This window comes from Camellia sinensis, chromosome 9, assembly GCF_055761805.1.
Source record: "Camellia sinensis isolate YWXY chromosome 9, ASM5576180v1, whole genome shotgun sequence".
In the NCBI taxonomy this organism is placed as follows: Eukaryota; Viridiplantae; Streptophyta; class Magnoliopsida; order Ericales; family Theaceae; genus Camellia; species Camellia sinensis.
In genome coordinates this window covers 26,223,857-26,295,945 of record NC_138969.1, presented here as the reverse complement: position 1 = coordinate 26,295,945, position 72,089 = coordinate 26,223,857, and the positions used below count along the sequence as shown (strand labels likewise).

Sequence of the window (72,089 nt, the reverse complement as noted above, 5' to 3'; positions counted from 1 at the left end):
TAGTTGTATTATGGAGTGTCAAAAGGTACGTATGTTCAACATTGAAAAAAAAGGCATATTGTCAAGTATGATACACTATTTGAAGTGCAAATTTTTTGTCACCACGTGTGTCTTCTTATGCTTGTCTCTGTTTAAAATTAGTTAAGGTATGCACAATCTCCCACAATTAAGTTTTGACGTTATCTTAAATTATGGTAAGAAATATTTGATACAATATATAAATTATTGACAAATTCTATTAGTATTAATATACTTAGAGTTATTCAAATAAGTCATGTTTTGGCAAGTAGAGTTGAGATACGCAACTGAAGTTAAAAGGACTTTTTGAATGTTGAACTTAGGTGCTACATTACAATAGACATCACTCGTTGTTGGAATCTCTTTTTCCTTTTTGAACTGTTTTAGCCAAGCATTTAGTCGTATGGATTTTCTATTTTGCTATAATTAGTTGATTGTTATATATACAGAGTTCAAACTCAAGAAAAGCCTTATGTTATGCACGAGTGAGCTCTAAATGAAAAAGGGCCTAAAATGGAAAGTGGCACCACAATTGTATGCATAATGAAGGAAGTATTATTGTTATGCAATTGGTATAGAATCACAAACGAATGCCCTATTTACTATCTCGCTCTCACTATAAAAAGTAACTTTCACTCTATTTCAAGTTGTAGGCTGATGAAAGAATGCATGGCATTTATTCTAGCCTTCTATTGATAAAGAATAACAATATATGATTTTATATATATATATAGAGAGAGAGAGAGAGAGATTTTATGAAAATTCCTTCATCAGCCATTGTCAAATATGGCATTGTGAATAACAATATTTATAATTTTAACATAATTAATCACATTTCTATGTTTACATATACTTGAACAAATTGTGGTGTTTTATGGTAGTAGAGTGGTAAGGGATGGCAAGAGAGATGATTGGTGGTGAGGAAGAAAGGTGTTTGGTGGTGGTGGGAAGGTGACCCGATGGCAAAAGCGGTTAATGTTAGGTTTGAAAATAAAAATGATTAAGGTTATAGTTAGGATTTTCAAGAAATAATTTGAAAAAAATGTATATTCATCATTTTATACTGTGTTTTGTTATCGACTAATGTTTTTTCATTTTAGCTGTCAAATTGAGCATATGCTATATAAACAATGTTAATTTTAATGGAATTAATGACGATAAAGAAGTAAAACACAAAATAATCCAAGTTATTCGAGTTCTTTGAATATTTTTAAATTTAAGAGGAATATTAGGAATTCCAACTAAATTATTAAATATTATCCTAAACACTCACATTATATAAGATGCCATATGAATATTTTGTAAAATATTTAATAATTCATTTGAAAACTCTAATATTTTATAAATTTAAATACATTTGATAAAGTGCTAAATTGAGTGGAATATGAGGATTGATTATTCATCGTTTTGAAGGCAAAACTGAAAAAATAAAATAAAATACAAAAAAAGATTTTAGAATCTTAACTTTGTTTTGTTTAGTTTGATTTTCTGAAAATTAAATTTTTTATTTGTCGTGTATTTTTAATTTTAGTAAATTTTGTAAATATTTTATACAATTTTTTACCTTTTAGATAGACTTAATTTAGATATATTTTAAAAAATATAATTGTTATATATATATATATTTTAAAAATTATTAAATACATAAAAATCTATAAAAAAAAATTCAGTACATTTTTATATTATTATGTATTTATTAAAATTACATATATATTTTTAATAAATATTAAACTTTCTATATATGTACATTTTGAAATTAAAAAAAAAATCATTAAAAATAAATAAATAAATCATTTTCAGAAAATCAATCAGTGGTATTATAGTCACAAATTAAACTTATCTTAAAAGTATTATAGTCATAAAGTCCATATTTCATTTACTATTTTGAACTTTTGGGATTTAGACCTTTTTAACTCTTTGAATTTTTGTTTTGTATCCACGGAAGATTAGCGTTGAAGATTCATTCCATCATCCAAGTATCCATATGTCCATATCAATTATTGGCATCAAGATACTTAGAAGATAAAGACAAAATCTGTAGAAGATAAGGCCCCTCTTCAACGATCAGCAAAATTCACGCCAAAAAAGACAACAACTACTGTAATTATTTGTGTCTGTCAGTAGTAAGGCTTCTCTTTCACTCACTACTTTAATAAAGCAGTTCTCCTAAGAAGTAAGCATAAGTCCTATTCCTAAAACTCCTCTTATGCTTACTTCTCCTGATGCTATTCTTGCTGGTAAGTTGGCATAATAAATTGTTCATTTATTTTCTATCTCTCTTCCTAATTCTTCTGGTAATTCCCTAAAATATTTATTTCCTATTTCTTCATCAAAACTTTTCTCAGTTTTGGCTGCTATGGCTAAATATTCTTTGGTAAAGGGTACAACGTATTTCCAACTTCTTAATGTTATCTGATCCAACTCAGTTAATGCTATATTTTGAGTATAATCATTTCTTATAGAAGGGTCATATCCTATAAGCATTTCTTTTATAAAACTGGTAAAATTCCATGGGTTATCTCCTAGTCCTTTAAGCTGTCTAATTGTCTCCTTATATTTTCCTTTAAAAGTTAAATATATATTAAAAATTGAATCTCCTAAAAGTATTTCCATATATTCTCACATATCAGTTGATTCAAAGGGATTATTCATCCATGCCTTTACCACATCTTTTTCCCATTTTTCTATCACTTCTTGCCATATCTGAAGGTCGAATCTTACTAAGTCTAAAAGGGTTCCTTGGTTAGTTGCTGGCTGTAATTGTATACTCATATCTAGTTGTCTTCGCTTTCCATGAAACCTATATTTTTTATTCGGATCTGCTCTACTACGTCATGTATTAGTTAATGGTCTTCTTCCTCCTACTTCATAATGCATTGGTTCTGCTAAATCTTCTATCGTATGTTGTGGGTTGCTAATTCATGTGCTTTCTGTTGTTTGAGTGTTCATATAAAAAGTGTCTTCTAAGTTAGATTGTTTTGGTATTTTAAATATTTTGCTTAGATGTGTTTTATCTTCTAAAATATCATCTACATATTCGGTATGAAATTCTTGGTCTAAAAATGAAACTGCTTCATCATAGGTATCTCCCCTAGCTATATATTCATAGTATCTAATGTCTAATATTTTATTCATATCACTTAGGGTGAAATTTTCTAAATCTATCTCATTAATATTATATATCTTATTTTGTGATATTGTTTTTTCTTCTATCATTACATAAAAGCTGATTTATGTCACTATGATTATCTTGATTTTCTTCCCTATCTATACTACTACATTCATCATCTTCGGATTTTTCTGGTGCTACATATGTGTATTGAGCAAATCTTACTGCATAGCTTCCATCTGCTTTTCATATAATAAATTATCTTGACAGGTTAACCTCTTTTGTCATAGGAAATCTCTTAAATTTCAATATAGTGCCGCATTATCTTTAGAATTATATTTTTTAGCTGGTAGTGCCTTTATTCCTTTCGCGCCTAATATCTTAACTATTTGATCATTTGTAAGTCTATAATGGATATGGTTTTCTGAGACTGCTAAGCGTAAAAATTCTGTGCAAACTAATAGATTCTTTTCTCCTTTTTTTCATTTTATTTCCTCTACTTTTTATTCCTATTTTTATCTTTTTATGAAAGGTCGAGGTTGGTAAAAGGAAATATAGTGTAAAATAAACTATTCCTCATTTTGAATTCATATCTAATTCATAACTGCCTAAGATACTTTGTCTTACATCATTAAACCTATCATCATAAAGACATATAAAAACTTTTAACTCCTAAATTTTCTTTAGTTAAAGCCTTAACTCCTATCACAACTAATCCTTAGTGAGTCATTTTGAGGTGCTCATTTATAGCATATTTACAACTTTCTTTATTTATTAAATTTAGCTCTATTTTTACATCTTCTTGAGTTACACTAATCATTTGTTCACCATAATGTTTAAATAAATATTATTTTTTTTGAATTTTTCCTAGCTTATATACATATTTAGCTGGAATTATGTTCGCTATGGAGCTGATGTGTAAAAGTACCTTCAAAATTACAACGAAATTTATTTTTATCTATATTAAGACGATGGTTATGATTGTTGAGTTCTAAATCTAAATATTCTATTCTTTTCATACACAAAATTAAATCCTACTTTAAAATTATTAAAAGCTACTATTATATGAAATTTATACCTAAATTGTCCAAAAATAAAAACTACTTTATTTCCATAAGCAAAATGCATAGTCTAACTTAAACTGTCCTAAAATAAAACACTGCTCTGATACCATTTTTTGGGGTGAGTTAGTGGTTTACCACTATTTTGAAGTTCGGCTGAGAATTATCTAATTAATTATACAGTTACGCTAATAAATCTTCAAACTGTTGTATGGCTAGCTGTAAAGCTTCTTGTTTTATAGTTATCTATTTATTTATTTGTGTAATTTTCAAACTATAATGTGCTAGAGATCTATCGGAGGCTAATGATAATAGAAATTGATATCTTAGTTTTTGATCTTCTAATTCTTGTATAAGCTCAGTACTGGATCTGATTTTAATTCTAAGTTCTTTTTTTAAAAGCATAAAATTTTGATTTCAAAATTTTTATATGAAAAATATTTCCTTGATATTTCTACTCATGTTGCTCTCCTTATATTCTAAAATTCTTTTTCTTATTTGGTAAAACTATTTTGAAGCAATGTTTGCTTTCATTACATGTACTCCCACCTTGAAGCTAAGTCTCGTTGAACATAGTATATTTTTATTTTTCATTCCTTACATTTCCTTTTCTGCCTACAATTTACCCTCAATGCCAAACCAAGGCTCACACGGGTCTTTCAGCTAAGGTCATTCAGTAACAAAATAGAAAACAATTGATACTATGAAGGTTCAAAACATGTAATATTAATAAGCAAGCAAGCATTCCATAAACTTAGTTTTTCTAAAAAGAAAATAAATTTTACAACATAAGAGTTACCCTTTTTGAAATATCTAAGGAAAAAGAAAGACTACTCACACTTCAAATTAATATGTAGTATACTTACAAAGATTAAGCTACAAACTTTGAGATTCTGGAATACCTTGAACGGTTTGAACACTTAGTATTTTTTAGACAAAGGCTAAAGTAAAGGAGTTGGAGAAAAAAATTTGCAACGAAGAGTGTGGAGAATTTTTTTCGTTGCTTCTTCCGTTGGCATGAATGCCAATTTATACAATACAATAGAATGATAAAAACAAAAACCCAAGACCTAGACTTAATGCTTATCTCAAACTTACGACCAAACTTTTTACAAAAGTCTAAAGACCTAGTCAAGCCTAGTCATAGGCTTTTTCAAAAATTTCTACATATAATGACATATAATAAATACAAGGACTTTGTGCACAATTATATGTATATTTTTGACAAACTTCCTACTACTCTAAACACAGATAAAAACAAATAAAGGGTTAGGATAATGATGCTGGGTATTCCTTTGGGCCCCATCGCACATCATTCAATCCTTCCATCTTGATAAAATTTTGATAGATTTAAGGATTCTCACAGCTTTTCTTTAATGGAGCAGGGTGGGGTTATCTGCTTTATTAAAGTAGTGAGTGAAAGAGAAGCCTTACTACTGACAGACACAAATAATTACAGTAGTTGTTGTCTTTTTTGGCGTGAATTTTGCTGATCGTTGAAGAGGGGCCTTATCTTCTACAGATTTTGTCTTTTTCTTCTAAGTATCTTGATGCCAATAATTGATATGGACATATGGATACTTGGATGATGGAATGAATCTTCAACGCTAATCTTCCGTGGATACAAAACAAAAATTCAAAGAGTTAAAAAGGTCTAAATCCCAAAAGTTCAAAATAGTAAATGAAATATGGACTTTATGACTATAATACTTTTAAGATAAGTCTAATTTGTGACTATAATACCACTGATTGGTTTTCTGAAAATGATTTATTTATTTATTTTTAATGATTTTTTTTTTTAATTTCAAAATGTACATATATAGAAAGTTTAATATTTATTAAAAATATATATGTAATTTTAATAAATACATAATAATATAAAAATGTACTGAATTTTTTATAGATTTTTATGTATTTAATAATTTTTAAAATATATATATATATATAACAATTATATTTTTTAAAATATATCTAAATTAAGTCTATCTAAAAGGTAAAAAATTGTATAAAATATTTACAAAATTTACTAAAATTAAAAATACACGACAAATAAAAAATTTAATTTTCAGAAAATCAAACTAAACAAAACAAAGTTAAGATTCTAAAATCTTTTTTTGTATTTTATTTTATTTTTTCAGTTTTGCCTTCAAAACGATGAATAATCAATCCTCATATTCCACTCAATTTAGCACTTTATCAAATGTATTTAAATTTGTAAAATATTAGAGTTTTCAAATGAATTATTAAATATTTTACAAAATATTCATATGGCATCTTATATAATGTGAGTGTTTAGGATAATATTTAATAATTTAGTTGGAATTCCTAATATTCCTCTTAAATTTAAAAATATTCAAAGAACTCGAATAACTTGGATTATTTTGTGTTTTACTTCTTTATCGTCATTAATTCCATTAAAATTAACATTGTTTATATAGCATATGCTCAATTTGACAGCTAAAATGAAAAAACATTAGTCGATAACAAAACACAGTATAAAATGATGAATACACATTTTTTTCATATTATTTCTTGAAAATCCTAACTATAACCTTAATCATTTTTATTTTCAAACCTAACATTAACCGCTTTTGCCATCGGGTCACCTTCCCACCACCACCAAACACCTTTCTTCCTCACCACCAATCATCTCTCTTGCCATCCCTTACCACTCTACTACCATAAAACACCACAATTTGTTCAAGTATATGTAAACATAGAAATGTGATTAATTATGTTAAAATTATAAATATTGTTATTCACAATGCCATATTTGACAATGGCTGATGAAGGAATTTTCATAAAATCTCTCTCTCTCTCTCTCTCTCTCTATATATATATATAAAATCATATATTGTTATTCTTTATCAATAGAAGGCTAGAATAAATGCCATGCATTCTTTCATCAGCCTACAACTTGAAATAGAGTGAAAGTTACTTTTTATAGTGAGAGCGAGATAGTAAATAAGGCATTCGTTTGTGATTCTATACCAATTGCATAACAATAATACTTCCTTCATTATGCATACAATTATGGTGCCACTTTCCATTTTAGGCCCTTTTTCATTTAGAGCTCACTCGTGCATAACATAAGGCTTTTCTTGAGTTTGAACTCTGTATATATAACAATCAACTAATTATAGCAAAATAGAAAATCCATACGACTAAATGCTTGGCTAAAACAGTTCAAAAAGGAAAAAGAGATTCCAACAACGAGTGATGTCTATTGTAATGTAGCACCTAAGTTCAACATTCAAAAAGTCCTTTTAACTTCAGTTGCGTATCTCAACTCTACTTGCCAAAACATGACTTATTTGAATAACTCTAAGTATATTAATACTAATAGAATTTGTCAATAATTTATATATTGTATCAAATATTTCTTACCATAATTTAAGATAACGTCAAAACTTAATTGTGGGAGATTGTGCATACCTTAACTAATTTTAAACAGAGACAAGCATAAGAAGACACACGTGGTGACAAAAAATTTGCACTTCAAATAGTGTATCATACTTGACAATATGCCTTTTTTTTCAATGTTGAACATACGTACCTTTTGACACTCCATAATACAACTATTAATATTTCTGATGATGAGATAGATTGATTAAAAAAAAATTCAATTGTTGAATTAAGAATGTTAAGCTACTATGTTTTGTTATTCCTATAGTGGATGTGTGTATGTGTAAATAAATGTATAAATAAAAACAAACAACAAATTAAAAAATAATTAATTCAGAAAATAATTATATAAATTAAATTCCGAATCAATTGCTTACAAAAAATATAAGTCAAGGTTTGTGTTGGACACAATCTCCTTAAAATAAATTTCGCCCTCGCTCCGGTGTTTCGAGATTTAACGACGTCTACTTTTCAAGATACAATGACTATCTACTTGATTTGCAGCACTACAAAATCAAGTCTGGCGAACCAAACAAGACTGTAACTCTTTCTTCATTTTTCTTAGAAACTAAAATGGTATACAGATGTAAGAGCACAGAAACGAACTTGAAGAAGAAAGATGAAATGCTAAGGAAAAATTGGATACCTAGAATTGCTGGAATAACAGGGTATATATAAGAGAATAGGTTACTTTTCCAAACAGGTGCTAACAGATAGGAAACCTATTCCGACAGATTCAAAAGGTAGAAAAAACCTATTCGGGTAGATTCAACAAGTATGAACCTGTTCGGGATCTGTTTAGGTAAAGGAAAAAAAACTGGACCAATTTATTTTGAATTTTGAAACCAAAATTAAAAATAAATAAATAAAATACAGATGTTTTTGGCCAAAAAAGATAAGTATTGGGTCAGACAAGCCCAACTCAATCTCACACCTCGTACCACGCACCCATGCTCGCGTCCAAGCCCAGTCCAGCCCGCTCGACCGGACGAACATATAGACGGTGGCAGCGCGCGTGTGTGGTTTTTGTTTTGGGTCCAATAGGTCTAACCCATTTTACTCATAACCTCATTCTACAAACTTGGGTATCCCTTGGGGCCCATCTCAAGTATCTCAAGCTAGAGTTTATATACCCATATAAATTCTTAAGCTTTTCCAATGTAGGACAAGCAAATTTTACAAATGTGTGGGAAACCCACCTAAAGCCATATCCACGAACCCGAAAATGCACGTTGAATTTTCATTCATCCGGAAATGGTTTTAAGCAACCAAATGCACGATGTTGTTCACTACGCGGCATTAAACACGAACCCAATAGAAACATTAAAAATAAGGCTTGGGTCCTACCTTAATTAATGCTCAAAGTTAGCAAAAATTAAGGTTTATACAAAGCCATTTTCCAACAATCCCCCACATGAATGAAATTCATGATACAGACATGTAACCAAATGCAGAAAAAGAAAGAATACATTAAGAAGATACACCACATCGAGATAGGTAGCTTTTGTGTAACAACCCTCATACTGTTTACCGATTAATGACTGATGATTGAACTGATTAAAAGTATTGAACCGACTGAGTGAAATTGAAACTGAATTAGCCAAGTATATCTATTGTGTTGCATTCTATCTGTCGATTGTTTATTTGATCTGTTCGTATTTTAGTGTTTAAACTGCTAATTGAAGGCCTTACCGGCGGCCGAATCCGGAATTGATTAACGTTTTATGATCGTCATAATTAATGTGATTTTATAGTAAAGTTATCTGAAAAATGATTAGGTATGATTAAATTAGATTAAAACGAGTTAATTGCGAAGTTGCCATAATTACCAACTTGCCACCCTTAGTGGCCCGCTCAATATATATATTTGAGCCTCATTACACCTTGAATCAAAACACATTTTGCTCAGCCCTTCTCCTTGCTCAACCGACCTAGATAGAGAGTGAGAGAGAATTGAGTTGATCTTGAGTTCTACTTTGTGAATTGTTTGGAGAGATTGAAGAATTGATGTATAGACTCCATAATTGAACCTCTAGACTTGCATTCAAGGGACCTAGGTATGAATTTCATCCTTTTGGTTTGTCTTTAAGTTGATTGTCGCGTGGTCCATGTTTAATTGTAGAGATAAGCCTTGTTTTAGTTCATACATGTTGATATAGAGCATAATTCATGCTTGCATGTGTTCTTGGAGTTGAATTCATGGTAAATGGCGCATGCATGTTCATAATTTTGTAATGGTCCATGTTTTCAACTTATTTTTGGAACAATTGGCTCCTTAGAGCATCAAATTGAAGCTTTGAAATGATTTGAATTCATGCATGTTTGCATGTTCATATTGTTCATGAAATTGGTTTGAAAATTGGGTTTGAATTAAACACCCTTGGGCCTTGATTTCTCAAAATTGAGCTTGAACTAGGATATTCTATGTGTTTATAAATGTTTTCCAGAAAATGGGCCCAAGGGGATTGGTTTTGATGCATTTGAATGTGAGTTTGAGCTTAGAGGTGCAATCTGGAATTCCCAGATTCTGCACTTCCGCTCGAGCGGGGGGAAGTGCCGCTCGAGCGTGGAATCCGAGCATCCAGTATCTCTGCACTGTTTTACAGTCCGCTCGAGCGGAGTCATGTCTCAAGCTCGAGCGGGCGTCAAGCGGAAATTTCACCCATCCAGTACTTTTACAGTACGCTCGAGCGGGAAAGTTGACGCTCGAGCTTGTACCTTTGTTGCATGACTGCTCGAGCGGGTAAACCTGCGCTCGAGCGGGACTCTGTTTTTCTGAAAATGCTTTTTAAATGTGCATCTTTGCATCCTCATCCCATTCTAGGCATTCTTAGGCCTAGTTTTAGACATCTTTTGAGGATATAGATGTAGAACACACCGAGGCATTAGGGATTAAGTTATTATCTTTCCCAACTGTGTAGCTTAGTGTGTTCAATCTGTTAACTGTGTAGGGTTGGCGACTGGAGAGACACGCTCTAGCATACTGTAGCCCGAACTCTGTGAGTAACAATTGTGTAAAGACATGTTCAAATGATTATCTTCTGAATACTGAACTGCACTGTTTACTGAACTGATATTGTTTACTGAATGAATGTATGTCCTATCTTCTGAACTGTACTGTGGCATCCTTAGCACCTACTGTTTACTGTTACTGTTACAGAGATCTCTGTCGGTTCCCTCGTGGAACCACTACTGTTTACTGATTGATGGCCATCATTACTGCTCGGTCTTTAAGACCTACTGTTTACTGCTATGCTAATGGATGTACCACATATAACTGAATAACTGTTCTGACTGAAAGACTGAAGTATTGATTAATGAACTGATTTCATTACTGTAAGGACATTTCATTCATAACCCCTTTACGCATTATGTTATTCACTGGGCTCTAGCTCACTGTTTATATATATATGTAGGTGCTCAGCCACCAGATCGGAGCTAGGAGCGTGGGTTAGACTCCAGTTTTGCCAAGCCAGCCTTTGTGCCTCACTGCGAGGTTCCGAGCCTATCGTGTTATGGCTTAGGGGTGTTTTACAACTCCCCCTTCTGTACCGTCTATTGTTCTGTATAGACTGAATGTTTACTGTACTGTTATCAAGGGATTAGGTCCCTGTACTGTGTGACTGTAAATTTTGTATAGACTGTACTGTTTGTATATGTGAATACATGAAAAATCTTTTTGGCATACAGACTGACACAGCTCAATGGACATTATTCATTTACTGTATTGGCTTCCGCCAGGCCCTGTACTCTATTTTATTGTACTACTGTTTGCAGGCCTTCGGTAATCTCGGATTACTGGCCGGTTACGGTGCTAAACCTATAGGGCCGAGTTTGGGTCGTGACATTTTGGCTTTGAACCTCCTCTAGTGAAAGCTTATCGGACTTACTAGCTAACTAGTGGACGCGATGCCTTGAACTATTCAGCTGTTTGTGTAAGCCAATACAATAGACTACACATAGTGTATCTACAAACACAGTGTGGTTCTTACGGTTGTGTTCATTTTGGCCCTGAACAACACCTGGTAATTCATGAGTGCTCTAGAAAATTTAGCCTTCCCAATTCTCATAGAACCGGCCTAGGTCGCACTTATATAGGTGACTTCTTATTAAGAGTATCCTGCCATACTCCACTTGGATGCCCAAGCTATAAGAATCATTAAAAGCAAAGCTTATCCTACTAACGTTGCAGGTATCACTTTTCTTATCATAGAAATGGGTAGGAGAAAAACCTCCTTACTGATACATGAAGTCATCCATAATTCAGTTGTCCCTTTGAACCTAGATCTTGGGATCTCCAGTCAACTAGGTTGGGTTGCCATTATGACGACTTTTAAGCAATAGGTTTTAATCATATTCTCCTCGATAAATGGTACACTTGCTATTTGGCCAGCCCTTTAGTCAATAGATCCGCAATATTCTCCCTTGACTTTACATATTCTATGGAAATTATTCTATGTGAGAGCAAATGCCGAACAGTATTATGTCTTCGACGAATGTGTCAAAACTTATCATTATACATATGATTATGTGCCCGTCTTATTGCTGCTTCACTATCACAGCGAATGCATATAGCTGGCACAGGTTTAGACAACATTGGAATTCTTCTAAGAAATTACGAAGCCATTCTGCTTCTTTTCCTATTTTATCTAATGCAATAAACTCATATTCCATTGTCGACCTTGCTATGCATGTCTGCTTGGAGGATTTCCAAGAGACTGCAGCACCTCCTAAGGTAAAGATGTATCCATTAATGGATTTTGAGTCTTTCGTATCCGATATCCAATTTGCATCGATGTACCCCTCAAGTACTGCTGGATATTTGGTATAATGTAAGTCATAATTCTGGGTATGTCTTAGATAGCTAAGTACCCTAATTATCGCTTTCCAATGATCGGACCCTAGATTACTTGTGTACTTGTTCAATTTGCTTACAACATAGGCTATATCTGGCCTAGTGCAATTCATTAAGTGCATCAAGTTTCCGATTATCCAAGAGTATTCTAATTATGATATGCTTGCACTTGTATTTTTTTGACAAATAAAGACTAATGTCAATAGGTGTTTTAGCAAAACGGTCGTCATACTTTCTAAATTTCTCCATAATCTTCTCAATATAATGAGACTGAGATAAAGCATATCATTTAGATGTTTTAGTAATTTTTATTCCTATAATTACATCTGCTACTCCCAGATCTTTCATGTCAAACTTTTTGTTCAACATTTTCTTTGTGAATTTAATCATGTCATTATTGCTCCAATAATTAGCATGTCATCCACATAAAGACAAACTATGACATAGCCTTTGTTTGTGCTTTTAACATAGACACATTTGTCACATTCGTTTATCTTAAACCATCCGAAAGCATAGGGTGATCAAATTTTTTATGCCATTTTTTCGAAGCTTGTTTTAATCCATAAAAGGGATTTGACAAGTTTACGAACTTTTTTCTCTTGGCCGGGAACTTGAAACCCTTCCGGTTGTTCCATATAGATTTCCTCATCTGACTCGCCATTCAAAAAGGTTGTTTTAACATCCATTTGATGTATCTCCAGATTATATGAAGTTGCAATCGCAATTAGCATGCAAATAGATTTTATTCTTGTCACTGGTGAATAGATATCAAAATAATCAAGGCCTTCATTTTGCTTGTATCCTTTAACAACAAGCCTCGTATTCTATTTATCTATTGAACCATCTGTTTTCGTTTTTCTCTTGAATATCCACTTATATCCAAAGGTTTACACCCTAGTAGAATATCTACCAGTTCCCAAGTATGATTTTGTAGAATTGATTCAATTTCACTATTTACAGCCTCTTTCCACAATAGAGCTTCAAGACTTGACATTGCTTCCTTGAAGTTTCGAGGCTCATTTTCTAACAGGCATGTCAGAAAATCTGGAGCAAATGATTTAGAGATCCTAGCCCTCTTGCTACGTCTAGGTTCATCTGCATCATTATCATTTTGGTCTTCACTACTACTTATAGCAGTATCAAAAGTTCTTTTATTTGAACTTCTCTCTTCAGCTTTGAGAGTTTTAAACTCTTCAGTCTTCTTATAAGGAAAATGTGTTCGAAAAACAACGTATTCTTTGACTCAATAATAGTGTTTACATGCATATTAGGATTTAAAGATCTATGAACTAAAAATCTGTATGCACTACTATTATTTGCATAACCAATGAACACATAATCAATGATTTTTGGTCCTATCTTAGTCGTTTTCGAACTAGGGATTGCCACATTAGCCAAACACCCCTATACTTTGAGGTAATTGTAGGTAGGTCGTCGACTTTTCCATACTTCATAAGGTGTTTGATTGATTTTCTTGTGGGGTACCCTGTTAAGGATAAGTTAGCATACAAAATCGCCTCCCCCCACAAGTTCTGAAGTTACCCTGAACTAATCAACATGACATTCATCATCTCTTTAAGAGTTCAATTCTTTTTCTCAGCAACTGTAGTTGACTGATGAGAATAGGGTGCAGTGGTTTGATGAATAATACCATGTTCAGAACAAAATTTCTTAAATGGTACATCATACTCACCACCTTTGTCATTCCTCACTACCTTAATAGTTTTACCAAGTTGATTTTCAACCTCAAGTTTCTATTGCTTAAAAGCTTCTAAAGCTTCATCTTTACTTCTCAATGAGTAAACATAGCAATATCGAGTGCAATCGTCAATAAAAGTAATAAAATACTTTTTACCTCCTCTAGTTTAAACAAATTTTAAATCACAGATATCTATGTGAATTAAACTTAGAGGTTCAATACTTCTTTCTACTTTAAATGATGCCTTAGTGAGTTTTGCCTCAACACAAATCTCACATTTATGATTAGGATTAAATTCTAAGTTTGGTAAACATTCTAAAAAAACAAGTCTACGCAAATAATTAAAATTAACATGTCCTAATCTACTATGTCATAAAAAAGAAGACTCAGCAATATAAACAAAATATGTGTTCTTATTATTAATAGCCAAATTTGGTACAATAGTTAATACATTGAGCTTAAAAAGCCCATCACTCATGTAACCTCGCCCCACATACATTCCACTCTTGGAGAGTACAGCCTTATCAAATTCAAAGACTAATCTAAACCCATTCTTGATCAACAATGACCCAAAAATCAAATTCTTGAGAATCTCCGACACATGGAGTACATTGTTAAGAGTGAGTTCCTTCCCTGAGGTCATTTTTAACATAATCTTTCCTCGTCTTTCTACAGTTGATGTAGATGAGTTTTCCATAAAAAGTTGTTCCCAATTTTTCACCACTTTATAGGTTGTGAACAACTTCTTATCTGTACAAATATGACGGGTTGCTTCAGTATCCATCCACCACTCCTTGGGATTGTCCACCAAATTTGCCTCAGAGACTACTGCACAAGATTGATGTCTGTCATTCCATCGGAAAGATAAAAATCTTCAGCTATGTTGGCTTGTGTTGGCTTTCTGCTTGAACTCCCTCCGTTCTTGCGAACGTGACAATCCTTAGTGCGATGTCCATATTTGCCGCACACAAAACACTTGCCTTTGAATCTTTTGTTGAACCCGTTATTGATTCCTTTGTTGATCTTTTTAGTGGATCCTTGTTTGGGACCCTTGTCCATGTTCCACAACATTTGCTTTAGCCTGCATGACATGGTTTCTTGACTTTTTGTCGGAACCACGGTTGTCCTCCTCAATTATGAGTCGCACTATTAGTTCTTTTAATTTCATCTCCTTGCGCTTATACTTCAGATAATTCTTGAATTCTTTCCAGGATGGTGGCAATTTTTCAATGATTGTCGATACTTGGAAGATTCACTGAGAACTGTCTCTTCCGCATGTATGTCATAGAGAATTAATTAGAGATTTTGAACTTGGCTAATAACTGTTTTGGAATCTATCATTTTAAAATCTAAAAAACGACCGACAACAAATTTCTTTGTACCGGCATCCTTTGTCTTATATTTATGATCTAAAGATTCCCACAATTCTTTTGCAGTGCTTTTGACACTATGCACATTGTACAGTGTATTGTCTAACCCATTGAGGATATAATTCCGACACAGAAAATCACCATGTTTCCATGCATTGACTACGACAACCACTTGCCAGTCAGTTTCTCCCTCGTTCAGTGTCGAAGCTTCATAAAACATTATCTTATTGCCATCTTTTAAAATCATTTCCATTGAATTTTTCTGGCTTCTCCCCATGATTTACTAGTACTGCCGGAGTCATCATTGGCACAACGAGTATGGGGGTCGAAGTACGAACAGTCTCAGTACTGTTTGTTTCAATATTCATATTTTTGACGAAATAATAATGTATCAATCACAAATTCGTACAGAATAGAATTTACACACAAAATATACAGAATAATATTTTGTAACAAAATTCCAATGATAAACAGTATATGACTACTATGTTATCAAAGAAATTATTAAATAGCATATTACTACTATTTAAGAAATTAAACAGTATATGACTACTATTTAATTTTCCAAAACAAAATATTCGTCTATCTAATACACAAATAATAAAAAAAAGAAATCTACTTTAAGATTGTTATTCCCACAGTGGATGTGTGTATGTGTAAATAAATGTATAAATAAAAATAAACAATAAAATAATAAATAATAAATTCAAAAAATAATTATATAAACTAAATTCCAAATCAATTGCTTACAGAAAATATAAGTCAAGTCTTGTGTTGGATACAATCTCTTTAAAATAGATTTTGCCCTCGCTCCTGTGCTTCGAGATTTAACGGTGTCTACTTTCCCGGATGCAACAACTATCTACTTGATTTGCAGCACTACAAGACCAAGTCTGGCGAACCAAACAATGTTGTAATTCTTTCTCCATTTTTCTTAGAAACTAAAATGGTAGATAGATATAGGAGCACAAAGACGAACTTGAAGAAGAAAGATGAAATGCTAAGGAAAAATTGGATGCCCATAATTGCTGGAATGGCAGGGTGTATTTAGGAGAACATGTGGCTTTTCCGAATAGGTGCCAACAGATAGGAAACCTGTTCAGACAAATTCAACAGGTAGAAAAACCTATTCGGGGTGGATTCAATAGGTATGAACTTGTTCGGGATCTGTTTAGGTGAAGGAAAAAAACTTGACCAATTTATTTTAAATTTTGAAATCAAAATTAAAAATAAATAAATAAAATACAAATGGTTTTTGCCCAAAAAGATAAGTATTGGGTCGAATAAGCCCAACCCAAATGGACAGCGGTGCGCATATGGTTTTTGTTTTGGGTCCAATGGATCTAGCTTACTTTACCCATAACCTCACATTTTTACAAACTTGGGTACCCCTTGGGGCCTATCCGAAGTATCCCAAGCTAGAGTTTATATACCCATATAAATCGTTAAGCTTTTCCAATGTGGGACAAGCACATTTTACAAATGTGTAAGAAACTCACCTAAAGCTATATCCACGAATCCGAAAATGCACGTTGAATTTTCATTCATCCGGAAATGATTTTGAGTAACCAAATATATGATGTTATTCACTGCGTGGCATTAAACACGACTACAATTACAAACGTTTAAAATAACGCTTGAATCCTACTTTAATTAATGCTAAAAGTTAACAAAAAATAAGATTTATATAAAGCCATTTTCCAACATGTTTGGCTGAGTTAACTCTCCCATAATGTGTTCTCCTTATGCACGAAACATGACAAATACAGTCATAAACTCTTCCACTTAATTGAGCTCAATGTCGTTAATTGGCATTTATCCCTCTCTTAGAGTTGCACCACATTTTCCCTTTCACATTTCCCCTCCCCAATCTATAACTATCTTAATATTTATCATCGTCTTAAAATATTGTATTACATGTTTTCTTTAACCATTTAAAATCTTATTGATTTGACTATAACTCATATGGACGTATGTAATTTTATTTTATTCTATTTTTTTAGGTCAAAATATATAATTAGATAAAATTAAAATCAATTTAAGAAATTAAGATGCACTTTGTCCTAATTAAAGCTATGTTTGGTTTTGATTTTTTGGTTAAAAAAACACAAAAGACAAAATTAGCTACATAAATTAATAAGATAAAATGTCACATTCAAACCATAATCATTACATTTTTTTTCACAAAAGTCAAAAACAAAAACCAAACGAGGGTAAAAAGGCCAGGCTAAAATAGCCAAAAAGCCAGGCTATTTTAGCTATTCCCAAACGAAGACTAAAATTACATGAGTTAATTGGAGTGCTTGAGAAAATGGTTGAGTTAAAATAGCCCACTAAAAAATAAAATAGACTAAAATAATTAATAAGATAAAATATTACATCTAATTTATAATCATTTCATTTTTTCTCTTACTTGAATAAACTACAAAAAAAATTAATTCACTTACCAAACAATTATTTTAACCAAATTAAAATAGTTCAAAAAATTAAATAACTAACTAAAGTAGTTAATTTCCCAAGGCCTTTATTAATTTAACAAAAAATATATATAAAGAAAGGAGATGGCCCGGTCCAACTACAGGCCCACTCGATTCAAAAAAAACTACAGGCCCACTATCCACAGATCAAAAAGCAATCATACTAAAAAAAAACCCGAAGGTTACCGGATTGAACCGGTTCAAAAATCTCAAACCCTAGATGGTACCTCGAATTTACCGATGCTTTCGCAATCTATAACTTTATCGCTCAGCGCCCTCTCTCTCTCTCTCTCTCTCTCTAAGCATCTTCGTGTTTCCTTCGCCTAGGGTTTTTGTTCAATTGGATTCTCTCATCTGCAGGTACGATCGTTTCCTAGGTTTTCCAACAGTATATCAGCGTTCGCGAATTAGGTTTATAATAAGTTCTTATAATTTGTATTTTTTGTTTATAAGACTCTTCGCTCTTTGGATTTGTATCCGATAAACTATTTACTAGATTTTTTTATTTTATTTTTATTTTTTTAAAATTTTTTATGTGTTGTAACCTTGTTTGTCTGAAACTGTTGTCTTCTCACAGTTCTCTTTCTGTCTCTCTCAAGAATTCTTGTTTTGTTTAACTGAGTTAACCATCTATCTCTATTAAAGTTCTAATTTTTTTTTTCAGTTTCATTAATGGGTCTTATGAATTTTATACAAATTCAGATCCTCTCTTTTCTACCTCTCTTGACTCTGAATTTTTCTGTTTCATTGATAAGAATTTGTGGGATTTGTTGTTTGGGGTGACTGAACTGAGACTAATACAATTAGCATTCAATTCTATAAGATATTTATTATTATACAAAAGATTATAAGTCAAACTTCTGTTTTTTTCTTTCCTTTTCATTGATTTTGATGGATGGCTAGTTTTGAAACTTATTTCTGGTGTCATCAGGAGGCAATTATTGATATAGAAGAATGGGTGAGACTGGGAAGCGATATCGTTCCCATAGGGACAATGATGGAGATAGAAAGAATCAGAAGAGACGGGGAAATGATAGAGATGACAAGGGTAATGATGAACTGATCATTTATAGGATTCTATGCCCAGATGGGTTTATTGGGAGTGTGATTGGAAAGAGTGGGAAAGTGATAAACTCGATACGGCAAGAGACAAAGGCCAGGGTTAAGGTTGTTGACCCGTTCCCTGGTGCTAAGGATAGAGTTATATTAATCTATTCCTACGTGAAGGATAAAGATGAAGTAGAGGTGGATGACGAATTCGATGACGGAGAGCCTCTTTGTCCTGCCCAAGATGCTCTTCTGAAGGTGCAAGCTGCAATTGCAAATGCAGTGGCTTCAGTTGGTGATTCGGACAAGAAGTGGAAAGACAAGGAAGAGTGTCACATTCTTGTTCCCGCCAGCCAGGCTGCCAACATTATTGGGAAGTCTGGGTCCACTATAAAAAGACTGAGAAGCAAGACAAGGACAAACATTAAGATTACTGCAAAGGATGCTAGCGATCCCACTCATTCATGTGGAATGGAGTTTGACAACTTTGTTGTGGTTAGTTATTTTTTTAAATTGAAAATTATGTGGTATGTGTATATATTTATTTGCATTCAGTTGCTTTAATGGATTTGGATAGTAGAATGCTGAATTTTGAAAGATGATGTCTAAAAATAAAATCATTTTACATGCTATCTCTTGTAATGCGGCCAGATGTTATAGTATCTGAAGAACCATATATATATATATATATATATATATATTTTTTTTTTGGTTTTTTGGTAGCCTGGATTTATTTTTTTGTATGGGTAATTGTTTACTGTGATGTAAATTTTGCCATTACCAATGAATAAATGTCAATACAAACTACAAAGGATATATAATTTGCACATACTATTGGAGAAGAGAGAAGGATGACCTTTTTAAATGTTTTTCAACTTTTTCATTACTAACACTCTGTTGGTCATACTGATGGAATTGATAGTAGGTTGTTAGATGCGCTTTCTTAATAGATGCCTTCCTCACTCAAACAACATAAATATTAGTAGATTTTTTCACCCAATGGAATTTAGAAATTGGTTATTGATGTTCGTACTTATATATTTTGCTGCATGGATTTAAGGTAAGTGAATAGAACAAAATAATTTCTGCCATAACTGCTATGTACATTTTGCAATATTGTGGGATATATTGCAATTTTTATCATGTAGTGAATTTCATATGAATTATGTGGAAAGCCATTTGCGATCCATCATATTTTGCAATCTTTTGTGATTCAATCACATTTATACATGAGCAGCTGACCTGGCCTAGTGGATGGGTCACCGTACTCCCATACTCACTGGTCGGGTTCCATTCCCCACCTCTCCTTAAGCACTGCGATGTTACCTGAAGTACTTCTGTTCTACCCAAAAAAAAAGAAAAAAAAAGAAGAAGAAAACATTAATAGACTGCAATTCTACTCTTAAAAATCTCGATATGTTGCCATATATTTTATTCCATGCTCAATACTTGTGCACAATTGTGTTTGCAACACAGATGTGGCCTTTCAGTCACTATTTACATTGTTTTCCAATTATTTGGACTTATTTGTTTTGGAAATGGCCTGATATTGGTAAAATTTGTGTGGTTTATGAAATTTCTGTCGCAATGTAAATAGGTAACTGGTGAGCCCGATGCAGTGAAGAGAGCATTGTTTGCAATTTCAGCAATCATGTACAAGTTCAGTCCAAAGGAAGAGATTCCTCTTGACACCAATGTGCCTGAAGCCCCTCCAAGCATCATTATCCCTTCAGACGTTCCTATTTATCATGCTGGTGGACTCTATCCAAGTGTAGATCCTATTGTCCCATCCAGATCTGTTCCTCCTGTCCTAGGTGCTACACATGTTCCGGAACTTTCAGGGTATGCTGATGCAGGGAGCACTTGGCCTGTTTATTCTTCTGCCCTTCCTGTAGTTTCTGGTTATGGTGGTACATCAAGATCAGAGGAGTTAATTGTGAGAGTGCTGTGCCCCTCTGACATGATTGGGCGCGTTATTGGCAAGGGAGGGGGTTCAATAAAAAGTGTGAGACAGGCCAGTGGTGCTCGTATTGAGGTTGATGATAAGGCTGATCGTGATGAATGTATCATCTCCATCACCTCAACAGAGGTATAGCTTTCTTTCTGCTTCCTTTTTATTTATATTCTGACTTCTTTGTCAAGTGCCCAAAAGTTAGCATGAGGACAGGGAGAAACTGCTCTGCCGCTTGATTTCCTCACTGTTTTTAACTTTGATTGGGGAATTGTAACCCAGATCAAGTTACTGCACACACACACACACGTATATATATGTACATTTGGATCATCTCTACGTGCTATCATGGGTTTGTAAAATACCTTTATTTTTTGAAGAATTGTTTTTGACTTCATTTATTGTGCCCCATTTATTTTTATTTTGATGACTGTATGTAATGGCATCTAAATACCATCATTTATCTGCATCCATTTATTTAATGTTGGATCATGTTCTGAGTTGTTGGGTTGGGAAACCTGCTGTTGAGGGTATTCTTCATTCCATGTGTAATGATATTTTTGCACCACTTTTTTTGGCAGTCCATGGATGACATGAAATCCATAGCAGTTGAAGCTGTTTTATTGCTGCAAGGGAAGATAAATGATGAAGATGATGAGACTGTAACTATCCGGCTTCTTGTTCCATCTAAAGTTATTGGTTGTATAATTGGAAAAAGTGGTTCAATCATAAATGAGATCCGAAAGAGAACTAAAGCTGATGTCCGTATCTCCAAAGGCGAGAAGCCCAAGTGTGCTGATTCCAACGATGAACTTGTTGAGGTATATTTCATGCTGTTTTGATAAGCTTTTTAGTATAATTGGTATTTTTGTGTAGTTTTACCTTGCTTTCCATTGACGTGTTTTGTTCTGCATAGGTGGTTGGGGAAGTTAGTAGGGTGAGGGATGCACTTATTCAAATCGTTCTGCGGCTTCGAGATGACGTCTTAAAAGACAGGGAAGGTGGTCATAATACTTCTGCTGGTGCCGATTCTATGTATTCTGGTGGTACTGGTTTTTCTATGCCTTCAGTTTTGCCTAGTGTTCCCCCAGTTGCTCCAATGGGTTATGAACAGAGAGCTGAATCTGGGAGTGGCTTAGGCATGCTTTCTTCAGGCAGCCTTTATGGATTTGGATCTTTATCAGTATGTCAATGTTGTGGCATTTGATTTCTTTGTTATTTCCTTAGTGTTACGGTCATTTGATATTTTTAGATCTTGTTATTCATTTTTTTTCCAGTTGCAAGTTTTCTTTGGTACATTAATGGCAATGTGCTTGCTTATTTTTCTATTTTGTTTTAATATTTACTTAGGCATTGTTTCCTAAAACTGAAAATTGAAATATAAAAAACTGAAAACTTTAAAAGTTGAATTTTTTAATTTGAAAAACTGTTTGGTATCTACTGAAATTTATGTGCTAAATAAATTTAATCAAATTGTTTGATATGTAAAAAAAGTAATACTTTGAAATTTATTAATTTTTCCTTTACACTTCATGTCGTGGTGGTGGTTTGGTAGCAGCGTCGTGGTGGTGGTGTTGCGAGACAGTGTTTGTGTAGTGAGATAGTTGCGGCAATGACAGTGGTAGTGTTGGCATGACGGTTGTGGTTATAAGGAAGTGGTGTGAGGTAGGATAGAGTTGGTGAAGATGGTGGTAGTGGAGTGAGTGATGGTGGCAGTGGCGGTTGTGTGATGGTATTGATGGTGGTGCTAGTGATGAAGTGATGGCGGAGGTAAAGGGGTGGCTGCGGCGGTAATAGTAGAGTGACAGTGATGGCGGCGATGTTGTGATAGTTTTGGTGGTATATGGTGGTTATATAGTGGTGGTGCTATAGTGGTGACAATGGCGGCAGTGGTGATTGTGTTGATGGTGAAAGATATTGTTTGTCTCACCTATGAAACATGTTGATTGTAATTCTTGACGATTAGATGCATTTTTAGGGAAACATGTTAATTAACTTGTCAATGTCCCACCTCTGAAACATATTGTTAATTATTTCATCGATGTGTGGCCTATTGTCTAGTTTTTCAAATTTCAAGTTATTTTTTTGTGGGATTTATTGTTTGCTCTTTTTCCTGCACTGGTGTTTATCTCAGTATTTTATTATTTAATTTTTTCACTGTTTTGTCCACTTAATTAATTTTTTAACGCCACCCCTGTTCTTGTGGTTCTTATTTGAGTGGCTGTTTCTCTTTTGATAGATGGGAGACAATGGCTATGGATCTTTGTCTTCATACTCGTCAAAGATGTATGGAGGGTTAGTATTATTATGGCCACGAGTTTCTTACTATATTTCCCTTCTAATTTGATCCTGATGTCTTTATACCATATGTTGTAAACAGATTGCCGCCTCCATCAACTTTTGAGATGGTGGTTCCTGCTCATGCAGTGGGTAAAGTGATGGGTAAGGGCGGGGCTAATATAGCTAACATCCGTAAGGTTGGTTCTTTCTTTCTTCTTTTCTTAATCCACTTAAATTTTGGTTGATTATCTTTCATACGGAGGGAGCTCACATTTTGTTTGGCGGTCCATGACTGACATTCATGGGGATCGTAAACTTGAGGATTAAATCACTATATCATTGAGGCAAATATCATACAATATAATAGTGGTGCCATTAGCATCAAAGAGGGGAGGTGGACTAATGTGCTCAACATCTAATTTGGTTGATTTAGGGCATAGAGTCATAGATTGAACCCTATAAAATGTCTCGGCCTTTTTCGTGTTCGATGCCCAATACTTTAGTCTGCTTCAACTCTTGTTTTTTAACTGTCCATCAGATTTCATCCTGAGATACATTTGATGGCCAATACTTTAGTCTGCTTCAACTATTGTTTTTTAACCGTCCATCAGATTTCAATCTGAGATACATAATTGCTTCTTGGCGACTGATTATCTATCTGTTGGGGAGGTTACTTGGGCCCATAACTAACCTTGAACTCTCACTTTGATCAAATGACATTCTCACTTGCACTTGTTTCTCTTCCAGATATCTGGAGCAGTTGTAGAGATCTCTGAATCCAAATCTTCCCGGGGTGATCGTGTGGCTCTAATATCTGGCACATCTGAGCAGAAGCGTGCAGCTGAAAACTTGATTCAGGCATTTATAATGTCTACCTAAAATATGAGGATGCTTCTTGGTATTTGAAGGTGAATTCTGGTTTAGATCATGGAGCATTCTCCCTCAAATGTTTACTCTCTCTAGTTCCTTTAGGTCATGTCTTGGAGAGGGCTTCATTTCTAGGTTTTGTCTGTTGCAATCCTGTTTTTTTTCATAACAAAGCCTATCAAGATTGTGCCGGAAGATTCACTGCAGGCTCTATTTTCTGTGGATATAGGTTGTCTATGTTGCTTAATCGATTCTTCATCTGCGGCTGTCTTAGAACTGATAGGATCTTCTCTCCTTTCAAAGTGTTTTATTAATTCTTATCCTTGGTTAGTGTGGATTCCATCTTATTTGCAAATACTGTTTTGCTCTATAACTTTGATGTTCGTGCCAGAGTACTTTCAGTAATAACCATAATTGTCGGATTCATAATACATGGATGTTTTAATTAGTGTTGCCATACAATCCTCTTATTCTCATCTTCTTGAGAAGATATCCTGTCTGATGCACAATGAAATGAACTTGGTTCTAAACTCTTTTTCTTTTTACTTCCCTGACTTGGTTGACAATTACAGATTAGTTTCACAGAAAAGGTACACCTCAATTTCTTGAACTAATGACTTATGCATGCTATATGGCATTGTCCTTTCCCCCGTCTTTCTTCTAATTTGAGTTCTGTGCTTGACCTGTTTATATGAAGAATCTACAGCTAAAATTAAGTCACGAGAATTGTCGTTTCTTCAAATTCCAGCTGATGCTTTGTCTTTGTTGGGATTCCTTTATAACTTATGCCATCATGAATCTTTTTTGGAAATCTAATTCTGTGATTCCAGAAAAATCAATAAATGCTTTTTATCTAAAAACTTGTCAGGATTGATGGCCTTCTAATGGTCTTTTAGAATTTGTCTATTAATCCTGCCAACCTTTTCCATTCTTAGTTGACTGTTCAATAGAAATTGTGGCTCACAAGAATATACTTAATAGTCCTTGGTTATTTTGTGCAAAGGAGCTTTCCACCTAATTTATTACACCACTCTGAATGAACCTCACTGCTGCCTTCTGGATTCAGCATTGGAGCTCTTCCTTTTTTTATATAGCCACCACTCTTATATTTTCAAGTGATTGGGTTCCCAATGCCTTCGTATGGCTTAGTTCTTTGATTCATAAATCTCTATTGCTTTGGTATTAGGACCAAAGAAAAAAAAAAAACCCTAGAAGCATAAAAGTTTTCTTGGGTTTTCAAGTAGCCAGTCTGGTTTGTGGGAGCTTCTATTGACACAACAAAATTATCTCCTATTCATCCCTAAGTGTGTATTTTTTAATTACAATTTTCTATCCCTTTCTAAAACTACCATTAAACCCACAAACACTTGAAACCCAATTTGTCTGCACAACCATCTTTTACACCCTTCTCCTTTCAAACCCTAACTCTATTGCACCACCAACCACCACCCTCGGCGCAGCTACTGCCACCACCTCTGACTACCAACAGCGACTGCTGCCACCTCCGACGACTGCAATGCCCGTTCCCCTACTGGCGATCCCCCTCTCCCACTGCAACCCCCCTTCCCAACTGCAAACCCCCCTGCAACTCTCTCCTCCCTACCCTTCTCCCCTCCCGTCCTTTTTAACGTCCCACCCATCCCCAACCCCTCCCCCTCCATTTGGTGGTCGGTCTTTGAATGAACACCATTGATTTGGCATGAAGAAACCAAATGAAGGCCATTGGTTCAGCTTCGGTTGTCTGGACCTGAACATTGGAATTGAATTGGTTCCATGAAGCCACACAGAAGCCATGGTTCGGCTCTTGTTATCTGAACTTTTTCTTCTTTTTTGAAAATCCTAGATTTTCTCTCTCCCCTCTGAAAATTCTATATATGAAATTTGGGGTGCGTTGGGGGGCTGCAGGGTGGTTGCCACTGGGGTGGGCGAGAGCTGCAGAGGGGGTAGGTCTCTTGGATTGGATAGAGCTGCTGTGGGTCGAGGCTGCGGGTTGGTGGTCACTGGGGTAGGGGAAGGAGGTCGGGGGTGGGAGAGGGCTTGAAGGTGGTGGCGGCTGTGGTGGTTGGCAGTGATGGTTGAGGTGGGTGTGAGGTTTGAAAGGTGCAGGGTGTAAAGAGATGAATGGAGCTTAGTAATGAGGGTATGTTTGAAATTATGAGAGGTGAAAGGAGATAACAGGAAGAATTTTGAATTTTTGATGGGGATTTAATTAAAAAATGTGTAAGGAGATCATTTTGTTGTGTAAGTAGAAGCTCTGGGATAAATATCCAACACACCCAACCCAGTCCAATTCTCTGTTTCACTATACTTCGCGTGTTTTCTTCTGTCATATTGATACTTATCAATGCATCGTTTTGGTGTGTTTCTACTCTTTGGACCTTGCTATATACTTGCCTTGCAGGAGGTAGCTTAGATGCCATTGTTCTATACTTCCTATTTAATTAAGATAACAAAAAATACCCATCGGACTTGCACTACTGCTTAACCCGACAACTCTATTACTCTGTTATGAACTACTCTAGACTTTTTTCCATATTTCATGAAAAATATCTCGTGTTTCGTTCCCATTCCCATCAGACTGAATACTATGATTTGCATTTCAAATAGGCATGAATACATCTATAGGATAACTTTGGCCTTAAAAGTTATTTGGACTTTTTATACGATATCCGCAATTCCTCTATCTATTTTCTCTTCAAGTGGGTATATGGCCGTTTTGGAGGGATTCTTCTGCGGGGTTTTGCAGTAGCTCTCTAACTTACCGCTTTAAAGTTTAATGTCCTGTATACTGGGTACGAGTCTGTTGACTTTTTTGAACTAAGGATATAAGTTTGCAGCCTGTCTTGTACATTTGGTAGTAGTATTTCCACTCCCTGACCTAGTATCTATAGCGTATCTCTAAGAAATCAAGCTGAATATAATCTATCTTCATTCATTTTCTTAATGAACAGCTGTTAGAAAGATCAGTTACAGACCCATAACCCCATCCTTTTAGTGTTACATCTGAACTTAGCTGTAGTCTACCAGACAGATATTGTTTGTGTAGTGAAATGTTGGTGATGACATCTTTCTACTCCAGAAAAGTTATGCTTGCCTTTAATATGTATCAAGGCATCAAATGATACTCTGTTTCTATCTACTCTTGTAGTCTGTTTAGCGCGTTCGTATCTTTCTTGTTGCACCATTTTCCCTGTGGCATATGCCTGTATCAGTTTATCGTTTCAGAACTTAAGTGGGTGTGTTTGGGAACATTGTAGTAATGCAGTGGGTGTGGTAGGTTTTTCTTTTTGGGTGGTGGGGTGTTTGTGCCACAGTTTTGGGTGGGGGGACGGAAATGGTTACAATATAGTTTTATATGTAGTGATAAGCACAGAGGTAGTGGCAGATGTGGCTTCTTCTGGGAAAAAGGTGACTGGAAAGATTGATTTATGTGTGGCCTTACGTGTTCGGGTTGTGTAAAGCTTTTCTTGTACACTTGGATTTCATTATTTTTGGTTGCTCTGGTTTCAAGCCTTGGTGGTTTGAGTGATGAGGTTGAGAGGGGTTATAAAGTGTATTTGGAGTTGGAAGCATTTTGGAAATAATTTTTGCTTTTGTTTTTGTTTATTTGAGGATGTGTAGGGATATGATTAATTATCTTTGAGCTATGTAGAATATGAAAGATGGTAACAATAATATATATTTCTGGTGTTATTTTTGGTTTTGCGTCAGTTCTTGGGTAGATGATCCTCTGTTTTGTTATAAAAATCAAAACACGCTAGTGCAAATTAAGTGGTTTTAAATGCTTTGTGGAGAATTATTAGAGAAATTTATTTTATTTTAGCTGTTTCATTTGGATTTATAAGGTTGTTGAGTGGAGAAGAATAATTCATGTAGCCGACTCTACTTGATGGGACTTAAGTTTTGTTTGGTTTGATGTATATGAATTTATAAGGTTTGGAAAATCAAATCTCAAAAAATTTATTAAAATTTTTATCAAATATTTGACTTAAGTGTGGGTCTCATGCGGGACCTGCATGGTGTGGGTCCCACACATGTGAGACATTTAAGTAGAATTCTCTAGCATTTTCAGAACCAGTTTATATTTGTCAGTTATGGCTTTGTTTAGTTTGTTGTCATTCTTTCATATTTTCCCTTTTTTGTTTGGTTCTTTTGTCTTTTCCATTATCTTTTTGGGAAAATTGTAAATAAGTGGTATTTTTACAAAATATTTACAAATTTATGGAAAAACTGTAACTTTAATTATTAAAATTGATAAACTGTTCAATCTATTTGTAATTTATTTTGAAAACTTATTTTTTCTCTCTTCTCTGCTTTTTCTTTCTTTGGTCAGTGGAGAAAAATATTTGATGCAAATATGTGATACTGTGTTGTCATCAACCAATAAGAAGTCCCATATAGTTGCATCAAATATTTCTGTGATGTCATTTTATGATACTGTGTTGTCATTTTAGTGTTGACACCACGTATTCGTTACACCCAACCCAATGTTTGTTAGAGGTTGGGCAGCGGGTGGGGTATAGCGACGCGCGCTCTCTCTCTCTCTCTTTATATCTATATATATATATATATATATATGGGATTCGTTTAGAAAGTGATTCTGTTTTTTAGTTATTTTAGTCTAAGGGTAAAAAATCTTGTTGGAAAAGGATTTTTTGATTTTTTTGACTTTTTATAAGAAAAAGAATGTAATGATTATGGATTTGATGCGATATTTTGTCTTATTAAATTAAAAAATTTATTTTGTCTTTTTGTGATTAAAATAGTCTCAAATTTAACTCGAGCATTCTTTTCAAATGAAGGCATACGTATTTTGTTAGTTGGTATAGCATGAGGTTCATATATATAATATTCTTTGGTTTGTTTAAGGGAAAAGCATGGAAGGTATAAAGGAAATGTGCTTTTCTTTGTAATGCATTTTTTTGTGGACTTTTCTTTGTAACGTTACGATTGCATTTCTAATTTACTTTTGAAGTGTGTCAAGGGTTTTTTTTTTTTTTTTTTTGGTTCGAAGGATGACTATAGTTTGAAAGATTATTCAGTATTGTTTGGTTTGAGTTTGTTGGATTAAGTCTTTTAAAAATTGAGTTTTTTGATTTTCGTATTTTTTGTTTTTAGAGAATATTTTTAAAATTTTAAATATTTTTTTTTTATTTTTTAGATGTACTTTATTTAGATGTATTTAAAGTAAAAAATTTGTAAAAAAATATTTTAAAAAATTAATAAATATATGAAAATATAAAAAAATATATCGAATTTTCGTATTTTTTTTTCTATTTTTGATATTTAGTGAATTTTTAAAAAGTTTTTTTTTACAAATTTTTTATTTTTTAAGTATATTTATGTTAGGTATGTCTAAAACGTAAAAAAAAAAAATTGTTTAAAATATTTTAAAAATTCAGTAAAAATAAAAAAAATATATAAAAAATAAAAAAATAAAATTTCTTGAAAAGTATTTTTTAAAAAGTGTAGTCAAGCAATGTGAATATTTTGTGGTATTGGGAAGCTGGTAAAACTTTCAACTTTTTACTAATTTTAAGTCACATCACTTCTCACATAATTTATTCATAAAAAGATAAAAAAAATTAAAAAATTAATTTTTTACCAATTTTCTAAAGCACCCCATTATCTGTTAACCTTTCTATCTACGGGTTTACACGCTGTTTATCAGTAACTTTTCCATTGAGTTGCAGATGGTGACGGGGTGTGGTGATTAGAGTAGCGTGTAAAACGAGAAAGTAGAAACAGGGGGGGAAAAAAATAATGATAAAAAAATATAAATTTTAAAATAATAATTTGTATCATGTTAGTTTTTTTTCATTCCTCATCTTTTAATATTTCTTTCTACTCTTTTTATAGGTTTTAATTTAGATTTGCACCGGTGATTGGAAATGTTTGTTTCATAAACTTTGTAATAAATGTTATTCATGTAAAAAATTAGTTTTATTGAACAATTATAAATTTGAGAATAAATTACATTTTTGTTTTATAAAACAAAATTTGCATAGATTTGAGGCTATGAGATAAATGGTTTGAATCATCAATATAAATTTGAATTGATACCTATAAAAAAAGAGTATGAAAATGTTTGAAGAGATGAGATATGATGGCAAAATTATCCTCCCAATACTCACAAGGATAAAGTTTTCATCAATTAAATCACACCAAACTCAACCTTATCCTGGGGAATGATAATGTGCAGCCGGGGGTCTTGAATCGGCCCAATCAGATGATGACAAATTAGAGGCTATGTAGTGCAAAGGTGGAAAAATTATTTATTAGTTGATTCTGGGAAATCTCAATCACAAATTTTTTTGTCTCTCATTTTTTTTTAATTACTTAATATAAAATTATGATTCTTCACTTTCTCCATTACAATGCATGCATCATGTAGTGTTGATCAACCAATAACTTTTCAACAATTAAATTCCTACCACTAATACCATCACTAATGATGTGATAAGGAAAAAAAAAAAAAAAAAAAGTAAGACACAAAACACACATCCTTAGTACAATCACTAATTAGTGATCTCTATCATTTTGCATAACTTTTAGCAGAGGTGACGTACGCCGTGGTAGTGTATCCAATTCTATCCTATCCTATCCTATCATCCATTGGATTTCATACGTGTACTCCACTGTAAACTCTTCAATCAAAAAAATTTCAAAATCAAATCAAGGAGAAACTTTGTAGAATTATATAAAACTATACAGCTTGTTTGATTCTAATTTTTAAAAAACAGTTTTTAAAAAATTTTAGTTTTTTATTTTTTTTTATTTTAATATTTTTAATGAATTTTTTTAATATTTTAAGTAATTATTTTCAATTTTTAGACACACTTAACATAATATATTTAAAAAGTATAATATTTGTGAAATTTTTTTTTTAAAAAATACATAAAATATCGAAAAATATATTAAAAAAATACGACAATTTAGTACATGTTTTGTATTTTTGTGTATTTATTAGTTTTTTAAAATATTTTTTCACAAATATTTTACTATTTAAATACATCTAAGTAAGTTGTATCTAAAAAAATATAAAAAATTACTTAAAATTAAGAAAATACTCACTAAAAATATGAAAAACAAAAAGCTCAGTTTTTAAAAAACTGAATTCAGAAAATTAAAATCACACACACTGATAAGTATTATTGATCTCAGTGATTCTGTGACATAGATCTTATCCACATTTTTTCAAAAAATAAAAAATAAATGCAGCCAAGTCTATATTATTTTTTGTTTCTTTATTTTTTTTAGCTTCTGCATTTAATTTAATTAAGTTTTGTTCGGAATGCAATTTTTTTTTTATTTTTTAAGAAAAAATATGTAAAAAAGAATGAAAAAAGAATTTTAATTTTATTATATAATTTTTTTGACTATATTTGCCAAATGGATAAAATAAATTGCATTTAATGCAAGGATTATGAATAGGGGTCATTTTACGAAGTTTTTTTTTCAAAAAAATATATTTTATTGAAAATAATTTAAAATAATTTGATTTTTCATAGCAGTGCAAGTGGGCAAACATAAAAATTATATTTTACTTTATAATTTTTACTGGACCTTTATTGAAAGGGCATTTATTTTAAATTATTATCATTGAAACATAAAATGTTCAGGATTTTATTTTTTTAAAAAAATTTCTTCAATATTATTTTATCTCAATTCAATGCAGAGTAAGATAATTTTTAATGGTAAATATCAAATTTAAATTTTATTGTCAAATTTTAACTATACTATAAGATCTTATTTTAATATTGGCTTTTTTTTTTTTGATACAATCATCATCTCTGCCCAAATTTCATGGATAATAATATCAAATTTGACAATTTCAATAATAATTTTATTGGTGCACCCAACTACTATAATATATAGTTATGGTAGTTCTATTAGCCAATTTCACTGAAATGAAAAAAAAAAAAAAGGTAGTCCATTTTGGGCAACAAAAAACAATACGGTTATTATTATACTATTTTTGAGATAGGATTTTTTAAAATCTAAATAGCTGGTTTGAAAAATCATGTTTGAAGTTAAATTCTGAAAATATATTTTAATTAATTTGTTATGATTTTTTTAAAATCATAGTTTTAAAACAAAATTTCAAATTAAAATTTTAGAAAAAAGCTTAAAAATAAATTCAAATTTACTTACATTTTAGAAATAAATAGGATGAATTACACTCATTTCTCTTAAGATTTGGAAAAAAAAAACATAGTTAATTTAACATTTTTGACAAAAGTACACTGTTCTTTTCGTAAGACTAAATCGATCGAAATTAATGCAATTGTAATAAACAAAGACAAATACATATGTTAGTAAAAAAGTGATAACAATAATATTTTTAAATTAGTGTTGAAAGGGCTTAACTGTTATTGAATTAAAAATTCAAGAGAAACAAATATAATTATGTTAAAAACGTGGGACTAAGGCCTCATTTGGGAACATGCTAATTTAGTAACTTTTTGGTTATTTGGCTAAAATATGAGCTAAAAAAATTAGTATATTTTGGATAATTTTTTGACTTTTTACGAAAAGATGTGCAAAAAGTAGAGAGAAAAGAGAATATTTGACTTTAGTAACTTTTTGACTTTTTAGCTAAAAATAAGAGTTCCCAAACGAGGCCTAAATGTAGGCTCATTTGGCATTAGGTTTGTTGGTCGAAAAAGCAACAAAATTAAATTGCCACATTATATATATATATATATCAATTAATTATTTTTTTTCACAATTATTTATTCACACAAAAAATTATTCAGAAATAACTTTTTTATTTGATAAAAAAAAATCACTAAAAGAGTCAAATTTCCAAATGGGATCACTCTTTTTCTTTTTTCTTTTTTTTTTATTTGAAATTTTCAAAAATAATTTTATGAATACCAAAAAGAGTAGTCACTCTACTTGGTTTCGATTTTTAGAATTCATTTTTTCAGATTTTTTTTTTATTTTTCCTTTTTTTCCATTGAATTTTTTTAATATTTTAAGTAATTTTTTTTAAAAAAAATTTAGACACACCTAAGATAAATATACTTAAAAAATATAATTTGTGAAAAAAATCTTTAAAAAATTTACTAAATACAAACAATATTAAAATTTAATATAATTTTCGTATTTTTATTTATTTATTAATTTTTTAAAATATTTTTCACAAAAATTTTACTTTTTAGATATATCTAAGGAAGGTGTATCTAAAAAAAATAATTTTTTTTTAAATTTTAAAAATATTGACTAGAAATAAAAAAATAAAAAAACTCAATTTTCAAAAAATTAAAACCAGACACCCTAAGTATTTTTTGTGAGTGTATGTCACTATGGTATTTGTATTTTATCATAAAATGTATAATTTAATCATAAAATTTTATAACGTTAATCACAAAATACATAATTTAATCATAAATTAATATAACAAAAAAATATTATAACCAAAGTCACAAAAATATTTTATTACTCTAGTTTGTGACAAATAATAGTACTCCTTGCATCCCAAAATATTAATTCTTTGTTCTATTTTTTATTGTTTCAAAATATTAGTTTATTTTCAAAAATTAAGTATAAAAATAATATAAATTTCTCATTTTACTCTTCTTTTTAATTCATTAATAATATATAAAGTACAATTATATTTTCATCAAAATTTTAAAAAATTAATTTTTTAAAATGTAATAATTATACTATCAAAAAAATTAATACCTTAAAAAAAAGAATGTCGACTTTAGAAACTGGTTTTTGGTTTTTTTTTTTTATTTTTTTCATTACAAAACAAATGTTTTACAAAATTAAAAAAAACAAATCAAAACAAAAATATCAGATTAAATTCTATAATCATTTCACTTTTCTTTTAACAACCATCACGTCCAATTAAAAAAAATTCAACTACCTTTTTAAACACAAAAAATTTTCTACTCCAATAAAATCCAACAATTAAAAAAACTCACTTCCGAAGACTCAAGATTTTGGCCGCGGATACTTTCTGACATATTGTGTAGTCGATGAGAACTTTGGGAAATGTAGCTGACATTTGCCTTTCATCGCATAAAAACAACGATCGACAAAAAAAGGATAATTACTCGCGAGAGAGAGAGAGAAGGAGAAGTGGAATTTCATCGAAGAAAGTTGAGCAATCGGATGTACAGAAATAGAAGTGGTTGAAGCATAAAAATCGTCATCAACAATGGCTTCCAAGAGGCATTTGCAGAGTTTGTTCAACAGAATTTGCAGGGAAAGTAGAATTATTAGGAGTTTTGGTGCTCTCTCTGAAAAAACCATGCCTTCCTCTTCTCAACACCTCATTAATTTGGAATATGAATGCAGTGCCCACAAGTAATCTCTCTCTCTCTCTCTGAGATCCTTTCCATATAGTCTGTATATGGATACACAATTTTATTTTTATGTTTATGTTTATGTTTGTGTTTGTAAATTTGTATTTTCTTTTTGGCATCTCATATTGGATATGATGTTTGGTTTGGATAGAATTATTGATAGCTTAGGATACTTCTATTTTACTGGTGCTTGGATTGAGTGATTTGAGTAAGAAATTAAGTGAAAGAGAACTCTTTTCTTATATAAGTGAAGTGAGAAATGGTAAGAATTTGCGACAAAGAGAGCTATTTTAGTGGTCATTTTGGTCCCTATACCTTCCATTGGCTCAATTTTGAGCTTAATTTTAGATTTTGTGTCAATTTAATCCAATTGATAACCTCGTTAGTGTTTTTGATACAAAATTATTACTGAATTGGTTAAGGTTAATCACTGAGTTGAGTAACTTTATAATTTTACCCTAAAAAACATGACATATGCCACTTATGTGAATATTTTCCATAAAAAAATACTAAGAGTTGTAATTAGTTGGACCAAGTTGAGACAAAATTTTAAATTCAAGGTCAAAATTGAGCCAAATGAAATTATAGGATCAAAATGACACAAGGACTAAAATACAGGACTACGGTCAAAATTTGTCCTATTTTATTTTATAGGTTTTATTTCTCATCGAAAGTGGTGAGAGATTTTGTGGGAAACAAACGGATATTTGGTGGTGAGATTTAGTGAGGAACAGGCTGATTGGTTTTATATCTCATCAAAAGGGCCAGTGCTGTATGTCAGGCCCTTCCCCATTGCAACTTCAGAGATCTAAGTTTTGCTTAATTGCAAAGATATAAAATTGAAAAAAGTTTACATAATGTTAAGCTGATAAAGTATTTCTACTCTTTCTAAGAAACCGTGGCTAAGAAACTGTTATGTATGGTTGCTTACGTTGAGTTCTATCTTTTGAACCTGCATCACTTGTTTCAGAGAGTTGTGAAATATAAAATATACAATTGCCTACTCACATTTGTTTTGAAGTTCGGTTGGATGCATTCGTGCTTAGAACCCAAATTGCAGAATAAGGCTGCTACAGGACAAAGAATCCAGAATTATAATACGTACTTACCAGTCTAAAGTTCCTTTATCATGTATATTTTCTGAAACAAGATCAATAAACAAGAGGCCAAAAAAACCATTGGGAAAAACCACCATGAAGACAGATAGAGGATCCATTGTACTTGAGCTTGCAACTTCAATAGAGTACTTGTCATTCTGATTTGTTGTCATCTGCTTTCTCTGTTAAATTGTGAAGGAAGAAACATGATTGAAACACCCCTTAGCTCATTTGAATGACCTCTTCCTTATTCCCTAGAACAGTGTAACTTTTATGCTGTAGCAATTTTCTTGGACAAAAAAGTTCAAATGGTGCCAAGTTTCCCCTTCAGTTATCATTTTAATAATTTTTTTCTAAAAGATCAAGTACAGTAGTTAGCTTTTGTATTAGAAGAAAATACTGGAAGAAATGCATAATATGGTACACTACCACAAACTTATCAAATATATGTAGTATACTACCACAAGCGATAATTTGATAGAAGAATAACAGCTTTCCATACCAAAAAGAAAGAACGATTTATTGCTATAGATAGGCCAAGCTCATTGTGTCTTGTATATATTGCATGCGTCTTGCTAACAAAGAAAAAGACAAAAATTAAAAAACAAAAAGCACTTTTCACCAATTTCAAAACACTTTTCATTGATTTAAATTTTTTTTTTTTAAAAACATTTTCACCATTTCCAAAATGCATTTTACACAAATTCCAATATTGAAGCTTGCCCCAAGGCACTTGTTAGCATTTGCCTATGAAGCATGGACACCTTTTCGGAGGTTGCGTACAGGTGTTCGACACATGTTGGACATGGACACGCTCCAAACACGTGTCAGACACGCTGGAAAGAGTTGGACATGCTGGGACACTTTGGACACGCTGAGGACACGCTAGGGACACGTTGAGGACACGCCGGAGACACTTTAGGAACACGCTGAGTATTATTTTTTTCAAAAAAAATTATAATTTTTAATTTGTTTGCTAAAACAGCATACCTAAAGTTGATAAATTTGATGAAAATTAAATATTTAACATAAAATACATATTAAATATTTAAAAATATCCATATAATAAAAATATAAAAATATATATTTTGAACGTGTTCCTAACGTGTCGTGTCCTGCACTTTTTGAAAATTTACGTGTCCGTATCATGTCCGTGTCATGTCATGTGTCCATATCTGTACTTCTTAGGCATTTGCCATGTTGTATAACATCCATCATTGATGTGGGTTATTTAATGTGTCTTGGTGGATTTTTACTTATCTAAGCCACTTTTCTGGCTGAATTGCAGTTATCACCCCGTTCCGATTGTATTCTCTCAAGCGAAGGGATCATCTATATGGGATCCTGAAGGCAACAAATATCTTGATTTTCTCTCAGCCTACTCTGCGGTTAATCAGGTGAGATTCAGGGGCTGTTTATTTTAGTTAGTTATATCTTCATATATACCTTGTCAGAGAACCAACATTGTACTGGATGTATTCTTTTGCCTGCCAGGGGAGGGTTTAACAAGTTCATCTTGGGAGGCCAATGTAAATAGGAAGGTATAATTGAAAAAAGAAAAAAGAAGATGAAGTGTTTTTAAAATTATATGCATGCTAAAGACACTTACCTACTTGAGTAAGCTATACTGCCCAACTGAAAAAGTGGTTACATATGACATTGAAATTTCACTTAAATTGTCAAACTTCTACAATTTTCTGAGAAAATTGGCCATTGGACTCTAAAGCTTAAAATTTGTAGAAATTTTCAAATAAGTTAAATGACAATGAAGAAACTTGAATATATATATATATATATATATATATATATATATATATATATATATATGTATGAGATTAAAAAAATGAGAAATACAGGTTTTTATTTTAAAACAAGTTTGCAGCTGAGGGGAAATTGAATTCGTAAGCCATGCCTACTAGATGCAATTCAAAGGTTATGATTGTGTGATCAAATTTTCAAATAAATAATCTCAACTATGAAATGTTTCTATTATACTTGAATGAGGTATGAACTGTCAACCATTTAGACACCATGATTACATTTTGTGCATTCCCATTTTTTTTTTTTTTTTAATGGGTATCCATAAAAAAGAAAGAAAGAAAATTCTTGTAAGGTTAGTCCAAAGATTGTAAAAAGCTTAAACAGGGTTTCTGAATCGATAAACACATAATACTCATGTTGTATTCTAAAGCAAAAGCACTAGCAAATCTTCTTACACAATAGCTGTGGCGCGGGGGCCGTAGTTGTTGATTCATGATATGTGTTGTGTGTTGTTTTCATATCTCTCCATATCATGTACCTCGACTTATTTATTATGTACTTTTAAGATTTTTTTTTACCATCTTTAAAATAGGTAGAGAACAATTATATATACAAATCAGAAGTATCTTGCAAGAGTGAAGGATTAAGTAGCATGATCACAACTTGCCATTGAATTGTTCTCTATAGTAATATTTTGATAAAAACTCTCTTTAGCGCTACTTTTTTCTTAAAATTTCCAAAAAAAAAAAAAAGAGAAGAAATTGAAGAGTGCTTGTGTCTTGTGTATCTGCATTGCATTTCCACATGCTTTATGGAGATGTATACATTTGCATCAGAGAGGGCAGCCTATGGAATAATATAGAAGTTTGTTGTAGGAAATGAATACTTCTGAAGGGATTATTTGTTCTTTACATCTGTCTTGATACCAACATGTTGATAGAGCCCAAAGGCGATGAAGAGATCCGTCTATAAACATTTATAGCCTACACTTGAATGGACTTATTGTATTGGTTCACTTCACTTTCTTTTTATTGCATTGCATAGCAAACGGAGGTTAAGTTTTAACTTAATAGCTTCTTTCTGCAGGGACATTGTCATCCAAAGATTGTTAAAGCATTACTAGAACAGGCAGAAAGGCTCACTCTTAGCTCTAGAGCCTTCTATAATGACAGATTTCCAATATTTGCAGAGCATCTAACCAGCATGTTTGGTTATGAAATGGTCTTACCAATGAATACTGGTGCCGAAGGTGTAGAAACAGCTCTGAAGTTGGCAAGGAAATGGGGCTATGAGAAGAAAAAGATTCCCAAAGATGAGGTACCAAATACGTCTTCATCCCGATGTCTTATGCTTAAAAACAGACAAAGAATATTCAAACTTTTTGGCTTGTGCTTCTTCAAAGTTTTATTATTTATTTATTTATTTTGGAAAAGGAACTCACATACTTGATTTAGGTGTACTAGTTATGATAATCATTTATAGAAAATTCCTCGATCCGTCTCCTTCTTTATCTTAGACTCCAACTGTCTATTTTAAACATACCTAAAATTTCTGGAGTCATGTTGGTGGAATCTTTAATTTCATTTAGCAATGTATTTTTTTCTTTATTTTCATCCCTTTCTACAAATTTCTGGGGTTCATTAATCCAGATAGCAGTCTGCATTTATTATTGCATTGTTTATTGGGTCTTGCAAAACAAGTGCCCATAGGGCACAAGGAAAGTCAAAAAAGGAGAAGAACACGATGCGCCTTTATTAAATTGAATACACTTTTCATTGAAATCAATACGCTTTTAATCTTTTCACCTATTTTCAAGACACTTTTCACCCCAATTCCAATATTAAACAATGCCTCAAGGGCATTTGTTAGCATTTGCCTGGTTTATTAGGGGTATTTATTCATAAATCCCTCTTTACGTACTTATGTTCCACTTAGTCCAAATTATTTTCTTATATTCTAATAAGTTCTATGGTTAACATAGTTATCAAAATACCCCTGATAATAATAAGGTAAAGCGTGCATTAATGTTCACATTGATAGTGTGTATGTTCCATGATGTAAACATTCACACTGTAAAATTTATTTAATGTGAATGCTCATATCACCAAGTTGCTAAGGGTACAAAAAATATTTGTAAGGGTAAAATTGTCCATAAAATACCTTAAATATGAGAATTAGGATTTGGTAGATCAAATGTCCTAAATAATAGGACTTATTAGAATACAATAATATCTTATGAACTAATTGGGATACAAGTACTTGAAAGAGGATTTTCTAATAAATTTCCCGGTTTATTATGGCAATTACTTTTTTAACATTTTAGCATTTAATGTTTTATGTTGGCTTGTTTCCAACTAGTATAACATCCTATTGCGCTTTCGATTTTTTTATTCAAATAATGTCTTTCGCAGGCTATCATTGTCTCGTGTTGTGGCTGCTTCCATGGTCGTACATTGGCTGTTATTTCTATGAGCTGTGACAATGAGGCTACTCGTGGTTTTGGGCCCTTGTTGCCTGGCCACCTCAAAGTTGATTTTGGTGATGAAGTTGCTCTTGAGAAGATATTTAAAGGTTTCTAAACATGGGAATTTTGTCAATTATGATGATATTTTTAAATTACAATGAAATATTTTGCTCACAACTTTGGGCCTAAGAAATCTTGTTCTTATGAAATGCCATGTTATGTCAACTTTGGCAGATTAGAATATGTATGATGCAAATATATTATTTCTCTTTCATGGTATGCAGAAAAAGGAGATCGGATAGCCGGATTTCTTTTTGAACCTATCCAAGGAGAGGCTGGGGTATGTGTGCTTGGTAACTTAAAATATGACCAATTTGGAAATGTGCTTTTATTTTATATTTTCATTCAATCAGAGCAACAAGCAATGATAGGATAATAATTTATATATTATAATTTTTCGCTTCTAGCCAAACTGACTCATTATTTTAGGCTAAGTCGTAGCCATTTTCTTCAATCTCAATGGAACATATATATTATTTATTTTTATTTTTTGTGATATACTGTTTGAAACAAGTTCTATGGTAGTTTGGCCTGCCCTAGCTGGGGCATGGATGTATAATTTAGTGATTTATTTACTGTTTCTTAATTTCTTTACCTTAAATAATTTTATTTCACATACTTTGTTGTTAGGTTATAATTCCTCCAGATGGTTATCTAAAAGCTGTCAGAGATCTTTGCTCAAAATACAATATTTTAATGGTTGCTGATGAGATACAAACTGGCTTGGCACGGACAGGAAGAATGCTAGCTTGCGATTGGGAAGAAGTTCGCCCAGATGTTGTAGTAAGGCCTTTTATCATATTAGATTCGTACACCCCACTACTTGATTTGAATGTGGCTAACTTTTAAGTTTTAACCCTATTGTTTATATTATATCTGAAACCATATCAACCAAGTCAACTAAATCTATCGGTAAATATATTTTAACTCTTTGCTTTAGAAATTTTCTTTGGTAAGATATTTGCTTCATGAATTTGGTTTGCAAGTTGGTTCTTCTCTGTAGATGTTTTATTTATTCCTTTTCTACATCTCAAGGTATGGATCTTCTCTCCAGCACCAAGAAAAGGGCTTAGTTACAGGAAGAGAGAAATTTCAATGTGGCCAAGATCTACATTTTTTATTTTATTTTCAGTTCTGTCATCATGTTTCATAAATTTAAAGTCTAAAACACTTGTTTTCGAGAGGTTGTTGTGGTAACTGTGTAACTTGATCCAAACCAAGTGATGAAATCAATCTAGGATGTAACTATCCTCAAGTTCGGCCCGCCAATTACGCTAGTATGAAGAACTTTCATTCTTTTATACATGTATTGACATCTCAAGAAAAATGCCTATTTTCTCAGTGTGTGCGAGGCAATATTCTTTCAAACTTTGTGTTACTAATACTATATGAAACCCTGGATTGTCTAAAGTATCTGTGAATATTTTATTAACAGCTTAAATTTGCTTCCATGCTGTAAGATAACTTATTTTATGGTTACATTGTTCAGATACTAGGAAAAGCATTGGGTGGTGGAGTGGTTCCTGTAAGTGCAGTGCTTGCAGACAAAGATGTTATGCTTTGTATCAGGCCAGGAGAGCATGGAAGGTCAGACTTATGACTGCCTCACTTTTATTGATAAATTTGTTGGGTCCATTTTTGTTTCCCTGCCACTGAATTTGAATGTTGCTTACTTAACAAATTACAGCATTAAGCTGCCAAGACCTATCTTGATTTTGAAAAGTAGCCAAGTACCCAAACCCCAAATGCAGTTCAATCACAGATAGACTGGTTACAGCTTTTGTTTGAGTTAGGCGTGGTTATTATTCCATTTATTTTGGGTTATTACTGTGTTGTAAGCATAGTCTATTGGTACATAGAAACTTGGAATAAATCTTTGGGGTTCATTTCTCTGCATGATGTGTTTGACTGGTTCGATATGTCATGCCACCTCTGGAATATAACTTGGTGGGGGTGGTGGGCCAGGTCTAGTTTGGCTGCCGCACAATTGAATTTTGAGAAGTCATACGAACAGAACTCAACAAATGAAAGAACGAGTTTATGGATGTCAAGCATACATTGTCTACTTTTCTTGTTGAAGGAAATAATGGCTATGATTTAGCTAGAACATTACATTCCCCCAGTTAGCTAAAAAAGAACAAGCTGTTCTTTTTCTTTTAATTTTTTTAGTTTCCCATCTCAATTTTGATGCTAAGTAGGGATAAAGTTCTGGTTCTAATACATGAATTCCCTATTGAATCGTGCTTTACTTGAACATCATGAATGGACTCATTTTAGCTTCTAATATAACTGTCACTTGATTCAAAACATTAGGCTTGTAGTAGCTCTTCCTGACCAACTCGAAACTGTTCAAATATGATATTTAGGAGATTATAAGGTTACACTGGTATGTTCATCAGCTTATGTGGGGAGGCTCTGTTTTCACATACAACTTTCTCTCAGTTCACATACCATTTTTCATTAGGAGGTTGATTTCTAAACAAAACTACATGGTTCCGAAATCAACTTCCAAATGAAAACCAATAGTTCCAAAATCAACCAGAGATATAGCTGAATCATAAAGTTTTGTTCGGAAGGTGATTTCTGAACTGAGATAATGTGTGTGTGAAATAGAAGCTCCCGTTTATGTCCGATCTGTATTATCTTATTCACTCTGTCATTCATAATATTGCTACGAGGCTGCATTTTGCAGAAGCTGACATGGTTTTGATTTTACATTGTTATCAGCACCTTTGGCGGAAATCCTTTGGCTAGTGCAGTTGCTGCTGCTTCACTAGAGGTTATCAGAGATGAGCAACTCGCTGAGAGGTATTAATCCTATTCCCTGGTGTTTAGGATAGCAAGACTTAATGCTATAATCATCAGACACGGGGCACTTGGAAGAAACTAAATTCAGAGAGTGTTCATTTGATTTGATTTATTTTTTATTTTTAAGTTTGATTTTCTATTATATATACTATTAGTACATTGAGTGAACTCCCTAATATTTTAAATGTCAGTTCTTCTAGTTGGCGGAACAAAAGTAAATTTCTTGTGCTTGGCATTCGTAAGTTGAGTTTTGTCATCAATTGTTTATCTTGTGCTTTACTTGATTTGCTTGGCTTATTATTGGGCTTGCAATGGTTGCGCTGGCATTTAGCTTCACTCAGCTCATTTAGCTAATGAGCTCTAGTCTGATGTTCAAGCTCGGCTCATTTTACTAATGAACAACACATGAATGAGCTTTTTAGCAAGCCACACCCATGCTGTCATGAAGAACTTGGTTCATTTGCAGCTCTACAGGCTTCAATCTATGAAAAGTTGTTAAACTACTTAGATACACTTAACCCCTTGAGTTTGTGATATTATCACTCCTAGCCCCTTCATCTGGGAATCTGACTTGGTCTTCCCTGTTCAATAATGTAAATTTGTTACTGTGGTCTCTCTCTCTCTTCACTACTTGTTACTCTGCAGATCGGCAAAAATGGGAGAGGAGCTTAGGCATCAGCTAAACAAGGTTCAACAGCAATTCCCTAATGTTATAAAGGAAGTGCGGGGAAAAGGCCTGTTTAATGCTGTGGAGCTTAACACCAAGAATTTGTTCCCCGTCTCTGCTTATGATATATGTATAAAGTTGAAGGAAAGAGGAATTCTTGCAAAGCCTACTCACGATACCATTGTTCGACTCACTCCTCCCCTTTGCATGAGGTAAGGATCGATGCTTGATGAATGTTTTATGGTTTCAATATGTTAAAATCTTATATTTATTCACAGGATCATCATGGTTTAGTGACGTCTTCACCGGGCATACCCTGTTGACAACTGTGTCAGTCCGAAGTTTTCAATTGTTCATGCCAAGCGTCATAATAAGTATTTGGATTGACCATGATAACCCTTTATGTTCTTCACTTTTCCCTGGATGTTGTAATTCCCCTTGCTCCCGAACACGGAATACAACAATTTAAAAAAAAAGGGATTTTGACTTGGCGACAAAAATGTGACTTTGTTTTATGGAACTAAATACTTCGCATAAAAAAATACGTGACAAAAGGAGCAAATTTTAAATGAGAATGCTGTATTGCACGAGTGGCGTGTAGAGTTAGATTAAAAAGCATACATACGAGACCCGAGATAATACCAAATGAGGTAAATATAAAAGTTTGTTGACTTTGTTTTGCGCAGTGACTTTGTTTTACTGATATATATCTTGTGTGTTTCCAGTTTCCCAGTACTGAATGTTTCCTAAATTTCTGAATTTGTCGTACACCCGTGCAGAATTCACATGTTTTAACTGTTAACACTTCTCTGACTTATATTTTGCACGGTCTATAACCGAATTTCTGAGATAGATACAATTAATGGACTGTATGATGAGAAATTAGTGTCCATAGCTTCCTATTTGTACTTCGTTTTACATATTTGATATCATGTGATTTTCTGACCTAATTCGGAACTTTCAGTTTGGAGGAGCTCCAAGAGGGCTCAAAGGCACTGCACGACGTTTTGCAAATCGATCTGCCAGAGATGCAGAAGTCAAAGCCGAAAACAGTTCCCCCAACAACCTCAGATGTATGTGACCGGTGCGGCCGAAACTCCTATGATTCATCATAGGAACTCTGAATTACAGCCATATCGTTACCTCTTATACTTTTATATATTGCACCTGGTGCTCAAGAGCTGTGGTTTTTTTTTTTTTTTTTTTTTTTTTAATATTAGCCAGAATAAAATTATGCTGAGACTTCGTCACTAAATTTGGATGTTATTTCTTTTGATTATTTTTCGTTTCATGTTTATAAAAAATTTTAAATTGTGAATAAAATTTTGTTGGGTACCAATTTCCGTTTTCAAAACATTATACACATCATAAAATTTTTGTAACTAAAAAAAAAGGTTTTCATTTGTTTTGAAAATAAGTTTTCTTTTTCTCCCACCTCCTTTTTACTATCTCACCTCGGCGACTCCCACCTCCAACCATTGTTGTCAATTGCTTCTTCTAACCATTGTCACAGGCTGCTGCCTCCTATTTAAATGTCACTTGGCGCCATTTGAATGTCACTTGGCCTCGATTTGAAACCTTGGCTAAGGCCTCAAAAATAATTGGGCCATCTCTTTGCATTGACGGGATAATGTCATAAATATATTTTTTTTATATTTAATTGTTCTAGACCTATATGAAAGTGTGAGTGGGTATGAGAGAGAAAGGTACTAACAAAGTGATATCGAATAATTTAGAGAGAGCGGGATAGGGGTTTGATTTTATCCCTATCAAGTACATAGAGTTAGGGGTGTTTGCAGATCGGTTTTTAACGATTTGATTTATGATTTAGACTTGTTCGTATGTTTGTGGTTTAGGAAAAATTGAATCTATAACCGGCTGTAATGTGAGTTGTGGTTTGTACGAATAGGGTTCGCGAATGTAAGCACGGTTTGCAAATTGAGTTTTTACCTTTAAAATTTTTTTTTTTTTTGCTTTTTTTTTAATTTTTTTAAATTTTTTAAAATATTTTTGATTGCAAGAGATTCAACACTATTCTCCATTAAAATTGGATTATAAAAAATTATGGTTATTTGGGATGATCTAAATAGGTATAATCTTTAATTTTTTACGAAAAGATGTATAGAAAAGTAAAGAGGTGATATGACCCAAATAAAATGTACTATCTAAGTGATTGTTTGGGATGATCTAAATAAGTGCACTTTTTGACTTTTTATAAAATATGGATTGGGTTTGAAGTGATGTTGTAGAGAGATAATTTAAACCCAACCCATATTTCACGTTTTTTCGTAAAAAGTTAAAAAGTACACTTTATTTAGATCATCCCAAACAATCCCTTAAATAGGATAATGATTTTTTGACTTTTTGATTTTTTTGTGTTATACCAAACTTAGCCTGAATTAGTGCACTTATATCCATCATGTCAAAAAACTAATATAGAAAGAAAAAAAAAAATCACCTAACTAGATTTACAAAAATTAAAAAAAAAAAATCAATTAAGAGGTTATTTTGGGTGTCTTAAATAAGTGTATTTTTTGTCTTTTTGAACTAAAAAATTGAGGAAGAAAATATAGATGTTTGGGTTAACTTTTTGACTTTTTATGGAAAAATGTGTAATAAAAATTGTAAAAATTGATTTGTAAGAGAAAATTAGAGTTGAGAGTTGTGCAGTCGTAATTGTTGACTTTTGGTAAATAGTATTAACTTTTTGACTTTTTGAATAACTTTTGACTTTTTAACTTATTCTGAACTTACCAAACTTGGCCTAAATAATAAATATTTCAAACAAGACAGTGTGCGATATTATTATAATGTTATAATATTAAAACTTACAAGTTTGATAATCAGATTAAAGTGAGTAAGAAAAAAGAAGATTAGGGTTATATATTTACAAAACTTTTAAGAAAATCTGATGGTCCAGATTTAAAAAATAAAAACAAAAATTGTATACAAATGCTGGCGGGTGAGTGCGGATAAAACTCGCAAACCGCAAAATAGAAAAATCTTAAACCGCATCCGACCTTAATAATTTTGTGAAACCGCCCAAATAGGTGAGGGCAGTTCAGATTGGACGGTTTTCGTAGGTCAAATAACCCTATGCCCAACCCTATTTAGAGTAGGTTGGATTTTCGCAGGTCACTTTTTAACTTTTAATCTCTTTTCAATTATATCACTTTTCTTTATATGTATATAGTTTTTAAAACAATAAAAAAAGTTAAAAAAAATAATTTTTAACTTACTAATATATTAGTTGATTCTATTTATAAGGTGATTTTTTTTTTAAAAACTTTTTACATGACATCTGTTTCGTCGTTTTTGTTTTTATACAGACATGGTTTTTGGAAGTTCAAAAATAAAACTTTTGATATTTCTTAAAATTGGTTATTTCTAATTGTCAAAATTAATTTTTTTAAAACAGATCATCAAAATAAAAACAAAAAATGGAAACATAACCCAGCATTACTGTAATCTATATTTGCTGTTTCATATACGTATTTACACAATTTATTTGCAATTTTACTAACTCTCAATTTCCAATCACATTATTTTGTTTCTTTGATTTATTTGCATTTGCCAAATAATAAAAGATATCATCCAGCCAAAAAAAAAAACAAAAAACAAAAATCAAAGTACAATTTAATTATCTAGTATATTTTTTAAGGAAACTTAGTCAAAATCCCTCTATTGGACTCTTATTTGGTGAAAAGGACAGTCCAGTTTATTTTTCTTCATAAACCCCTCTAAGGAGAAAATACATAATTGAGTAAGGACAAAGTAAAATATTTCCCCCCCCTCTCATTTCTTGGACAATATTTCGAAAGTAACATGTTACTGTGAACCAGAGTAACATGTCACTGTCAAATAGAGTAACATGTTACTGTTAAATAGAGTAATTGTCAAATAGAGTAACATGTTATTATGAGACAGAGTAACATGTTACTGTTATTGTTTACATTAATTTCAACTGTAATAATTTTAAAAAAAAAGAATTTCATAGTCAATATCGACCATATTTGATAGATCTTGATGAGAGAATTTTAAAAATATTAATTTTATTAAAAACTAACATCTACATTAAAAGTTATATTATTTTAAAATTTAATATTTTGATAATAGTAATATTTGTTGAACTTTTAAGGAATTTTTTTTGAATAGAGCAACATGTATATTAATTTTAATGGTAATAATTTTTTTTAAAAAAAAATTTCACAATCAATATAGATCTTATTTGATAAATCTTGATGAGAGAATTTTAAAAATATTTATTTCATTAAAAATCAATATTTACATTAAAAGTTATATTATTTTAAAATTTAATATTTTAATAACAGTAATATATATTGATTTTTTTTTTTAAAAAAAAATTCACGTATACTTAATACATTAAAATTTTATTATAGAGAAGTTTTTGATTAAATCTCCTTGTTTTTTAAAGTGTTGAGGAGGGACACGTGAGTCTACAACGCGCATTGCAAGTTATATAAATGAATATAAACAATAAATGCTGTCATCGTCTTTGATCCTTCTAACTGGCGTGTAATTAGGGGTGTAATTTGGGCAAGTTTGGGTGGTTCGGAGCACGTTTAAATTCAATTTAAATTGTATTGGGATTTGTTTAGACCTGTCTAAGCGTCAATTGTAACACGAGATTGCTTGTCTAAGTCTGATTCGAGTTAAACTCGAGTTGCCTGAATTGTACATAAATTTTAGTATTTTTTTTGTGTGTGTGCGCACGCGCGCGTGCGCAATTGCATTACTAAATTATTAAAATTTGACTTTATTTATATTTTTTTATTATAGAAAATCATTAATACCACCAAAACAAATAATTTATATAATGTAAGAGAGATACCACTATAGTAATCTTTATAATTTATAAGTGAAAATAATAAAAATAAGATTTTATATTATTTGTATATATAATATATATTCAATATAATTTAATAACTTAAATTATTTTAATATCATGTAATGACTAATAATTTATATGTATATTAATATTTTTATATATCTATATATGTATAATTTAGGTTTCGAGTTGCTCGGATTGTTTGACGTTTTTGCCCAAACCCGTCTAAATTTAATTCGGGCTTCTGAACTTTTGTCAAAGCCCGTACTGAATTTGAAAATATCTTGTCTAAATCTTAAAAAAATTCAAGTTAGGTTCGGATTGCTCGGATTGAGCCCGCCCAAATTGCACCTCTACTCCTAACGCTTCTAAATAAGTCTACTTTTGGCAATACTGTTAAAAGTTAATTTTTTGTTTATTTTGAATCACATTATCTCTTATATTTTTTAAAAAAATTTAAAAAGTTAATTTTTAACTATCTTTTCAAAACAAATCTAAATGTTACCATCTAAGCTAAATAAATGCTGCTCAAACTCCCTAACGTCTCTAAACACTCGTTTGGGATGTAGGGTAGGGTAGGGTTGGATTGAATTAAAATAATCACAAAAAGATTTTTATCCTTAAATTAAAAGTTGTCACATTAATCTATAATTATTTTATTCTATTATAAAAATTAAAAAACTCATCCCAATCAATATTATTTTAATCTAAATTCAAATAACTAAAAAATCAAAAAAAAAATTAAAAAAAATGTTTGGTGACCTGAATTTATGTGGCCCAAATAGTTCAAATATGTCAAAACGACGTCATTTTACACTAAAAAAATGTCATTTTAAGACATTCAAATCATTCGAGCCAAGAAAATTTAAACCACCTAATATTATTGAAAAATTAAAAAGCCAACTTTATATTCTAAACGAAATATAAATAAATGTTGCCTTCTTCAAATAAATGTTGTCATCTTCTTGGTGTCTGACAATAGTGGAACCTCTTAAGATCTCTTCAGAAATGCAACCAGAGTTATGTTAAGAATTTTAAATATTTTATCAAATATTTTTATCAAACTTTTTATATGGGTGTGTGATTCACACACATATAAATTTGTGTGAATCTCACCTCATATAAGAAATTTGATAAAATATTTGATAGGTTGTTTGATACATGGCTTCGTTTGGGAAGTGGGTTAGTTTTTTGGTTTTTTTTACCTAGGCTAAAAAGCTTGATTTGAGAAGAGTTTTTTGACTTTTTGACTTTTTTAGTTTTTTTGTGAGAGAATAGTGTAATGATTACGAGTTAAATATGATGTTTTATTTGTTGTAGTTAAAATAGTCTATTTTATCTTTTATGAATAAAATAACCAAAAAAGTCCATAAACCATCTTCCCAAACGGAGCCACTTGAAACCTTGTCCCAAAAAAAAAAAAGGTTTAATTACATTAACATCCTCTCAGTTGTTAACAAATATTATTTTACACCCACTTTCTATCAATTAGTACTTTTTGAACCCAAAAAATAAAAAATAAAAAACCCCCCCTTCTCTCTCTCTCTCTCTCTCTCTCTCTGATTGCCTCGAACTCAAGCTCTGCTTCGATCAATACCAGTTCAAAGGCATGTGTATCTTCTCTTGTGATTCCATTCTTTTGTGACTTTGAATTTGATAATAATCGTATGCTTATCCCCAATCATCACTTAATCATGGTTATTGTGCTATCTTTCAGTGTTTTACAATCTCTTATAGCAATTCAGTTGGTTAGAAATGATTTACTCGATTCAAATTTTGATCTTTTAACTTTTGATTTGTACTCGTTTGAATTCTGCATCTGTCTGTATACGCATTTCGGTTGTTGTATTCGAAATTGGGCTTAGGGTTTTACATGGGTTCTCAGTGCTTTTGTGTGTTGTTGATTAATTAACTAAGTTTTTGTTGCCTTAATGCATTGTTTGAATCTGAGATTTGTTGAGGGAAATTTGCTTGTACTTGTTCAATTTTATGTGGGTAACCAAACAAAAATATGATTTTTTAAATTGTTTTTTAGGAATGTCTATTTGTTTTCTTCTCATTTTCTTAGTCCAACCAAACAAAAGCAAAGAATTTAGATCATTTTTTTCATTTTCCTTCCCTTTTCGCTTTCTTTCTCTTTTTCCCTCAACAAATTCTAAAACCAAACAGAGCATAAACGAGTAAGAGAGAAAAGAAGAGATAATGCTATGAAAAGGGTTGCTATATTTGTCAAGGAACTAAATCCTTTTGGAAGTGCGTATGTGTTCTTTTAGATCTTAATTTGGTGCAGAAAAAGTGCTCATATCCTTCTCTCTCTCTCTCTCTCTCTCTCTCTCTGTTATCTTCCATCTTTGCTCTCTCTCCATCTCTATCTCCACCCGATCATCCCTGCCTCTCTATATCTCTCGCGCAGATCCCTCCATCTATATCTTGATGATTGTCCCTGCCTCTCTCTTCCCTTTGTTTTATCTCTCTCTAAACCCTGACAAAACAAGCAGATGAACAAGACGAAGCTTGAGATTCTTGAAATCGTCTGAAATCCTCCACGCATCTTGAAGTCTAGGTATTTATTTTTCTAAAATTGTCTTTCTAATGATGGAGAATTGCTTAAAAGTTGATTCAAACTGCTTGAGATTAGTTGAGATTGCTTGAAATTTGTTTGATATTGGTTGAAATATGTTTGAAATTGCTTGATTATTGTTGTGGTTGTTTTTAGTTTGTTTGTCTTTTTGGTGAATTGTTAAAAAATATTATTTTCTGTTTGGGGGAGTTTTTGTTGGGAAAGGATGAGGGAGGGAGGGAAGGAGGGAAGGAAAACAGTCGGGGATGATGATCTGGCAGATTTGGCATCGCCAAAGCTTATGCTAAATTTGGCACAAGCTTTGGTGTTGCTATAATTTGGCAGCCAATATAGCATGCCACTGGAGACCTGTTTTTGCCAACTGTTGCCAAAATTTGGCAATGGCAGCCCACTGTGGATGCTCTAAGTCACATTATAAAGCTTTCTTTTATTTTCTTTTCTCACATTTGTTTCCCAAACAAGAGGATAGAATAACCCACTATTTTCTCTTCATATCTCTCCTAAATTATTCAAACAAGGAGAGATCACCATCCTTTCTTTTCGCCTATCCTAGTTTGGCAAATGCATTAGCATGCTCTTCACTAAGGATCACTCTTTCTCAACCAAAATGACTCAGATACAGCTCATTTCTTATCATTCAAAGCCCTTGCATTGTTTACTACCCTTTTACCCTTTGTCACTGGCACAAAGAAAAAATGAAGAAGAAGAAGAAATAGAGAGTAGAAACTTATTGTTAATTACATTTATGCATCATTTGTGTATATTATTTTCTAATTTTTCTTATAGGGTTTCAACGGTTTGTTAAAGATCACTTTGAAGGTAAAGGCTCCCAAGATGGACAACATTGTAGATGCTTTAAATAATGCATACCAGGAGTTTGTTGCTGCAGCAGCTGGCGTGCTTGAAGCTAAGGAGAGTTCCGGTGGCCAGAAAACAGCAGTTACTGTTGCTGCTCTAGAAAACTTTAAGCAGTGTCAAGAACTGTTCAGAGTGGCTTGTGATCAAGCGGAAGAGTTCGTGGAGTCTGTGAAGCAAAGGGTAGGGTCGGAGTGCCTGGTTGATGAAGCCACTGGCTCGGTGACTGGAAAGCCAGGGCAGGCTGTCACAACTGGTCTTCCGCCTATCAGTGCAGTTAGGTTGGAACAGATGAGTAAAGCGGTCCGGTGGCTGGTGATTGAACTTCAGCAGGGTTCTGGAACTGCTGGAGGTTCATCGCATCCCCATCCTTCTGCACCTTTTGATGCTAGATTTTCTGAGGATGCAGCTCAATAGGTATACAGACAATTAAGGTCATCTTTGTTCTAGATCTTTTTGGAAGTAGATGATATTTTTATTGCATCATTGCAAGATATTATAGTTACGAGTCATGACCATACATTTTGTGCAAACACTTGCATTGTCAAAGTGCATTTAATTTTTAAGTGAACAAGGGTTAACTGCTATTGCTTGTTTCTGAATTTCTTGATGTTTCTAATTTTCTGTTTAACTCTGGCGTGCTGCGTTATCCATTACATATTTTTTTAAGATCTTTCTTACGTTGCTTGCATGCCTTTTTATGGTTATTGTTTGTGTTGGGGTTTTCTTACTATTTGATTTTCATGGTGCTATGATTTAAAGTGCTGATCCACTGTATTGTTAATTTTATCATTCACAATATACTTTTTTTGCCTATTCTAATTTCCCTTTTTGTTTTCAACCTCTTTACGTATATGGTGAAAAGGTCAACCAGGCTCATTAGATATTGGTTTTAAAATGCTATTACCCACTGTCATGACCCATTATTGGGCTTATAAATGAGGGGTGCTGGGAGTGTGTAGTGGATTTGGATTTGAGTGCTTTAACGTAAGAAGCACGGGTATGAACACAGACATGGGGAGAGATTAAGTATCTTTAAGATAGTCACTTGTTGATGTTGTCTGGGTCTGGCCCTTGGTCAACACTGGGTGTGATCATGATGGAATCATCCCTCATTGAGATTGTCGACTAAGTACCTTGGAGATTGTTGCTCTTTGTGGTGGAATCAATTGATGACCAGTGATTTAGGGCGGCAAGATCAACACTTCTCTTCTCCTTGAGATCGTCTCTTCTTTGTTTGATTTAGAGCAAGATCGATCGATCGATCAAATGGCTGTATGTAGTTACAATTTGACTCACCCTGTCCCTAGTTGTTTCTGAATTTGGACACGTGTGTCCATGGCACATGGGTGTCCAGTGAAAAGCAAATTAATTAAATAAATAAACACACCAGCTGGTGTGTTTGTTTCCTATTGAAGATCTATCAGATTATCCACCATTCAATTTCTTCTTCCCCAGTTTCTTTTTCTTTGTGTTTCCACAAATTGGCTGTCAGTATTCTTACCAAGCTGCTATGGTGTTTTGTGGTTTTGCTACAAGCATTGACAATCATCATACCAAATGTGACATATTGTGATTCTAGTAAACTCCTGCTGCATACATGAAAAATTTTCTCCTTTTTTCTGGGTAAATTTTAACTGCATTTTTTTTGTTCGGTTTTTTGATTTGATGCATGTCATATTGTGCAGATATCTGTTTCCAGGGCAAGAGGATGCTGGGGGAATTGTTCATGGATGGTCTGTAAAATGAAGGTTGTAGGTCCCACGTAAACTTAAGCTTGCGAGTCCCATCTTTTGAGCTTAACAGACAGTTGAGTTCAGTCATTTTGTTTGTTTTAATTGTTGAAGATAAACTGATGTATAATGGGAGTTTTTTTGAGCCAATTTATAACTTTTAGCTTTCGAAAAGTTATTTTGGATTGTTTTGTTAAACTTATTTCAAACAACTTCTGATTCTAACAATTTATTTTAACTCAAAAAAGCTGATTCTGAGAAACTGCTCACCCCTTACTTTTGATTATCAATTTCTGCTGTGGACATGTTAATTTACGGTTATACTCTTAGATTTTTTTATTTTTTTAAAAATAGAAAAAGACTGAAATGGATTATAGATTATTATTATTATTATCTTTTATGAGAAATGTACACAAGTAGTGAATAACAAAAAATAAAAGTTAATTAAAAAAGTTATTTCACAGCTTATTAACAAATATTACTTAGCAATTTAAATCTATAATTCAACAACTACATCAAACAGATTAACAACTTCTGATTAAAGTCATAATGTATAATCTATTAAGTTATAATTTATAATTTGTTTTAACAATTACACTAAATGGGGCTAATGTAGTGGTGACAGTTTTAAGAGGTCAGGAAATGCAGCTCAACTGGTTTATCAAAATTATGGATACCATTATTTTGAAGGGTTTAGAAAGGGTCTTCTTCTGTTTTTTTTCTAATCCCAATATTTTGAAGCCAATGGTGCAATTGTTAGGTTATTGATCATTGGATTGTCATAATCATCTACCATCCAAACAAATCAAAGTAAAAATGAGAGATTTTAATGATAATATTGCTTTGTTTGGCGGTTTTACCATTTTTTTTTAATTTTATTTATATAAAAATCTTTAATCAATTTTAAAATTATATTTTTTTGGTGTTCTAAATTTTTTTTGATCCACATACAACACACCTCTCCTTCCTTTGTTTTTAATTGCAAATTTGGGGTATGGTTTTTGTGGCGAGCAAATGAATAACTGCCTCAAATTGAAGTTGGGTTTGGGACACATATTTCAATACCAGCTCTTTTATGTACCATGAAAATAAGATTATAAAAATTATTATCAAAACACAAATCAAGTAGGGTTCACCTCACTTTAAAATATATATAATAAAAAAAAAATCAATATTGATGACAACTTTTAAGACAACATTTTTGTTATCTCAAATTTTTTGCTTCAACAAAGAGGCACATGCTTTTTTTTTGTGTAAAATTAAATAAGGTAGGGCTAGAATCAAGTTTTATACGTACACAAATGTAAAGGTTTTTCATTTTTTTTTTCTTCTATATATATATATATATTTTAAATATTTTAAACATATAATATAAGTTTTGAGGGAGACATGGTGGAGACACAATAATGCTAAAACTTTAGGTTGTCATGCAATTATTTATTAAGAGACAAATTCTCTTTACAATTTCAAGAATATTTTAGAAACTTGGAAGATCTCAAAGGGTTAATCTCAAAATAGTAATGTCAAAAATTAAATTTTAGTATCTTATAGTGTTAAAAATATTTTAATTTGACAATTCTATTCTAATGGTGCAAATAATCTTTCTTTTATTATTTTTTTTAAAATTTAAATTTCCTAACAAAGTGTCAAATGAAATGTCATTGTCAGTCCATTATGAGAGGGAAAAAAAAAAGCTTTGTCAACTGTGGATAATTAATTGTTAAATTTTGTGTCAAATTTAGTACAAATTTTTCTCATGCTGCTAAATTTGACAAGAGAAATTGTAGACTAATAGGAAAAAATTATTAGATACTCCTGAAATACAATATGACATTATCTATATGCAGGGACGGAACCGGAATTTCATCACCGGAGGGACCAAAAGACAAATAAATTTTTTGTACTATATACATATGCACGCATGTATGTACAATATGATATATAAATTATGTATATACACAAAAAAAATTCGAATACTACAGAAGTAATTTCTAATAGGATAAAGTTTTTTTGGTACAAAATAAAAAGAGAGCGCAAGGTAAGAGAAAAATGAGATATATATTTTTTTATATTGGGGTCATTTTATGTATAAAATGAAATATATTTTTAAAATACTATGACAAACCATATTTTTCACAGAAACTGGGAGCCATGGCCTCCCATAGTCTTCTCCTAGTTCCGTCCCTGTCTATATGGTATCCCTGAGCAATGAAAAACAATAATATATACTAAATGCAAGTCATGTTCCACCGTAAAATTTTCTATTACGTGATTGGTTTAGAGTCCTATGTAAACAATGTTACATGGTGTTTTAGAACTACTAAATAATCACTTGATTAGGGATGATTTTTAGAAAAATATTGTCAAATTTTAACTTAGGCAGATATTTTAGTGCATTTATTGATAAAGGAGGTGGTATTTTGTGTCATGCTAATGTATTACTCCCAAACTCTCACAAATATGTGGATCTCATAAAAATGAATTCCACTTACTTGCAACAGAATAGAATATATTAAAATGATGTAACCGTTATATAAAATACTTTTCATCCAAGAAAGATGCTCCTATTTGTTTAATAAATTGGGAGATAGTCTTGGCATTATTCAAGGACCTTAGCTGGGATTCATTATTGTATTGTGACAAAATAATAATAATAATAATAATAATAATAATAATAATAATAATTTGGCAATGGCTTAGCTGTTTTGTATGGTTAATTAGCACATCTGAAGATGACTTGTTGCTCATATAAATCAGACTTGTAATATAATATTGGTTTATGTCATGCCAAATTCTTGGTTAACAACTTCGCTTAGAATGTTAAGGTAATCAATAAACTTATAATCTATGGATTCAAATTATTGTTTGTGTGTTCCAAAAACACTGTCAAAAAACTGGCATGGGATGTGGACTTGATCTTGTGAAATGGCGACTTGATACCTTGTTGTGACTATGACTTATGGCAACACTAGAAAATAACATATAGAATAGAAGACTGCATATATTGTGTGTTATATTCCGGTTATCATTTGATCCAAAGACCTGTGGTCTATTCTAGACTCACGAGGACCGATAGATTTTTACTCAACTTGAATGAGATTTGCAGTAGGCCTAGGGTTTGAAGCTTGGCCCGTCAATCGGCCTATGAGAGGCACCCTTTTTGGTCCACCCAACAAAAAATATGAAAAAGAAAGGGAGGAAATCCAAAAATATAAGCATTAATCTTAGTTCATTGGGTTAAACCTGCAAATCAGTCCATGGAACCCGTAAGAAGTCGCTCGTTAGCTCAACCCACAATTGGGCAGGGCTTAGGCCTACAATTTTGGTTCGTGGGCCAGCTTATATAAAATAAAGCCTGTTAGTTAGGTCGAGATTATTAGTTTAAGCAGTAATTATTAGTTTTGATATACATAGTAAAAAGTATATAATTATGTGTGAAAATATTAAAAAAAAAAATTAAAATTATTTAGGAATGTTTAAAAATACATTGAAATTTTCAATATTTTCATATTCTCTCTACTTATGATGTATACACAAAATAGGCACATTATTTCATCCAAAAGTCATGAATGACAATGTTAACATTCAAATGCTACAATCTTCCTAAGCTTTTGTGAGAATTACGATTAAGTGAAAAATAGAATGAACAATTACAAAGTAATGAAAGGCCAAATAGTTCTATGGTGTAAGCAAAAGTTATAGTCTAGAACACATCTCTCACTTGAATTTGTTTATGCCTTCATGAATTTTTAATTATTTTCCCTATTTTCTATTGATTTATAATTCCCCTACATTTTTCTGCCTCAAGACATAATTAGATATGATTACATAGAGACAAAAATTCCTAAGATTCAATACTATGGATGGGTTTTCTTCTAACAATGCATTGGCTAGCTTAGTGTCTGTGTTCATCCACTTAATTTGCTTTTTGTCACTTCACTCAATTAATAATTAATTACAAACCCATGCGACATGGTAGTTAGTAGGTGCACGCATCAAATTATCCATGTTATCAATTGATGAGACAAAGTATTCATGATCTCATTCTCATTGAAGGCTATAAATTTGTGGGAAAAATAAGTGTACCTTCCAAAATAGATTGGGAACCATGACCTAGAGTGGTTATGTGGATCATATTTTGGTGGCAAACAATTGGTCATGGGCACTAGCTAGTTGTTCCAAGGACAATTTACCCTTTGGATTCCCATGCCATGGCAAAGTTTTGCATTCTTTGCCTTGCTTGACAAAGATTTTTTATTGCCTAAATGTTTGTACCATTAACTAAATTCTTTTTGTCGATATGTCAAGTAATATTTAATTAGTAGTATTAGTACCTCAATTGTAGAGGTTTTGAGTTTAAAACCTGTTAAGAAAAAGATAAGTGGCCAGTTTAATATATTTCTCGCCATATTAGTATTACAAAAAGAAAATTTTAATTCCTTTCCACTAATGTACTTTGTTTATGTATTAGTCCATCTTCTCTCTTGCATTCATTTAACTAGGGAGGGGAGAGAGAGAGTGTGTGAGTATGTGTGGGGTATGAAATGGGACTTTGTCTTCCTTTGGTTTGCTTTAAAAAAGGACATGGGTTTGGTATATTTGTCTTTATACTTCAAATTTAAAAAGAAAATAATTTACAAATAAAATTTTTACATGGAAAAAAACACGCACTACATAACGTGACAATAATATATTCAAAATAATAAATCATTTTGACAGATTTTTTTGTTTGAAATGAAGGGATATAAATATGTCACATTATTTTATGTATTTTTTTTTTATTGGTATAACTTCGCTCAATTGCTAAATTCCTTTCTTGTCAAACTAGGTGTGTGAGCCGAGGAATTTTTCTGCACAATTGGCAAACAAGACATCTAAGCCCATCCATCCTAAAGCCCAAACCCAATCAGGCCCATTGGGTTTGTCGAGATCTTAACACCATATAGCACATTCGCCGATCAAGAGGTATGTCGATAGAATCAGCTTATATCGGTGTCGAGAGCTATAGTGGGCTCAGGTTGTCCCTTTCCGAATGTGTAGTAGGAAACTAGGCCTTGATATTCAAGTAATGATGACAAACAAGTCAAGTTACGTAAGAAATATCTACATCAAATAACTATAAAAGGAAGTAGAGTTGAACAAGAAAGGTATGCATTATAAACCCACAAAAACTTTCTCTCTCACTATTGACGCACCCCTTCTCATACATGAGCTAACTTACCTGTCGGAGTGTTAATTCTGGCACCCCCGACTGAAATGTTTATTGTTTCAGGCATCAAAATGAGGATCAAGTGGAGGACTATTTGGGCAGAAGGAATATTTTAGAACCACTCCTCACACTAGGCATGACAAATTGGCAATGGGAAATAGTGAACATTTCTTTATCCTAAATCAACCATCTTAAAAAAAAGAAGAAGAAGCTTACATTCACAATTAATACCTGCTTTATTCCTTCACTATGAAGTGGAAAAGTAGGAAAGTTAAGAAAAAAAAATCGGTGTATGCTGTGGTCTTAGGTTCGAGTTAATAGAGTGGTATCAACTTATTTTAATCTAACCCTATTGACTTCTACCATCTTTCCATGTGACAAAAAACAATATTAAAAATGAAAAACATTTTGCTTTCTAATATGAGAAATGTGAAATTTACCATTAGAAGATGACTAAAACATGTCAAGACTTTGGAACTATATATCCTATGAAATTGAGATATTGCCATATATGTAAAATTAATAGATAACTCCCACATGAAAGAAACAAAATTGAGAATACATTTCATATTTTTTTAGTAATAATATATAAATTCATAAATTTGTCAAAATTTTCTTTACTTATTAATGTGGGACCTATCATATTATTGAAGTCATTCCTGTTTCTGATTTCAAAATTTCATTAATGCATGACATATCAGTTAGTAAAATATTTTCCTATTTTAAAAAAAATTGTCTCACCTTCCTATACGTTTAGCGTGACAACTCTTATTTCATTATGAGTAATGCTATCTAAACAAAAATATTTTATATTATTTTTCTTTACTAACTATTGTAATACTTATCATATTATTGCAGTGAGTTCTATTTCAATTTCCAAAAGTTCATTACTACATGCGCATTAGTAATGAAGAAAAATTTATCACTAGTTTGCATGACGTTTTTTCTTTCATTATTCAAAAATGTAATTAACATTACATAAAACTAATGATTTTTTTGTGTTATTATTGACCACGTTGAGTTAAAGGGTGTGTGTACCATAAAATTAGTCATTTTAATAGATAGAAACACAAGAATTGCATTTGATCACTGCCCAATTGTGCTCCTGGAGGATGAGACGAATTGGGGGTCTAAACCTTTCAAGTTTTTGAATGCTTGGCTTTTGCATCCTAACTTTGCTTCTTTTGTGGGAAAAACTTGGCAAGAATCTCAGTGTTTTGGGACTGCTGGTTTTGTTTTACACAGAAAACTGTATAATCTGAAGCTGGCATTGAAAAAATGGAGTAAAAGAGATGTCTGGTAATGTAGCATCCAAACTCCAAGAGTCTGAATATGAACTTAATAAGCTGGATCTGATAGCTGAATCCAGGCCTTGGGAGAAGGAGGAATTGAAGTTGAAAAGAGAGACCAAAAATGAAATGTGGAGGCTGAGCAGGAAGTTGGAATGGGAATGGTTTCAAAAATCAAGGCTTGACTCAAATATGAAAGGAGATAGAAACACAAGATACTTCCATGTCATGGCCACCAATAGGCAAAATAGGAACACACTTAACTCTATCACAAAAGGAGACTTAGTTTTTGAAGAGCCAAGTCAAGTTAAGAATGAGGTGTGGACCCATTTTTCAAAGCATTTCAAAGAAGACTGGATGAACAGACCAGTGCATGTTGGGGATTTCAAAAGTGTAAGGCTCAGTGACTCATTCCATAGGCTTGAAGAAGAATTTACTGAAGTGGAGGTAAGGGCAGCTATTAGAGAATATAATGGGAATTAAGCTCCAGGGCCAGATGGATTCAACCTAATGTTTTTCCAAAAAAATTGGGAGGTTATTAAGGAGGAAATACTCAACTTTATAAAGGAATTTCATGCAAATGGCAGATTAACTACAGGTCTGAATAGCACTTTTATCTCTCTCATCCCAAAGAAAGAGAAAGCTTTCAATCTGAATATTAGCTTGGTTAGGTCAATTTACAAACTTCTCTCGAAAGTCCTTGCTTCTAGACTAAAAAGAGTCTTGCCCATGATTATTGGAAATACACAGTCAGCTTTTTTGGGAGAAAGTAATATACTTGATGGTATCCTGATTGCAAATGAGGTGATGGATAGTTGGACCAAATCTAACAAAAAAGGACTGTTGCTTAAGTTAGACTTTGAAAAGGCTTTTGACTCCATTAATTGGGATTTCCTATTCTCAATGTTAGCAAATTTTGAGTTTGGTACAAACTGGATTTCATGGATGAAAGAATGTGTCTCTACTGCAAGACTCTCAGTCCTTGTTAATGGCTCACTAACCATGGAGTTTAAACCTCAAAAGGGCCTTAGGCAAGGTGATCCCCTATCACCTTTCCTTTTTATTTTGGTCGTAGAAGCACTGAATATACTTCTGCAGAGAGCTAGAGAACTGAGATTGCTATAAGGGGTTGTTGTTGGAACCAATCGTGTAGTGATCTCTCATTTACAATTTGCAGATGACTCCTTACCATTCTGTGAAGCTGAGCTATTGGAAGTACTCTGTTTGAAACGGATCCTTAGGTGCTTTGAAATAGCTTCAGGGCTTAAAATCAACTATCATAAAAGTGTGCTTTGTGGGATTGGTCTTTCTGATCCGGTCCTTCATGATTTTGCCTCCTTATTTAACTGCAAGACTCAAAGATTGCCACTAAATTATCTAGGCTTGCCTTTGGGTGCTAGCCCTAGGAGAAAGAAGACTTGGAAACCTATTATTGACAAGTTTAAAATGAGACTTGTTGGCTGGAAAAGGAGATTCCTATCTTTTGTAGGAAGATTAACATTGGTGAAGGCAGTGCTGTCTAGTCTACCAGTGTATTTTTTGTCTTTGTTCAAACTACCTGAAGGAATAGCAAAGGAGATAGATAAAATTCAAGCTTCGTTCTTATGGGGTGGATCAAATTTGAAGAGGAAAATTCATCTAGTGAAATGGTCAGAAGTAACTAAAAGTATCAAGCAAGGTGGGCTAGGCACACGAAGAATTAGAGATATGAATGTGTGCTTGCTTCTCAAATGGTGGTGGAGATTCGCTTCTAAACATAATTCATTATAGAAGAGGGTCCTCTGTAGTAAATACAGATTTCAAGGAGGGAAATGGTTACCACATCTCAACAAAGGCATTATCTTCTCTAGAATTTGGAGTGATATTGTAACAGTGGTTGAGCAGAAAGTATCTTTACTCAAGTATTATGTCCCACTTACAATTAAGAGTGGGCAATGGTTGTAGAATAAGGTTCTGGCATGACAAATAGTGTGGAGATATCTCCCTTAAAGATGAGTTCCCAAGACTATTTCGGTTGTCTATTGATAAAGAGGGATCAATTAAGGACCTAGTGGAGATCATAGGCAACTCTTACTATTGGCCACGTACTTTTAGGAGACCCCTATTTGAATGGGAAAAATAAGAGCTACTCAGACTCAATGGAATGTTATGAGAAGCACCTGCATTTAATCTGCAGGTCAATGATATGGCAATATGGTCTGCTGTTAATCCAGGCCAGTCCCTTGTATCTGTTTTCTATAATCATACCAATCTTGCTTTTGAGGGCAATGCCAGCTTCAGTAGAAGGGTGTGGATAAATTATCTCCCTTCCAAAGTGCAATTCTTTAGTTGGCTTGCATGGAAAAATAAGGTTAAAACATTAGTATTTTTATAGCAGCTTGGAATTTTGGGTAGGGACTCATCTACCCTATGTATTTTCTACAAGGCTCAGCAAGAATCAATTGAACATGTGTTAATTTTCTACCCTATGGTGTGGAGAGTTTGGTCTAGGCTGTTGCAGTGATGGGGGTTAGTTTGGGTGGTTCCTGGGTTTGTACAAGGACTGATTCAGTGGTGGGCAGGGTACTGACGTAGAACATAAGAAAGGAGGATTTGGAGTACAATACCTCTGGTGGCTCTTTGGTCCTTGTGGAAACACAGAAATTGAGTGTCTCTTCCAAGACTCTCAACCTTAGCTTCAGGAGCTTCAAGAGCTCATTATCACCAGGTTAGCATTCTGGTATAAAGCTTCATCCAAGAGGTCTCAATTCTCAATTAATGACTTCCTCTTCAACATTCCATAAATCAGGTATTGCTTAAGTGGAAGGGCCTAGGGGGTATGTTATGTATTAAGAAAGTTCAGTTGCTGTCAACGCTGGTTTGGGTGCTAGTTTTGTGGTTGTTCTGTTTTTGTTTTTCCTTCACAGCAGCAACTTCCACTGGTATATCAGCAACTGTTATTTCTCTGGAACTCAGCTTTGTCTTGATTTGAAGGCAACACAGTTTTGTCTTGGTGGTTTTAAGCAGCACAAGATGATTTGGGTGACGTTCTGGTGAAGTTTTCGTGCCTGTTTTGGTGTTAGTTTTGTTTTTATCTTTCCTTCACATCAGCAACTTCCATTGCACAATAGGTTTTAAGCATCATGAGATGAACTCGGTGAAGTTCTAGTGCCTGTCTTGGTGTTAGTCTTCGTGACATTCTGTTTTGCTCATCTGGGGCTGCTACTATTGGTTGTTATGTTGGTTGCTTTTGTTGCTTTAGCTTTGTTTGTTGGTTGCTCACCAACTGGAGCTTGGAGCTTGAGCTAGCTCCAAGCTCTTCTTTATTGATACAATTCTCGTACTTTGTATGTTCTTATCAATAGAGATCTCTTTTGTCGTTCAAAAAAAAAAAGTTAATAGATACACATGCACATATATATAATCAATTGGGTACACACAATGTGCAATGATTTTTGGTAATGGCTAGAACGAAACTTTATTTAAAAACTCTTAAAAACTAAAGTTGTTGTGACGAAGAATTTACATAAATATTCTATTGATAACTAGGCTAAAAAGATCACATCAAACTTTGATGTGTCAACGTGACAGCAACAAATGAGAGTAAAAAAATACTAAGAATTACTAAAACTTTTGTGAAAGTAAATTTGCCATTTTTCTTTTGGTGCAACCACAAATGCTATTTCTAATGCGAACAAAGTTAGATACATATATATATTTTTTGTCAACACACTTTGTTGTATTAAATAATACTTTTGCACCGACAATTTTTTTGTTTCTAATATTATTTACATTAGCAAATTTGCCATCGTAAAAAATGTTACTTTTAAAAAAATAAATAAAATAAAATAGTTATTCGTTATGCTTGATTTGGGTTGTCCAAGAAGACCAAAAAGAAGCATTGACGGTTGGTGGCAAGAATCAAAATTTGGGTATTTTGCTAAAACATTTCAGAAACATAAAGCAAAATTATATAAAAATTTAAAACATTTGAAAACGTTTAGACACAAAAACTGAAACCAATATAAAAGTTAATATACTTTAAATATTTCAATAATTGAGCATGCTGAGGTTTAAGAATATTAGAAGAGCCTAAACAAATAATTTAAATGACTTGTTGGAGAATAAGTTTGCCACTGTAAGAAAAAAAAAATGCAAAAATCTAGTAATGGTAGTTGGGATGGAAAGAAAGTGACTTACTCATGTTTGTTATGTTTCTTCTCTCTCTATCCCTTCTCTTTTCGTATCCAGTTTCTCAAAATTCTTAATAAATTTAATATGTATTTTTTATTTCACAATTTCTGTTAACAATAAGAGGAAAATTAAAACGAGTATAGTTAAATAGTTTTTTTTTCATGACTTGAAACAACTCATTGTTTCGATATATTTTGTAGAGTTTCAATGCATTTTGATATATTTTGATAGGAAAAATTAAGGCGTCTTTTGGCAATCCAAAAAAAAGTCATTTGTCTTTAGTGATTTTATTTTTCAAAGTTATGTCAAAATTTTTTACATTTTTGGTCTATCTTGTCGAGACGAATCTAAAAACTAGTTATTTTTGAAAAATTTCAAAAAAAAATTAAATTAAAAAACCCAAATAAGCCAAAAAAGATTCCTTATTTTTGTCTTTTCATTTTTTTTTTAAATTATAAATTTCTTATCCGTTGAGCTAAATCTAGAAATCTAATTTTTTTTTAAATTTTTTTTTACTAAAAACGAAAATAAGTCAAAAAATAAACAAACCTCAAAACAAGCCTAAATAAGAAATTGAAACATTACAACATTTCAATTGAATTATTTTTTGAGATTTTGATCCTCAACTAGCAAAAAAGAGTTTGGAGGGGCAGCAAAGGCAATTTTTTACTTTTATTTTTTATATGCATATTCAGGCCTGTCAGTCAGTCAATTTTGCAACTAATATATGAACAACAATGCAAAATTCAATGCCTAAATATCAGGGAGATGGTTGTTCTTGTTCAACAAAAAAATATCAGGGAGATGGAGTGACATAGCAGTAGGTGTACGATAACTGCAATATGACGCAAAAATATCTAATTTATATAAATTATATTATATTACACATAGTTGGATTTGATGCTAACTCAAAATTTTTAGTTTTAAATGGTAAATTATACCAAATTCATCATTCAAAAAAATCAAATCAAACAACACCGTTTGATTTGGTCTGAACTAATTTATGACTTTTGTAGGTTTTTTTTGGTTCACCCGTAATAATTTTACAGTCGGGCTATGCCTCGAATCTATTTTATTTTATTTATTTTTATTTTTTTTGTTAAAAAAAGTTGATTATGTGTAGGGGTGTGTTAAAAAATTAGGCATCTTACACTAACTCAGTTTGTGTAGTTTGATAAGGTGAGTGAGTTGGATTGGACTGGTTTGGTGATAAAATTGACTGACCAGTTACAAAACTGTATGAATTAACAAAAACTGATTAGTCAATTTTATCACCAAATCAATCAAACCCAACTCACTCCCCTTATCAAACTACACAGGCTAAGTTAGTGTAGGATATTTATTTTTTTAACACACTCCTACATATAACCACCCTTGCAAAAAAAAAAATCAAATCAATATAATCCCCAAAAAAAAAAAAAAACATCGGGACATTCGAGCCTCAAAATTAGGGCTGAGCAAGGAATCCGTGAAATTCGTAATCCGATCCAGTCCAGTCCAATCCGATAGGTTTGGATTGATTTTTTGAATCCGTGGTTCGGTTCCGGATTGAAAAATTAAAAATCCGTAGTACACGGATTGGTTCCGGATTGAATCTCACGGTTCCGGATTGGAACCGATCCGTACCGTATACAAATAGTATATATTTTTGTTATACATCTTCCCCCATAGTATCTTCTCTTATTCTATATAAAATCTAAACTCAAACCTAAAACCGTATAATATTTTCTTTTATTACTTTTGTTTGTTAGTTTTTAATTTTAATTTGTAATGGTCTAAATACTTATGGTGAAACCAGTTTTCTTATGGTTGTTTAAATTCTAGCATAGTATGTCGCTATTATAGAAATAGATGTTGCTATTGTGGAACTAATATAGCGCTATGTTTATATTTTTATGAAATTAAAGTGTTATATATATTTTTTTGTTATTTAATTATGTGAATCCGTGGTCCTAAACCGATCCAATCCGTATTTAAATAGATTGGTTCGGATTAGTTCCATGATTTAAACGGATTGGATTAGTTCCAATTTTTCAAGAACCGTAAATAGCGGATTGGTCCTGGTTTTATCCCAATCCGATCTAATCCGAACCATGCTCACCCCTACTCAAAATTTTGAGACCTTAAGCATCTTTGATAATTTTATATGTTTTTTGTTAGTTATATTTGTTTTTTTTTTTTTTTTTTTTGGAGCACGGTTAGCCGTATTTATTAACAATGTTAAAAGATAACTTCTTACGGATATTTATAATTTTCAAAATGTAAAAATTTACATTTTTATTAAATTTGAGTGAACATGTTTGTAATTTATGTTTTTTATTTTTTTATAAAAATTTTTGACCCACCAACAAATTTCAAATTTTGTAATATTCTTTTGAACACCTGATTTAATACTAAAGAGATTGTTTAGGATTTACTTATTTGGTACATTCTTTAACTTTTTACAAAATAATTGTAAAAGAATAAAAATAAAAATAAAAAAAAGCAGAAAAAAAAAAAGAAGGGTTGATATGATCCAAATAAATTCATTTATTTAGGCTTGTTTTGGAAAGTTGGTTTTTAGTCACTTTTTTTAGTTTGTAGCAAAAGTCAAAAGTTAACTTTTTTGAAAAAAAAATTCGTTTGAAAAGTTGATTTTTAGTCAATGGTGAAATTACAATTCTACTCCTCATAGGTCAAAATGTATTACATGAGTAAAATTGTAAATATTTTAAACTAAATGAGGGTAATTTAGTCATTTTATTATGATTTGATATCATAAACAAATATTAATAAAAAAAAGCTAAAATCTATTTTTGTCAACTTTCCAAATCATTTATCTAAAAAACCAAAACTTAATTAAGGCCTCGTTTGGGAACAGGCTAATTTAGTAACTTTTTGGCTATTTGGCTAAAAAAGTAGGTAAAAAAAACTTATATGTTTATGATGACTTTTTGACTAATTACGAAAAGATGTACAAAAAGTAAAAAGAAAAGGGAATCTTTGACTTTTTGGTATGAATTATTGACTTTTTAACTAAAAAGATATTTTTTTAACTTTTTAACTAAAAAAGTAAGTCTCTAAACGGGGCCTAAAAACTAAAAAAATCACTTTTTACCAATTTTTTAAAAATAGGCCTTCGCATATTCTCAAACAATTCCTAAAATTTATACTCACTTTATCAAATTTAAGTCTTATCCTTACCTGACACATCATTTACAACACCAGCTTCCAATCGTTATCTCCAGCTTTGGCCACCCTCTTCATCCCCTACCCTCTCCAGTTTTGACTGCCACCATGGTAGATCATTGTTTTGAGTTCGATATTTTTTTGCAATTAACCTCTTTTACACTACTTGGTATTGGAAATGGTTTAGAAATTCTGAGTTAATAACAGAATTTTTTTTTAAGTTTAGCCTATTTTTTAGGTGGATTCCGTGCATCGATTTTCGCGAGTTAAAGTTGTAACGTGTTCTATGCTGCGTTGTGATTCACGTGGTATATTTGGTTGCTCAAAATCATTACCAAGTGAATGGAAAATTGAAGCCAAAGTATGCTCCATGAAAATGAAGTTTTGGTGAAAAATCCTTAAAGGTTTGAATAAGGTTTGTCCCACATTGGTTTGGTAGGAAGTTTTGAATGGATTTATAAGGCATAGGATTGGAACTTAGAGTGTACCCCAAGGGGTACCCAAATGTTTTAGAGAGGGAGGTTATGGGTAAAATGGGCTACATCCATTAGACCAAAAAATCACCACATGCGCATGCCGTCGCCATCCGTTCGGTCAGGCTGGGCTTGGTCGCGGGTGCGTGGTGTGAGGATGGGCTTGTTCAATCCAATACCTACCTTTTTGGGCAAAAAAACATTTGAATTAATTCTGGAAATAAACTGATCCGGTTTTACTGTACACCCAAACAGGGCTCTTCCCGTTTTTTATCTGTTTAAATTTTTGAACAGATTTAATCATACTTGTTCAAACAGGTTTTGCACCTATTTAATTCAAAACTTGCAGCTACCACTACATCTATAAATAAGACAATCCTCATTTGATGTTAAACACATTCAGAAATTTCGTACTTCACCTCTGCAAATTTATTCTTCATTTTGCTGCATTTAATTTTTGTAAGAAAGAGTATAAACACTTAGTGTGTTCGTTAGGCAAACAATTTGTAGTGCTGCTATTGTTTGTAGTTGATCATTTCATCTTGGGAGATAGACGTCCATATTCTGAAAGTACCGAGGAGAGGACGAATTTGTCTTAAAGACACAATGTCAAACACTGGACTTGATCAGATATTTATTAGAAGAAATTAATCAAGTAAGTTGTTTAATTTATTATTCTGTTTTATTTGTTTATTAAATCAGATTTTAATTTTGTTTTTGTAACAAAATAAAATATGTTTTTATTTATTTATTTCTAGTTTGATTTTTGTAATCAAACAAATTTTCTCATTTCCTTTATTTCTTTATATTCTTGTTGTTGTTTAGTACACAATAGAATTTAATCTATTTAAATACAGTGAAGATTGTCCAACAATCTTAAGACAGATTCATTTTTGGTATCTTCATTGTATTTAATTTTCTGTGATTTTATAAAGACATATTCTGGTTGGAAAAATAAATAGTGGTTTATGCTATTTGACATATAGTAGTAATATACTGTCTCTTTTCTTTGACAACTAGTAGTAATATACTGGTGTCATTAACAATTGTAGAATATTAATTTGTGTTACAGAAAATTATTGTGGTATTTTATTTTTCTAATTTTAGTAACAAGGAAAATAAAATTATTTTGTGTAATAATTTATTTTCTGGTTTTAGTAACTAGAAAATTAATTTGCGTTTTAAATTTTTTTTCTGATTTTTGTAATCAGAGATTATGGCTACTGCTACTGAAACAGCAACTGCAAGTGGTACTCCAATTGTTACACCAACACCGGTCCCTATCCAGAACCATGTTCATGTACCAATAAATCATGGAGAAAAATCGAAAAAATTTAACGGTACAGAGTTTAAGAGATGGCAGCAGAAGATGCTGTTTTATCTTACAACTCTTAATTTGGCCCGGTTTTTCCATGAAGAGGCTCCAGCACTTAAAGAGGGTGAAAGTGATCGGCAAGTTGTTGCCGTTGTAGATGCTTGGAAACATTCAGATTTCCTATGCAGAAACTACATCCTCAATGGCCTTGACAACATACTGTATAATGTTTACAGTCTTTTGAAGTCAGCAAAAGAATTGTGAGATTCTTTGGAGAAGAAATACAAGATAGAGGATGCCGGCACGAAAAAATTTGTCGTCGGTAAATTTCTGGACTTCGTTATGATAGACTCCAAAACAGTAATTTCTCAAGTTCAAAGTTTTTAATTAATTTTACATGAGATTCATTCTGAGGTTATGTCTCTAAACGAGTCTTTCCAAGTCGCTGCTTTAGAGGAAAAATTACCACCGGCTTAGATGTCACGCCCCAAAATTTGGACAATTAAATATTAAATTAGGACTAAACCCCAATTAATATTCCATCATCCAAATCCTAGGGGTGAAACAAAAAAAACTAAACACAAACTAAACCATCCACCATAAATTCATAACTAACAAATACCTCAACATTAAAGTAACAATACAAAGTCAAAATAACTTAAATAAAGTATGGTTACAAACCATGCCAAATTATTCCAATACTAAAGTCATAAAAATAAATAAATACATAAACTATTACAACCTTAAGCTCAAGAAAACAAAAGAAATCTAAGAGATATGCCCAAAAACTATAGTTACTTCTCGTCACCACCGTAGCCTCAACTAATCCTGCAAAAGAAGCTCAGCTGCGCTCAAACAGAACGCACCCGAGTTGCCAAGAGACAAAACGAGTCAGTATACAGGTATACTGGTATGAGTACAATATTTAACACCTACGTGTCCACCAGACACAGACAAAAATACATTTAATTCTTATCACGGGACAAGACAAGTAGTTCCAAACGTACCGAGACGAATGGGTAGTTTCCCGAGATACGATGGCATTTAGTTTCTTATCCGTACACAACGAAATATAAATTGATTATAGAATTGACAAAATAGAAATAAAAATATATGGTGGGTCAGCCCTGCATAAAAAGTTAGTAAGACCCACCATCCTGCAAAACAAATAAAGTTAGTATAATTTAATCATAAGTAACTTAAAAAAAAATACAAAATTACACCGTTTCATACTTAAATAATTCGAATTGATCAAAACTCAAAGAATGAAAGTTGTACAGAATCAAATTTCCTATAAGACAACGCGAACAAATTTAATAGAAACTGAACAGGTTAAGAGAAAAACTTGGTATAAAAATCTAGACAGAACTCAATCGAAAAATCTGAAGCTGAAAACGATCCAAAACTGCCCTAAGATGATTTTTTTCGAAAAAATTCAAAACACGAAAAGTGTGCAGAATAATGTTTTACTTCAGTTTACATGAAACCAATAAAACTGAGCTCGTTTCGTGGGTTAAAACAGCCTCTAAAATCTGCCTTGCTGAAATGAATCAAACCGACAATAATCAAGATTATCTGATTATAACTTCTAATCGATCTTTTTAATAAAAAGATAAAACACAAAAGTTGTCTGGAATCACGTATACATGCTTATGCTCAAATTTTATAATTTATCAAGATTGTTTTCTATATATATATTTTTTATCACGTACATAACAGTACCATTCACACTATACTAATAAATTCATAATTAAATTCTTTGTTCCTCAACTCCACCACTTCGGCCCTCCCCTTCCGGCCTACACATATATCCCATGTGCCTCCCGTATACCTAACACCGCTCCGAAGCCAAACTTGCACGGGGATATCGTCCCGAGTTTGACTCATACTCCCCGAATGGTTAGCATATACGTATGCGCACAAATCAAAGCACTCGTCTACTCATGAGAACGAGGCAACAATATATATATACACAACATCTCACACATGAGAATAAACATAACAATGCCGAGCCTAAGGCATTCAAATAAATCTCATAATCCTCACTTTTTTTTTTTATACACTCTTTCTCCCATCACTCAAATAAAATAACAATCCATGGAGTCATGGTGGAGTATAAGGAATTTATCTATAGGTTCATAATTAATTTTAATTTCATATGACCATGAGTGTAATTACCACCATAAAATAAATCCATATAAAAATCATAAACATGGCATACACAACTAATCCAAATAAGTAAAATCAATCCTTCATTTACATGCAAATACAAAATCAATCCAACATCAAATAAAAATAAATAAATAAAAACAACAAATCAATCCATCCTCTAACCAATATCTATGGATTCTAAGTTTATTTTAATTTTATATAATCATGAGTGTGATTACAATCATAAAATCAATCCATATAAAAACCCTAAACCTTGCATATACAACTAATCAAAACAATTAAAATCAAGCAATTATCTAAAAACCTTGAACCTTACATACAAACTAAACAAAATAATTAAATTTAATCAATCATCTAAAAATTCTAAACTTTACCTACACAACTAATCAAAGTAATTAAAATTAATCAATCATCTAAAAACCCTAAAGTTTACCTACACAACTAATCAAAGTAATTAAAATCAATCACTTATCTAAGAACCCTAAACTTTACATATACTACTAGTCAAAATAATTAAAATCAATTTATCATCTATAAACCCTAAATCTTATATCCACAACTAATCAAAATAATTAAAATTAATCTATCATCTTTATGTAAAAGCAAAATCAAACTAACATCAAATAAATAAAAATAAATAAATAAATGAAAACAACGAATTAAACATAAATTAAAGGAAGTGGAGTTTGTACTCACAATTATTTTTGAAGATCAAAGAATCACTTAAAGAATTAATAAAGTCACCCAAAATAAAACCCTAAACCTTGCATACCCAACTAATGCAAATAATTAAAATCAATCAATCATCCAAAAACTCTAAACCTTATATACACGTCTAATCAAAATAATTAAAAATTAGTCAATCCTTTAAAAATTCTAAACCTTACATATCCAACTAATTAAAATAATTACAATCAATTAATTATCTAAAATCTTAGACCTTACATATACATCTAA

The 72,089-nt window shown here is 32.2% G+C and overlaps 3 protein-coding genes and 1 long non-coding RNA gene across 9 annotated transcripts; all 4 read left to right on the top strand.

The window, feature by feature from the left end:
* The first annotated feature begins 18,096 nt into the window (after positions 1-18,096).
* LOC114291117 (KH domain-containing protein At4g18375-like) lies at positions 18,097-24,570 on the top strand. Its single transcript, XM_082886360.1, has 8 exons — positions 18,097-18,354; positions 18,926-19,536; positions 20,639-21,130; positions 21,574-21,813; positions 21,909-22,175; positions 23,232-23,287; positions 23,373-23,469; positions 24,020-24,570. The coding sequence occupies exons 2-8, from the start codon at positions 18,949-18,951 to the stop codon at positions 24,149-24,151; spliced, it is 1,872 nt and encodes a 623-aa protein (XP_082742486.1). The 5' UTR covers positions 18,097-18,354; positions 18,926-18,948; the 3' UTR covers positions 24,152-24,570.
* A 2,705-nt stretch (positions 24,571-27,275) lies between these two features.
* Positions 27,276-27,849, top strand: LOC145798511 (uncharacterized). Its single transcript, XR_014339477.1, has 2 exons — positions 27,276-27,407; positions 27,525-27,849. It is a non-coding gene; the product is annotated as an uncharacterized LOC145798511 (long non-coding RNA).
* Positions 27,850-34,116: 6,267 nt separating this feature from the next.
* Positions 34,117-44,654, top strand: LOC114291122 (ornithine aminotransferase, mitochondrial). 2 transcript variants are annotated; one of them, XM_082886357.1, is made up of 10 exons: positions 34,117-34,459; positions 36,844-36,952; positions 38,403-38,633; positions 39,728-39,887; positions 40,065-40,120; positions 40,471-40,623; positions 41,330-41,427; positions 42,568-42,648; positions 43,294-43,527; positions 44,280-44,654. In XM_082886357.1, the coding sequence occupies exons 1-10, from the start codon at positions 34,311-34,313 to the stop codon at positions 44,428-44,430; spliced, it is 1,422 nt and encodes a 473-aa protein (XP_082742483.1). In that variant the 5' UTR covers positions 34,117-34,310; the 3' UTR covers positions 44,431-44,654. The 2 variants fall into 2 exon arrangements, with proteins under 2 accessions (XP_082742483.1, XP_082742485.1); XM_082886359.1 differs by lacking the exon at positions 36,844-36,952 and having other exon boundaries at positions 34,249-34,459.
* Positions 44,655-49,579: 4,925 nt separating this feature from the next.
* Positions 49,580-53,595, top strand: LOC114291120 (mediator of RNA polymerase II transcription subunit 32). Of its 5 annotated transcripts, none has more exons than XM_082886352.1 (4): positions 49,623-49,771; positions 50,578-50,727; positions 51,532-52,017; positions 53,289-53,595. In XM_082886352.1, the coding sequence occupies exon 3, from the start codon at positions 51,580-51,582 to the stop codon at positions 52,015-52,017; it is 438 nt and encodes a 145-aa protein (XP_082742478.1). In that variant the 5' UTR covers positions 49,623-49,771; positions 50,578-50,727; positions 51,532-51,579; the 3' UTR covers positions 53,289-53,595. The 5 variants fall into 5 exon arrangements, with proteins under 5 accessions (XP_082742480.1, XP_082742478.1, XP_082742482.1 ...); XM_082886353.1 differs by having other exon boundaries at positions 49,665-49,771; positions 50,663-50,727; XM_082886355.1 differs by having other exon boundaries at positions 49,700-49,771; positions 51,532-52,034.
* Positions 53,596-72,089: the final 18,494 nt, after the last annotated feature.

Coding starts and splice junctions, on each gene's coding strand:
- LOC114291117 (XM_082886360.1), top strand. CDS start 18,949: ATGGGTGAGACTGGGAAGCGATATCGTTCCCATAGGGACAATGATGGA. Junction 19,537..20,638: donor AGTTTGACAACTTTGTTGTG/GTTAGTTATTTT, acceptor CAATGTAAATAG/GTAACTGGTGAGCCCGATGC. Junction 21,814..21,908: donor CCAACGATGAACTTGTTGAG/GTATATTTCATG, acceptor TGTTCTGCATAG/GTGGTTGGGGAAGTTAGTAG.
- LOC114291122 (XM_082886357.1), top strand. CDS start 34,311: ATGGCTTCCAAGAGGCATTTGCAGAGTTTGTTCAACAGAATTTGCAGG. Junction 38,634..39,727: donor AAAAGATTCCCAAAGATGAG/GTACCAAATACG, acceptor TGTCTTTCGCAG/GCTATCATTGTCTCGTGTTG. Junction 40,624..41,329: donor AAGTTCGCCCAGATGTTGTA/GTAAGGCCTTTT, acceptor TACATTGTTCAG/ATACTAGGAAAAGCATTGGG.
- LOC114291120 (XM_082886354.1), top strand. CDS start 51,580: ATGGACAACATTGTAGATGCTTTAAATAATGCATACCAGGAGTTTGTT.